Source organism: Cryptomeria japonica, chromosome 10 (assembly GCF_030272615.1).
Source record: "Cryptomeria japonica chromosome 10, Sugi_1.0, whole genome shotgun sequence".
In the NCBI taxonomy this organism is placed as follows: domain Eukaryota; kingdom Viridiplantae; phylum Streptophyta; class Pinopsida; order Cupressales; family Cupressaceae; genus Cryptomeria; species Cryptomeria japonica.
Genome location: NC_081414.1, coordinates 462,921,049 through 462,993,137, shown reverse-complemented (window position 1 = coordinate 462,993,137; position 72,089 = coordinate 462,921,049). Strand labels below are relative to the sequence as shown.

The 72,089-nt window shown below is 35.7% G+C and overlaps 1 protein-coding gene across 1 annotated transcript; it reads right to left on the bottom strand.

Moving 5' to 3' along the window:
* Positions 1–40,740: 40,740 nt before the first annotated feature.
* On the bottom strand, positions 40,741–43,052 carry LOC131859663 (filament-like plant protein). Its single transcript, XM_059213691.1, has 5 exons — positions 42,865–43,052; positions 42,715–42,784; positions 41,819–42,587; positions 41,136–41,181; positions 40,741–41,063 (listed from the first exon to the last, which is right to left on the bottom strand). The coding sequence occupies exons 1-5, from the start codon at positions 42,907–42,909 to the stop codon at positions 40,890–40,892; spliced, it is 1,104 nt and encodes a 367-aa protein (XP_059069674.1). The 5' UTR covers positions 42,910–43,052; the 3' UTR covers positions 40,741–40,889.
* Between the last annotated feature and the right edge of the window lie 29,037 nt (positions 43,053–72,089).

Sequence of the window (72,089 nt, the reverse complement as noted above, 5' to 3'; positions counted from 1 at the left end):
TTACAAAAAATTATAACTATCATTTCACTATCCTGAACCATGTCCGTCATGGGGCTAAAATATCCTTTCCCTTCTATTTATCATCCTCTCTAAATGAGAGCCTTGCCGACTATGCTAAAAAGCCTAATTCCTATCCTTTAGCTCACCAGGGACTCATTCTACTAATATATGAATGTAGACACCTAAAAATGGTCAACGCTTGTGGAGTCATACTTTAACATTGGCGCATTGCCTTATTTTAGGTTTTTGTGCCTCATTAACATTTCTCCTATGTTACGCACTTGGTCTTTATCATTTGCGAGCATCAAGTCCTTCTTCTGCATTCTTCATTTTTCTCGCTTTCAAATTTGGTCTTGTTGATAACAATATTTGTCATGATTTTGGTCAATCTTATCCTGTCGCATCAATGTGCGTATTCATTTGTCATCATTTTGGACATCATCAATCCTAATTAGGGTTTTGTCCTCTTTTCAATCTTGTCATCTTGTGATCGATTTGTCATTGATCCTTGTCCTCTGATCAATTTCATCATTTTGTGATCAATTTGTCATCGATCATTGTCCTCTTATCAATCTTGTCATTTTGCGATCGATTTGCTATCGATCGATGTCCTCTTTTCAATCTTGTCGTCTTGCGATCGATTTGTCATCAATCGTCGTCTTTCTCAATTGTGTCAATTTGGATCAATTAGTCATTGTTCCTCGTCAATTGGTGCACTTATCAATCAAATCATTTGTCAAGCATTGGTCCTTTGTCAGTCAGAATCATGATCAAATCGAATCGACGTCAATTATCTTTTGCCAAGACCTAATTGTCATCCTTGCATTTCTAATTCATCTTTTAGGGTTTCGTGATTTTATTCATTTAACCATGTTTGTCATTTCTCCCTCTAGGTTAAATAATTTATTTATTTATCCTAGGTCTTCGTGTCACAATTAAATGTTTATTTAATTGGCTAACTAATTATTCCTCTTTTTGTGAATTAATTAATAAATGACAAATTATTAATTGATTTACCTAATTTCTCCTAATTCCTAATTTCCTAATTTTTCATCAATTTCTAATTCCTAATTTCCTAATTTCTATTTCATCTATTTTTCAATTCTCTCCTATTTTCCTCCTAATTTCATGGGAATGACATTTCAATTTGTCATAGTTTGTCATAATTGACAATCAATCAATTTTGACATAGAAATTTGTCATAATTTTGTCATAATTATCAATCAATTAATCTTGCATAGAAAGTGCAAATTTGTCATAATTGACATTCTTGATTTGTAATTTCCATTCGATTCTCTTCATGCTAATTTGATCTTTTCTCCAATTTGTCTATAAATTGGATGATTTTCTTCAATCAAGATCCCTACTTGGTCGAATCAATCATGCTTCTAGTACCCTTATGTTGTCATCTCGTCTTGTCAATCTTGCTTTCACATAATACTCATGCACTTGAAGGTGAGATCCACAAAACAAAGCTATTTGAAGGAGAAAGAAGGACAATGGAGCCACATGAAGGAGACATCTACATTTGGTTTGCTTAGTTTTCATTTTGAATGTCTTGTTTTCATGTTTTCATTGAGTGTAATTAGAATTGGTCATTGCATTTGAGCTTTTGTGATTGAACTAGGCCAATTTGCTATTTGCTTTAATGATTTCCACATTTCCTAGCTACATTAATTGGTGAACCCGATGTGAACTAACCCCCTAATCATGTTTTTGAGTGCTTTTGAGTTGATTTGCAGGTTAAAAACCTAAGAAACAGGGTAATGCAGGGTTTTCTGGGAACTTCTGCGCCTGTGTGAGACAATCTGCGCCTGTGTCAAGCATTCTGTGCCAGTGTCAAGGACAATCTGCACCTGTGTGAGACAATCTGTGCCTGTGTCAAGCATTTTGCGCCTGTGTAAGTCCAAAAACAGAGGTAAAAAAGTAGTGTTTTACTTGCAAATTGTTTTGTTTTGCATTCTGTTTCTGCTTTTTGGTTTTTGGTATTGATTCTTTGTGCAACACCTTGGCATTACACATGGCAAAGACAACAAATGAAACTACTAACATGTTTTATGCAGGTTCAATAGTCAAAGATCAAACATATCAAACTTCTAACTTGGTGGTTTTGCAGGTTGCCTTGGATTACAACTAAACTTTGTGTTTGTAATTCATATTTAGGCACCTAGTATGATTTCTAAATAGGATGGAATGAATGTATGTTTTCTTTGATTGTTGAGTTTGACATTGGAGTAGGAGAGTATGCTCTCATCCTTCTTAGGGTGATCAGAAATCCAGATCTTCAATACCATGCTCATGTTTTTGATTGTGTGTCACCTTTAGAGGGCCTGCCTTCCCGACCATTTGCTTTTGCAAGCAAGTGATAATCGTGAGAAGGGAACGACCCAAAGTGAGTACGACTAGAATACCTTGGCATTATAACTCACTATAAATAAATACCTGATGAGTGAAAGCTTTGAAGGAAGGGTTACGTGGGAATTGTAGTTACTTGGGAAGTGATGACCCTTGGACTCTTTCTCATATCAACATCTAAGTAGGGCCTCAAGGTCTAAATCATGCTTGCGTGACTACATTTTTTTGGTATCTTGGTGAGCTTAATGTCTTAATCACGCTTGCGTGACACTAAGGAGTAACACTTAACAGAAATCCTTACTAAACACCTTGTATTTAGAGGCCAAAAATCCTTCTAGTTGCTTGAGAAGGACAAGTTTGGATACTTGGAAGAGATACTAAGTTCGCCATGGGGAGATTTCCATGGGGACTAATGCTTGGCTGCCCTGAGAAGTGAGTGTCATGGAGGGGAGCCTGTGGGGTCAAGCATCTATGTATTCTCCTTGAATCTCATAACGAGTCTACCTCTCAAGTACCTACTGTCCTTGCCATCCATAAGAAATGTGTGAATGAGCATTATTGTCTTGAGTCTAAGTTGAAGTATCTTGTCTTCTTTGCTTGTCAAAAGTTGAATTGTATCTCATTTCAAAAACAAGACAAATTGATTCAAAACAAGGTTAAACACAAGAGTATTTCATCCAACAAAGTTCAAAACACCTTCAAACATGGTTGTCAAACATTTTTCAAAATCTTGTCTCAACATTCATGTCACTTAGATTTAGGTTCATCTTAGGTTTGCATTTTGCAAAGTCATTGTCAATTACCAAAGTTAAGTTTCACCTAGGTCATACTCCTTTGCATATCAATAAGGGTCATCCATTTGCATGTGTCCTCTTGCATTAGAGTAATACCATTTCATAATTCAAACTTAGGTTGACATTGTCATACATTCATATTTGCATACCCTAGGTCTCTTCACTAGGCTTAGGTCATTATCATATCATATCAGGGTCATTTGCATATAGTGTCAAAACTAGGTTTTGTCATACTTGAGTAATCCAAATCTTTGATAAACCCTAAGTCATTGTTAGGAAGTCTAGACCTTATCAAACCTTTTCTCTTTTTGTCATTATTGCCATTTGGTCAAACCTAGCTTAGTATCCAAGAATATATTGGAGACATTGTCATTTTGTCCTTTGAGGTCTAGACATCATTTCAATTTCCTAAGGGTCTCTTTTAGATTTGCATTCCAGAAAGTTTGTCAAAATCTTGAAAAACAACCAAAAACATAGGTTGCATTCTTGCCATAGATTGCATTCTCATTTATTTAGTTTGCATTTAGTTGCATATCATATATTATCCTTGAAAATTTCCAAAAATATTGCATTTGCATAAGTGACATGCCTATTGAAACAAGGTCAAAATCTAAAAAGATGGGCGAACCAATGTATCAACCCATTGACAACATATCAAATTCACAATTTCAAACTAGTCAAACAGTACAAATTGAAGGTTTATCAAACACATCATTACCACCATATGGGATGGTTCAACTTGGACCACCTCCATTATATGAACCAGTATTTGTACCCATGAAACCAGGACATGGGAGTGTTCCACCAACACCAAGAGGAAATGCACCTTTTGATTGGAATCAACCAAAACTACAACATGAAATTCAAACATTACATGAGGAACAAACTCTTTCACAAGGATTTGGTTCAGATCAAGGCATTCAACAAGAAACGAATCCAAATGTCCAACCAGATTCTTCATCAGATTCTGATGCTTCTGATGATGTTGATATGTTCCTTCAAGATCCAAAGTTGACAAAAAAGATGGATAAATTCTTGAACAAGGTCTTTAAGATGTTCCCACAAAAATATCTTAACATGATGAGTAATGTGACCTCCTCAAGTGAGCAAATCAATGTGCAAAAACAACAAGGCGGTGAGTTGTTAAGTTTCTCTCCGCATCCAAATGAAGAAAATACGCAACAAGAAACTCAATCTACCTTGATGAGTAAACGTGCTTCAAAGGCATTGACAGTGACTATTCCTCAAAAGTCACCATTTGAGACAATAAATAATCCATTATTCAACACAAGATCAAATGAAGACCATGCAAATATTGACAACTATCCCTCAACAAGAAATGGTTCCTTACATGCATAAAATTGGATCAAAATCTAAGATGCAAGAAAGCTTCACAACTGGAATGCCTGATATCACCAATGTCCAAAACAATTCCACGATGCAACAAAGTTCTTATGTCTCGTTAAGCTCAATATATTTGCCAAACACTATTGCAAAAGATCCTTTGATAATGGCGACACAAAGAGCTACAGATAGTGGTTTGCACCAACAACAATTGTTGCAACAATTGAGTAATACACAAAAAGTACAATCGAATGTGCAAACAAGCAATGTACAACAACAACAATATTGCATTCGACAACAAATTGCAGCGCCTTCTGCCCCATTACAAGTTAATGCAAACTTGCAACCATCACAATGGATTGGACAAACAACACAGCAAGTTAATGCAAGTGCCATACCCCATCTTAAGGAGAAACAACAAAAACCACCCAAAAAAAGTTTTTTGCAAATGATGGGATTTACACCGCAACAACAATTGGCACAAAGTCAGGAAATTCTGATTCATCAACATCAACAACAACATGTGCCTCAATATATGCCAAGACAAACAAGCTATCATACTTCACAACCGCAATTGGCGCCTGTGCAATATCAACAACACCCTCAATTGCAATATCAACCTAGGCTACAAGAAGCACAGCAACAAGGTCAATATCAAGGCATGACACAACCACAACAACAAGAGATGTACCAAGAACATTATTTGTCAGAGACACCAAAAACGGCCATTTCAGAGCATCAACAACCGATCGGAAACATGATGTATCGACAAAGAGTACCCACTGGGATTAATGATGGACCTCCAAAATCTGATACAATTGCACAACAACTTGAGAAGTTGCAACGACAAGTTGACACATTAGAAACTAAAGGAACAAAGAAGTTGTATACAGATCAGGATTTATGTCCTAATCCATTTGACAAGAGCTTATACATGCCTCCATTCCCTAAGCATTTTGAAGCACCTAATTTTGAGAAATATAAAGGGAATGGCAATCCAAAAGATCACATTCGAGCATTTTTTGTGGCATGTACTGAAGTGAGCTATGAGGAAACATATTTAATGTGCTTATTTGTACGAAGTCTCATGGGACAAGCCATGGATTGGTATTCGCATCTGCCAGGAAATATAAAGACTTGGTCTGAATTGGCTCAAAAGTTTATATCTCACTTCGCATTTAACATCGACAGTGACATGACCATGTCAGATTTGTGCAACACCAAGCAAAAGCAAGGTGAACCATTAGTGACTTTCTTGCAATGATGGCGAAGCTTGTATAGTCGTTCTTCCCTAGATATACTTGAAGAACAACAAGTGAATCTGTTTATCCAAAATTTGGTCCCAGAAATGATGTATGAACTAAAATTGAAAAGTCCCAGTACTATAGAGAAACTCATTAAGAAAGGGATGAACATTGAAACTGCTCTTGTAGCCAAGGGAATCATTAAGCTTAACAAAGACAGTGACACCACAAACAATTCAGGGGACAGAAATAGATTTTGGTATAAAAACAAGAATGTCACTAATGATGGAGTTGTTGATGCAAGAGCAGTGAATGCAAATCAACCCCCGTTCACAATCAAGAAATTGAGTGTTCCTAATATGTCAACTATGGAACAAAATCAAACACCAATGAACAATGTTACTCAACAATACACTCAACAATATAATCAACAACAAGGCCAGCAATAAAACTAGCAACGCAAACCTTTTCGATCAAGGGATGGGCCTCCTCGACAATTTATGCCATTGGGAGAGCCTATTGAGTCAGTAATGAAATAATTAATACAAGCAAAATTTATCAAGTTACCAGATATCAAGGCAGAACCAGTGGTAAAGTCGCATTGGTGGAATGATAATGCCTATTGTGAGTACCATCAGTCAAAAGGACATAAAACCGCATCATGTTTTCAATTGAAACATATAATTCAAGACTTGTTAGAGCAAGGAATAATTGAGGTTGATCCGCCCAACGCGACCTCTAACACTGATCATACAATTTTCAAAACTCCTTTGCTTGATCATGACAAGGGTAAAGCATCTTCTTCAAACTCTACCCAAACAACAAATTATGCAAATACTTGTTTCAAAAATGTCATCAATTGTTTTTGAGCATCAAATGAGTATGTTTCCACCATAAGAATAAAGGAACAAGATCCTTCTTGCGCAGTCACCACTTGTCGATCCAAAATAGTTCTGAAATGAGCTCTTGCAGCTCCTCCCAAACCAACTCTTGCAAGTCAGTATAATCTCTTGGATCATCTAGAAAAGATACCTGCACAAATATCAATCCTTGAGTTATTGAAAATGTCCCCCATGCATCGTGCAGTCCTAGATAAAGCTTTAATTAAGTCCACTGTCCCGATAGACATTGATGTTGACCAGTTTCAAGCCCAAATTGGACATCTAGTTGTTTCCCAAAATGTCGCATTTTCTGATAATGATATCTCACCTGATAAGCTCCCTCATAATGATCCTTTACATCTTGAAGTCTTTGTCCATAATTGCAAAATCCGACGAGTCTTGATAGATGGCGGAGCTGGTCTTAACATTTGTACCTTGAGAGTGGTCATTGGTCTTGGTTATACCGAAAATGATATTGATTCTTCCAAAAGAATAACAATCAAAGCATATGATGAAGCTGAGTGCCCATCTAAAGGGATAATTACATTGCCTATCAGGGTTGGTCCAGTGACAGAAAACACTTTCCTGCAGGTCCTAGACCTTGATCTCCCTTACAATATGATTCTTGGCCGTCCATGGATCCACACAATGAAAGCAGTTCCATCCACCTATCATCAATGTTTAAAATATCCTTACAATGGAACTGAGATAACAATTCCAGGAGATCCTAATTCATTTCAATTTTGTGCTACTCTAAAGGATTCCCCTCAGCAGCAAGTCCCAGTCAATAGAGAGGCCCACTCACATAGTTATGTGGATCTTAATGAATTGTTAGATGTTGTCAAAGGAAAATTGAAGATACAGGACCAAGGATGCGGAGAATATTAAATGGATCAAACATTCCTCATCGAGAATTTACCAATATCTCCAAAATCATATTGCAAACCACATTTGTTGCAAAAGGAACCTAAGGTAGTTATTCAATATCAGCCTCCCACTACATTTACAAGATGGGGTGAACTTGACAAAGAAACTTTAGATGATGACATCATAGATTGGCTTTATAAGGATCCAACTGAGACCCCACCTGTCAGGTTGCTAGTGGAACGGTACGGCAAAGGATTTACTATGCTACAAAAGAAAGGATATGACGGTTGCAGTGGCTTAGGCTTGAACAAGAATGGAAGGCTAGAACCTGTTATACCCAAGATGCGACCTCCAACTTTAGGGTTAGGTTTTGTACCATTGCGAATTGGATCCTCATCTACCAAAGTGACCACCTGTGGAAAAGGGCATGACTCTGATGATGAAATAACACCTGAGGATACCCGACCCGAAACTGATTCCAATGAATGGGAGTGGAGTTCTTTTTCTTCTAGCTCCTATGCCCTTGACAATATTTTCCTTGACCCTGATAATTTGCCTATGGAAGACAAACATGAAATAACTCCCCTTCCTAAAACATGTCCTAATGCTTGGATAGAGTCATTCTGGGACCCAAGCTCCGAATCGGATACAAGCAGTTCAGATAGTGATACCACAGATGTTTACATCTTTACCATCTCAGTCCTCTCTCTCCTTAAAACCAATGATGACATGCCCCTCATCTATCCCCAGCTTATCCAACATGACCAACAAGAACCACTCACATTGGATTGTTTTCAAAATGATGAAGCAATTGCAGAATTCCTTGGATTACGGGAAGGCATACCACAAGGTGATCATAAGGTAGGATTTGCTATTGATCTGGATTCCACAGCATATTTTGGGGAGTCAACTCCATCTTCCAGTCATCAAAATGAAAAAAGAAAAGAAAAAGTAAAGAATCAAAAGAATAGGTCTTTGAGTGAAAACCATAAGGCACTCTCTGATCATACAAAAGTAAAAATAAAAGATGTACCTGTGGGTGAAAACCTCTCTGAGGTGCCCAAAGGTGGAAGAGTGGACATACCCCTATCAAGTCAGGATAAATCAACATTACTTGTGGAAATGACCAAGGAAATCAATTTGGGTACACTTGACAAACCTAAGGTCATTCATTTTGCTGCTTCTCTATCAAAATAGGAAAAGATAGATTTTGTCAATTTCTTTCTTGAGAAAAAGATCAACTTTGCATGGTGCTATGCAAATATGCCTGGCCTTGATCCAGAATTAGTACTTCATCACTTGCCATTAAAAGCAGATGCCAAGCCTGTCAAACAAAAACTCAGAAAGATGCATCCCCAGGTGGCTCTTTTGGTCAAGGTGGAACTGAAAAAATTACTAGATGTGGGCTTTATTAGACCCATTGATTATGCAGACTGGATTTCAAATTTAGTACCAGTTAGCAAGGTAACTGGGGGCATCAGAATCTGTACAGATTTTAGGGATCTCAATAAAGCATGCCCTAAATATGATTTTCCACTACCAAATATAGACATCATAGTTGACATGACTGCTGGATATGAGATGCTCTCATTGATGGATGGTTTCTTTGGCTATAACCAAATTCGCATTGCTCCTGAAGACCAACATAAGACTGCATTCACATGTGCTTGGGGTACCTACTGTTGGAATGTGATGCCCTTCGGTCTTAAAAATGTAGGCGCAACATATCAAAGAGCAATGATGACAATTTTCCATGATTTCATGCATACTTTGATGGAGGACTATGTTGATGACTTATTATGCAAATCTGTCACAAGAGATAGTCATTTAGCCATCCTGGGCCCAATCTTTGACTGAATGGAGACCTACAAGCTCAGACTCAATCCAAAGAAGTCTATCTTTGGTGTCACAGCTGGCAAATTACTAGGGTACATTGTTTCTCATAGAGGCATTGAAGTCGACCCTGCCAAGGTTAAAGCAATAATGGATATGCCTCCTCCTTCTAATCTCTGTCAACTAAGAAGTCTACAAGGAAAGCTACAGTCAATCTGCTGCTTTATAGCTCAGTTGGCAGACAAATGTCATCCATTCCAGCATCTATTGCATAAAGGTGTCGCTTTTAAATGGACTGAGCAATGTCAATCAACCTTTCAAGCTCTCAAGGACTATTTGCTGTCGCCGCCTATTCTAATGCCTCCTATAGAAGGAAAGCCATTTATATTGTATATTTCTGCAACTAAAATGGCACTAGGAGTGCTCTTGGCCCAACAAGATGAGAACGGCAAAGAGCGAGCTATTTATTATATCAGTCGGACACTAGTAGGCTATGAGCTGAATTATTCAACTATTGAACAAGTATGCTTAGCAGTGGTATTTGCAATGCAGAGGCTCCGACACTATATGTTAAATCACCAAACATTGCTGGTTGCAAAAATTGATCCCCTAAAATACTTGCTTAGCAGAGCAGCTTTGACGGGTCGCCTAGCAAAGTGGGTTATGATCCTTAGTGAATTTGATATTGAGTATATGGAGCGAAAGGCGATAAAAGGACAAGTCATAGCAGATCAACTTACAGAGGCTCCTATTTATGATGATCATCCCATGTTGACCGATTTTCCAGATGAATTAGTCTTTGCTCTCACATCTTCTAATGAGTGGAAGTTATACTTTGATGGGTCCCATACCAAGTTCAGACCCGAAGCAGGCATATTGTTTGTCACCCCTCAAGGTGATGCTATTCCCAAGTCCTACAGAATAACTTTTCATTGTACCAATAACATTGCAGAGTATGAAGCACTGGTCACAGGACTCTGAGTAGCGATCCATTGGAACATCACACATTTACAAGTCTATAGAGATTCTCAGTTCGTCATCCAACAAGTGAATGATGACTACGAAACAAAAGATGAAAAGCTTATTCCCTATAAGCATATGGTAGATTTCTCCAAGACAAAATTCATGGCTATCCATTTCAGTCAAGTTCCAAGAATGCAAAACAAGTCGGCAGATGCGATGGCTATGATCGCTTCCATGTTAAATATGCCCCACAATATGGACAAATGTGAATTTTTGGTCGAGCAGTTGCTTGTCCCTTCTTTTGACATTCCGATAGCAGATGTGATGTGTGTTCTTGTTGGTCCTAACTCCCCATGGTACAAAGATGTATATCAATATTTGAAATCCCAAACCTTACCACCTAACCTTTCCGCTAACCAACGCTGAGCCTTCATCTGATGGACAGCCAAATATGTCATCATTGCTGACACCCTTTACCATCGTTCCTTTGACCATACCCTCCTCAGGTGTTTGGATTCTGATGAAGCACAAACGGCTTTACACGAGGTTCACGATGGTATATGTGGGGGCCATTTCAATGGTCTGAGCTTAGCCAAAAAGTTGATTCATGCTGGGTATTATTGGCCCACTCTGGAAAAAGATGTTCACGATTTTGTTAAGAAGTGCTACAAATGTCAGATCCATGGAAATTACATTCATACACCAGCCCAAGAGCTTCATTCTGTCATATCTCTGTGGCCTTTTTCTCAATGGGGATTGGATCTTATTGGCAAGATTCACCTGACATCTGCAAATGGACACAAGTTTATCATTATAGCCACAGAGTATTTTACAAAATGGATCGAGGCTATCCCCATGACCTATATCACTGGTGTGCAAATTTCAAAATTCCTACTGAATTATATCATATGCAGATATGGGGTTCCCCTTGCCATAGTCACAGATAATGGTTGTCCCTTCAAGAATAAAGATGTCAAGGAACTCTGTGAAAAGTTTCATATCCAACACCGTTTCTCCAGTCCATACTATCCACAGGGAAATGGTCAAGCTGAAGCATCAAATAAAACCATTATCAAGATCCTGAAAAAGGTTGTCAATGATGCTAGTTGAGATTGGCATGTACAGTTGAATCCAGCACTATGGGCCTATCGCACTGCTATCCGCACACCTACTGGCGCAACACCTTATTCCTTGGTGTATGGTGCGAAAGCCATTTTACCCTTGGAAGTGGAGAATCCTTCCTTGTGTGTTTCCTTGCAACATCTGATTGATGATGAGATGCACAGAGTCTCTCGATTGCATTAGCTTGAAATGTTAGATGAGAAATGTCAGATAGCTCTGACACATTTGCAAGCATATCAAAATCGTCTTCGTCGCTTTTATAATAAGAAAGTCAAAGGGCGACACTTCGAAGTGGGAGATCTGGTTTTAAAGGTAAACCCCAAGAATGCACAATCTACTGACATCATCAAAGGCAAGTTTGAACCTAATTGGGTTGGGCCTTTCATAGTGATTGCAGCCTATGGCTCAGGGGCATATCAGCTTGCCACTCTAGAAGGTGAACCTTTGTCTGATCCTGTCAATAGCATGTACCTTCGCAAGTACTGGGCATAATTTTCTATCAACACTTCTTCAAGTATGATCCTGAAAAAATACAAAAAAATCAAAAAAGCAAAAAAATACAAAAAAAAAGCAAAAAAAAACAAAACAAAACAAAACAAAACAAAAGAGAAAAAGAGCAAAAAAGTAAAGAAAAATGATTCGCCCTCTAGTGAAAACCTGGCAGACAGGCACTTTGGGCAAAGTGCCATGGTGAAAACTTGGCAATCAGGTGCCATGCGTAACGAGATCATTGCTCCGTCATCTGTCATGACCTCTAGCTATGCTTTCTCTCGGCCGGTTTATCATGTCTATCTTTGTCTTGACCTAATGTTCTGTTATAGGCCTGTGATTGGTCAACATCGTTGTCTTGCATACTCCGGTTTCTTGTACATATGTCTTTTGGGTGCATTCCCCTTGTCATGATCAATCACTGGAACTTTTAAAAATTGAAAAATGTCCTGAAATAATTCAAAAAAATTGAAAAATGTCCTGAAATAATTCAAAAAAAATTGAAAAATGTCCTGAAAAAAATCATTAAACAATCAAATAATGTCCTGAGAAAATCATAAATTTTTTTTTGAAAAATGTCCTGAAAAAATCAAAAAAATTGAAAAATGTCCTGAAATAATCCACAAAAAGTCAAATAAAGTCCTGAAAAAATGAACACAAAAAAAAAAATTGTAAAAACTCACAAAAGCAAAAAAAATAAAAATATCCTCTTGGTGCATAGACAGATCACTGAGCATACATCCAACGACTCGCAATCACACACTATGCTTTAATGAAATCATGCATAAACAGATGACCTTTTTCAATCAAAACCAGACATTCAAACTGATTAGAATTGTCATATCAATCAACCTCAAAATGATTTGTCCTTGTCACTACTATCATGGGTATTATATAGGGTGTGGTATGCTTGAAACTAGACTGTGTCCTGTCTTAGACGGGGTACCGCATGTCTTGAAACCAGACATCATGATCATCCTATCAACGCTTTCAACTTTTGGCAATGAAGATCAAGATGTTTGTTTGACTTGTTGGAATTAGCGAGTCTTATCATTTATTGATTTATCTTTGATCATGTTCCTATGTTGCTCGATGATGTCACTGAGTGATTTAGAGTGATCGGGATGGTTCATGGTCCCTTTCTTTTTTGTTGTGATTGCTGTTTGTGGAATGTTTATCACAAACTAGGGCAACTATATCATTGGGTGTCTATGATAAGTACATTCACTTTGTGAACACCGCACATACCTCGACCCTTGATGTATGCACCCTAGGATGCTTCACTCATTCCTTGTGTGTGATGTGTCTGTCTTTTGCAAAAGGGGTTGCGTTTCAGCTTTGGCCTTCAATGCCATGATGCTTTGCATCCGCTTTGCTACATTAATTAAAGGTTCTCACCTACAAAGTGCATTGGTGAAAGCAAGTTGTTCTTCATCTCTAACTGTCCTCTGTCTAATTTCTTCTTACTAACATTTCTTCCATCAGTCTTGGTAGTCCGTTTGATCTGTTTGAACCTATCGTTTTCTATCATTCTTATCGATCAATTGGCCTCTTTTCTAGACATTTCTAGCCAATTCCTCGAGGGGGCATCCATATGTCATTGTCTGGGGCATTTTCATTATTGTTCTTTGAAACAACACTTAAAATCGCATTGTCTCAAAGAGGGGCAAAATGTAGACACCTAAAAATGGTCAACGCTTGCGGAGTCATACTTTAACATTGGCGCATTGCCTTATTTTAGGTTTTTGCACCGCATTAACATTTCTCCTATGTTACGCACTTGGTCTTTATCATTTGCGAGCATCGAGTCCTTCTTCTGCATTCTTCATTTTTCTCGCTTCCAAATTTGGTCTTGTCGATAACAATATTTGTCATGATTTTGGTCAATCTTATCCTGTCGCATCAATGTGCATATTCATTTGTCATCATTTTGGACATCATCAATCCTAATTAGGGTTTTGTCCTCTTTTCAATCTTGTCATCTTGCGATCGATTTGTCATTGATCCTTGTCCTCTGATCAATTTCATCATTTTGCGATCGATTTGTCATCGATCATTGTCCTCTTATCAATCTTGTCGTTTTGCAATTGATTTGTCATCGATTGATGTCCTCTTTTCAATCTTGTCGTCTTGCAATCAATTTGTCATCAATCATCATCTTTCTCAATCGTGTCAATTTGGATCAATTAGTCATTGTTCCTCGTCAATTGGCAGACTTATCAATCAAATCGTTTGTCAAGCATTGGTCCTTTGTCAGTCAGAATAATGATCAAATCGAATCGACGTCAATTATCTTTTGCCAGGACCTAATTGTCATCCTTGCATTTCTAATTCATCTTTTAGGGTTTCGTGATTTTATTCATTTAACCCTGTTTGTCATTTCTCCCTCTAGGTTAAATAATTTATTTATTTATCCCAGGTCTTCGTGTCACAATTAAATGTTTATTTAATTGGCTAACTAATTATTCCTCTTTTTGTGAATTAATTAATAAATGACAAATTATTAATTGATTTACCTAATTTCTCCTAATTCCTAATTTCCTAATTTTTCATCAATTTCTAATTCCTAATTTCCTAATTTCTATTTCATCTATTTTTCAATTCTCTCCTATTTTCTTCCTAATTTCATGGGAATGACATTGCAATTTGTCATAATTTGCCATAATTGACAATCAATCAATTTTGACATAGAAATTTGTCATAATTTTGTCATAATTATCAATCAATTAATCTTGCATAGAAAGTGCAAATTTGTCATAATTGACATTCTTGATTTGCAATTTCCATTTGAATCTCTTCATGCTAATTTGATCTTTTCTCCAATTTGTCTATAAATTGGATGATTTTCTTCAATCAAGATCCCTACCTGGTCGAATCAATCACGCTTCTAGTACCCTTATGCTGTCATCTCGTCTTGTCAATCTTGCTTTCACATTATACTCATGCACTTGAATGTGAGATCCACAAAACAAAGCTATTTGAAGGAGAAAGAAGGACAATGGAGCCACATGAAGGAGACATCTACATTTGGTTTGCTTAGTTTTCATTTTGAATGTCTTGTTTTCATGTTTTCATTTAGTGTAATTAGGATTGGTCATTGCATTTGAGCTTTCGTGATTGAACTAGGCCAATTTTCTATTTGCTTTGATGATTTCCACATTTCCTAGCTACAATGAATATATTAAGGATAAGGCTAGGGCAACCAAGGATGATCCTTTGATCATTAAGGCTCATATATCTGAGAGATGCAAAGACTCTGACTCGAGTGGGGATCAGCCCAGTACCCCTACCCATAAAAAAAGGAAAGTTGAAACAGAGCATGAAGAAAAGGAGGTGCATTGTGATGAAGAAGAGGAAAAGGATAAGGACACTGATATTGAAATGGAGCCAAATAAGGATGAGAACTATGGTGAAGGGGAGGAAGGGGGTAATTCTAACAACCCTCACTCTAACCCTAAGGGTTCAAAAAGCAAGAATGAGGCTCTGAATCCTAAGGAGTATGACAACCCTAACACTGAGGAGACTGAACAGAGAAAGGACTCTGCGGATACCATCTTGGACACCGCCCGCAACTGCACTCTTGAATTCTTCAATTTCCAAAAATGGGTTGTTGAAAACATCACCAGAATGTAGGGTAAGCAAAGGGAGCTGGAAGATAAGATCAATAAGTTGATTAAGATGTCTGACTATGGGAAACAGAATGAGGATACGAAAAACAGTGAAGCGGAGGAGAAAATGGAGATGGAGGACTGGCTGGAGAAAAATCTGATAAAAGGGAACCTGAAACATTTGGAGGATGTTATTAGAACTATGAAAGAGCAGATGGAGGAGGACAAAGACAACGTCAACACCCGGATTGCCTGTAATGAGAAGGCATTGAAAAGCCTTATGAACCACAGCCTCCAGGTCCTTAAAGTTTCTTCCCAGAATATGAATGCATTGGTGGACCATTTGGAGAAGAAAAATCAGGATAAGAACTTGGTAATTATAGAAGATGCTCCAACTTCCAGCCCAACACACCAGAACCCTAAATGCAGAACTAGGCAGACCACTGTTGAGAAGGACACCAAAATGAAAGAGAGTCAGATTGGACAGGAAAACAACGACTTGAAGGAAGAGGCCAAGGCAATGATACTCTTGGTACAGAATGCTGAGGAAACTATGAAGAGTTTTTAATTTTCTTGTATTGCTGGGCTTGGGGTCAATTTCTTGCTGGCCTCTTGCTGTCCTTTTCTCTGTTGCTGGCTTTTTTGTTGGTCTTTTGTAGTTGTCTTGTTTTGTTTCCTTCTTGAATATCTTTTGAGTGTAATCGGGTTTCGGGTCCCTTAAAACCTATTTTTACATAATCAAAAACAAATGCAGGGGCAACATTTCAAAGGGCAATGGATGTAGTGTTTGCAGAACTAATTGATGTAATAATGGTGGTGTATCAGGATGATTTAACAACTTATTCAAAAAGGGCTGAACATCATTGCGATCACCTTGAGAAAGTATTCAAGAAAGCTCTGGAATATGGAATTTCCCTCAATCCAAAGAAATATCATTTCGCAGTTGAAGAAGGGAAGCTCCTGGGACATATAGTGTCCAAGGAAGGGGTGAAAATTGACCCTGAAAGAGTAGCTCCAATAAATGAAATACCTATCCCTAAGACTATCAAAGTTGTTCAATCATTTTTGGGACAAATCAATTTTGTCAAAAGATTCATCCTTAATTTTACAGATATCATAAAACCTATAGTGAGGATGCTGAAAAAGGAAGCTAAGATTGATTGAGATTCAGAGGCATTAGATGCATTTCTAGATATAAAAAGGGCAATATCTGAGGCACTAGTATTGATATCCCCATATTTCAATAAACTTTTTTTATTTTTTTCATTTGCATCTCGTCATACAGTGGCAGCAGTGTTATTACAAAAGAACCAGGACAATTGTGAACAGCCTATTGCGTATTTCAGTAAGTCACTGAATTCATCCAAAATTAAATATGGCCTAAATGAAAAACAAGCTTATGCCTTGGTAAAAGTATTAAAACAATTCATACCATATTTGGTAGGTGCAGAAGTTATAGCATATATTCCTAATGCAGCAGTGAAGGACATATTTAGACAAACTAAGGTCATAGGAAAAAGATGTAAATGGAACAACCAGATTCAAGAATTCAATATTGAGCTCAAGATTTCACAAGTTATCAAAGGTCAGGGATTGGCTAAACTTATGGTAGGAGAAGGGGTTGAAGAATTAAAGGTAAATGAGGTTGGACTAGATGAAGCCAGTTTTAGTATTAAAAATACAGCCTGGTATGCAGATATCATGTATAATCTTAAGCACATAAGATGTCTAGAATGTATGACTGATAATCAAAAGAGAACATTAAAACTGAAATCCGCAAAATATGTGATCATCAATGGAGACTTGTATTTGAAAAATAGAGATGGTATATTGCTGCTATACCTAGATGAACACCGAGCAGAGAAGATCCTACAAGAGATGCATGAAGGGGTTTGTGGTGGTCATTTTTCAGCCAAAACTACTGCACACAAGATATTGAGAGCTGGATATTTTTGGCCATGTGTCTTCAATGATTCCTATGCTTATGTTAGAAAATGTGAGGCTTGTCAGAAATTCTCAGGCAAAATGAAGTATCAAGAATCACTCCCACTAAGACCAATGCAGGTTGAAGAACCATTTCAACAGTGGGGAATAGACTTTTATAGGATCTATATCAGAAAATTCGAGTGGAGGACACAGATGGATTTTGGTTGCCACATATTACTTTACCAAATGGGTGGAAGAAATACCTACTAAATAGGCCACCAGTAAAATAGTGATAAAATTCATACTAGAAAATATCATTACTAGATTTGGTGTTCCTACAAGGATCATCTTTGATAATTGCATGGCTTTCGGGTCTGAGGAATTCAATACCTTTTGTGAAGAATATGGCATTAGAATATCTCATTCATCCCCTTACCACCCTCATGGTAATGGGCAAGCTGATTCTAGTAACAAAAACATCCTAAAGATTATGAAAAGAGTGCTAGGACAAAATAAAAGGGCATGGGACTCAAAACCGAGTCTAGCATTATGGGCAGATAGAATGACAGTAAAAAAATCTATAGGAAGGTCCCCATATGAGTTGGTCTATGGTAAAAGGGCTAGACTCCCTTTGGATAACCTCCTACCTGTACATAAATTCATAGCACAGGAAGGGATAGAGATTGATGACCCTTTACAGGAGAGGCTGATACAGTTGGTAGAGCTTGATAAAGTTAGGACAGAAGCACAGGAACAAAACATTAAAATTCAGAATCGGATGAAAAAATTGTATGACAAAAGAACAACAAAGAGAAAGTTTAAAATTGGTGATTTGGTTTTAATGTGGAATGCTAGGAGCCAAGATAAAGGTAAGCATGGCAAGTTTGAGGCTCTATGGCTTGGACCATATGTGATAATGGATAAAGCAGGGGAAGATTCTTATTTTCTCCAAAGTGCTACAAGAGAAGTTCAGGAACTGCCAGTACATGGACAATTCTTGAAAAACTACTTTTCTTGAAAATAGCCTTCTCCATGTACAGTAGTTTAGGTCTTGCCCCCATGGTAAAAACCACATTTCCTTTGATTTTGCCCTATATAAACCAGAGAGTCTAGATTATTGAAGGTATCCATAGCATACCCCCATCCCCAGTCAGAGCCACTGTTGAGCATCAAATTTAAATTAAGTAAAATATCTTGATTCGTAAGATTGAATTACAAGAGCCCTCCATTTTTAGAAAAAACCATTATATTCTTGATATCATAATAACCCATAAGTTATCGAACAAATCTGATAGCATTCTATTGAAATATCCAAAATCCAAATAATATCGATGAGACCTAGTGATGTCTCGTCGATATAAAAAGGGCATCGAAGGAAAGGGAACACAGATGAACTCTAGAAAGTACTCATCAAAAGCAATGATTTTACTGACAGAAGATATCGAAGAAAGCAGAGACGTTTTCATCGATGGGAGAAAGCTTTCGATGAAATAATACCATCGGCATAGCATGAAGGAAACTCATCGAAAGTAGCATTCTTATCGAAAGAGTGATATCGATAAAACAGAAGAAAAGTACATCGATAAAAGATATCGATAAAGATATGAGTTTCGAGGAAGCTAAAGGGCGTGTTACCGATATGCATGATTTTGCCGATACAACTTTATCGATGAAAAATCACTAATGAGCTCATCGATGAAAAGATGATAGTGGAAGCAAATCATCAAAATTAAAGAAGACTTTGATGAAACGACAGACCTGTTTATTGATGGGGTGTAGTGATGTCGATAGAAAGGGAGTTTCGATGGAAGGATAAAAGAAGTCACCGAAGCCCTAGGTCTCTTCGACATGAAACCTGACGGACATCAGAAATATATCGATGGGGAGATAGCTATAATGACCGAATGCAACATTTCTATAAAGGGAGAAAATACATGCTCGAAGTAATATTCAAAACGAAAGTATCATCGATAGAGACAAAGAGATCGATGGAATAAAAAATGATGGATCAAAAGATATATTCTCATCGAAATGATTGCCGCAAAAATCAGAGACAAATCCTAGGGAAGGTCACATCGCCATTAAATTCAAACGTGTTCCCAAGTATCTGTTGTTAAAATTGCTATTATTAACTAATCAAAGATGACATGAGGATGCTAAACAGAGATATTTTAATGAATAAATATGACAAGTACATCGAGCACATGGGGGTACTCAATTTGTTTATCTTCCAATGTGTTAACAAAAAATGTTAGTTAACGGTTATATGTTGAAAAGCCACAACGCTTGGTGATAATGTATACTCTCATATAAAGAAGGGAACTTCGATAATGTGGGATAATAATCAAAGAAGGAGTAGATTATAGCCTCAGGCTTACCATTGTACTTTTTGGCAAAGATATAATATAATCAGTCATTTTCCTTTGCATTTATGTTGTGGATTATTGTATTTTATGCAGGCAGTTGCTTATGATATTATCTAAAGGAGATAAGGTTATCCATGTTCTTCCAGTAAAATTTTGTGTTCCATATTGTAGATTTGGATCAAAAATATTTACTCGCGAATTGTAATTCTTCCCTGTATTTTTTCCTTAGATGGTCTCTTAAAAGTTAGGGTTAAATTCATTCAAGCAGTTTACAATATAGACACTGAAGTAGAGCTCATAAGAAACAATAACTAACAGACTCATTAAGAGGGGGTGGGTTTAAAAATTGTCTCATAAGTTTACACAATAAGTCCTAAAGAAATATAAAGACTTTGTAGCCCAAACAGTGAAGAAAGGCACTGGTCATCTATAGAATACAACTCATCAGTTTACATTTCACTTTAAAAGTAATAGGAGTAGCTGAGTAGGAAATATAGAATAGACTAGAAATGGTGTATATACATAAATTTCAAGCACAAAGATCGAATAACTTCTACAACAACAATCTTGAACTCATCTGCTATATCTCCATCCTAGGAATTTATGCCATTCTGAGATAGGAGGAAATTAGATCAAGATACTTAATCTGCTATAAAAAGCATTAGTCATTGAAAACAACTAGTGAATAGGTATACCCGCCTAGGTCCTGCAAAGCCTAAAGTGAGAGAGTTAGTAATCAAATAGGTTCACTCTATAAGTTGGCCAAGTCAATTGGAAGGTTTGAGCATAAGAGTTGGCATTTCCTTAGAACCTATCCAATCTGTTGATTTGAGACCCAATAGATTGGCGACTCTACTGGGGAACATTCAAAAAAAAAAAAAAAGTACTCTGTTGTGGGAAAGGACTCATATACAAAATACAAACTCCTTTCGAGAAGAAAGGTGGCGACTCTAAAATAAGAAATTTTATGTATGGAAGGAGGTCAATAACACAAGGCCACCCCATAGTCCAATTAAACTTTGATCAGAAGAGAAGTAAAAGAGATCGAAAGGAGAAATCAATAGATAGTCTGATGGAACATAAAAATAACTTTATGAATGGGAAGAATAATCAGCACTATTCTGAAAACCATTCACATCGAGCCTTGAGTAAACAGAATTATACAATTCCCACATACCCCAGGGATGAGGACCTAGCAGCTGTGGATAGAGCATGGAAAGGGAAATTCCCTCCTGGCTTTGAGAATCACCGTTCAAATTCAAGGACAGGAGCTTCAAGTTCCTCAGGCTCAAGCAAGGTGGATGCATCAGATCATATGGCAGATTTGATGAAACAAATGATGGAAGCAACCATTGAAATGAAAGATGAGGGAAGAGTATAAGAATATATAGAATCATGTGCTAGATTAGGTATAATTATCAATGAAAATGATATTGATCATGACTTGGAAAGATACAGAGCGAAGTGTGAAAAGGCAACCCAAGGATCAAATAGAGGGAGAAACAGTACAAATAAAACCAATGCAAGGAACAATACTTACAACGTGTTTGAAAACCCTCTATATAATCCTAGGCCAAATGACTTTCCATATAATAATATACCTCCTGAGCACCAACACAATCACCCCAACAACTTCCCATACCCCAATTTACCTCCTAAGTATCAACATAACCAGTTCAATGCCTTTACATATCAAAACCACTTTCAACCACAAAACCAATTTCCTCATGGTAATAGATAATGTGAGACCAAGCTATGAAATTTTTTTCCAAGGTGGATACAGACTGATGAACACAGAACGCATCAGGCAGTTTGACTTTTCAGGGATTATGGTGTATCCTCATCCTATCCCTAATGAAATTAGGACTACAATACCAAAGTTCACTAGGAGTAATGCCATCTCAGTGGAAGCACATTGCAAAGCTTTTGACACAGTTATAGAGGATTTATGTCTCCCATATGAGAATGTCAAGATGAAGTTGTTCATGCTGTCATTGATAGAGGATGCCCGGATTTGGTTCAGAGCACTGCCAGATTTTTTAGTAAACAGCTTTACAGAATTCAAAAGACTTTTTCTTGAACAATATGGATACCACAATAGCCCAGAGTTTGCCTTACATGAGATAATAAGCATTAAGAAGGATACAAATGAAGCAGTGGCCGATTTCAATAAGAGATTTAATAGATGTAGGAATAAAATCCCTAATAGAATAAAACCGGTTCCTGAAGTCAGCATTTTGTATAACATGAATGCTTTTGAGAGTAAAACAAACTATGAGCTCAAGACAAAGAATCATACAACCCTTCAAGGAGTCATGAAAGTGGCCATAACTATAGAGAATAATAAGAAAGTAGTTGGAACTATAGGAAGAAGGGAGCATGCAAGGTTATTCAATCCAAAGGCCCCTAAACAAACAAAGGACGATGACCAGTTGGACAAGGTATTGAATGTTCTCAAGGATTTGTCTATCAGAGTGAATAAAATAGAGAAACAATAGTTTTATCGCCATGATAGGCCCAAATTGCATGATATGCCTTATAATACCGCATAGAAAGACAGAAAACCAATGGAAAAGAACCCGAAAGAAGGTAACCAAATACCAGATCCTTTGAGAAAAGTGGTGAACCAGGTGGTTGATGAAGATATGTGGTGCTTAGCGTGTGATATGCCTCATTCTCCTTACCAGTGTGTGGTGGCAATGAAGTTGCAGGGAAGAGAGGAAGAATGTGAAGAATATGCAGATGGTCATGCGATAAACTTACTATCCTTTGAGGACTGTGACTCATCTAAGGGGAGTGAAGGAAGTGATGTAAACTATAGGCAGATTAATCATCAGTGTTGTATGCAATAGGTATTCTCAGATGAGGAAGATGAAGTTAGGTTGAGGATCCCTACTAAAGAAGAGCGAGAGAGGATTACTACAGCTGCTATTGAACAAGCCAAAAGGATAAATATGCTAAGAAATAGAACTATAAACCCTGAACAAGGAAAACCATTAGGCATGTTCATAAAGGAGATTAATAAAATATCTAAACCAATAACTAAGCCAAGCAAGACTCGAGGAGAAAACACAAAGTTAATTAAGGAAAAGGAGTTGCAAGTTTCTAGGATGCAAAAGGGTGATGAGGATGGGACAGTGGACACTTCAATACTGCCTACTGCAACATCATTTGATATTGCCAACACCTTGGCACAGATGAAGGTCTCTATTCCACTACTTGAGATGATGAGGTTTCCAGAATACTGAGAAAAAACCTTGAAGGTGATCAATGGTGTATCTAAGGAAGAGACCAAGGAACATAAACAAAATAGCCAAAATAATGATAACCCTATTCCAACCATATATTTAGGGTCAACAATAACAAAAAATCCTTCTCAAGTAGACCCATTTTATGAAAACCTGATGATCAATAACAAGATGATAAAAAATTGCATGATTGACTCAGGAGCTGCTATAAAAGTTATGCTAGTAGGAGTCATGAAAGAACTTGGAATGTCAGTGGACACAAATTTTTGTAAATGCTATGCCATGGATAACCATTCTATCCCAGTGGTTGGTGTCATGAAGGATGTTGAATTCAAATTGGCAGCATGTCCAGAAGCATCTTATAAAATGAACATCACTATGGTCGATATCCCTCCTAACTATGTTATGTTATTGTCAAGACAATGGTCGAACCTGATAGGAGGCCATGTCCAGCTAGACTTATCATATGCTACTATACCAGTAAATGGATAGGAGGTAAGGATTGAGAGAGAACCTCACTCTGAATACATCATCGAGGAGGTAGAACCTGTTGATTCGGTATGTTTCATCTAGTCAGATATGGACAACTTCAAAGTAGAGTTGATGAAAACAAAATTGAAAGGATTGACCCCAATAGAGTCTACATTCAAGAAGACTAAAGATCAAGTATGGAAGATGTACTTTGATGGATCATGTAGCAAGGAAGGAAGTGGGGCTTTAATTGTATTTATCTCACCAGATGGAGAGACGTTCAAGTATTCTTTCAGACTAATGTTTGAGTGTACAAATAATATTGCAGAATACGAAGCCTTACTCACTGGACTTAATGTGGCTACCAAGCATGAAATTAAATTGCTCAGTGTCTTTGGGGATTTAGTACTAGTAATATCTCAAATCAAACAAAAGTATGCCTCCAAACATCTCAGGTTGAAACAATACAGGGATGTTGTATGGGATACCATGGAACTGTTTGATGCTTTCCAGATAAGTTGGATTGACAGATCAAAGAATATCATGGCTGACTTCTTAGCCAATGTTTCTTTGAAGGTAAATGATATAACACTGAATGGAGTCTCAGAAATTGAAATAAAAGTCAGAACTTCTGTTCTAGATAACTTGTATAACTGGCAAGTTTTTGTGATGACAATGATTTGTTAAAATTCTTAGACTGTGTGGATCACTACCAAGCACAAGCTATCAACTTTAATGATTTTGTAGAGATGACATATGGGAAAGAGACTATGTTGGGACAAGAAATCATATAGTTAAAATCTAATAAAATACCTAGAGGACTGGTCACACTGGAAAGAGCTTTCAACATACAAGACAAAATTCAAATCAAAGGAACCTCAGTCAAAGAAAATCATGTTGATTAGATTAATTTGGGAAGCAAAGAATCACCAAGACATGTTTTTATTAGTAATAAATTGACTCCTAAAATGAAGCAGCAATTAGTAATGTTACTCATAAAATATAAGCACGTATTTGCATGGTCTTATGATGACCTCAAAGCATACAAGGAAGATCTCTTCCAACATGAGATACCTCTTAAGCCTGATGCTAAACCATTAAGACAAAAGCAGAGGCCTATAAACCCCACTATACTCCCTAAGATGAAAGAGGAAATAATAAAAATGAAAGATGCAGGGATAATTAAACCTTGTAGATACTCTACTTGGGTTTCAAATTTGGTACTTGTCAGAAAGAAAAATGGGGACATAAGACTATGTGTGAACTTCAGAAATTTGAACATATCATCATTAAAAGATAATTATCCTTTGCCAAACATGGATAATATGCTGCAGAAAGTAACTGGATGTGATTTATTGTCCATGATGGATGGGTTCTCGGGGTATAATCAGGTAAAAGTTAAAGAAGCTGAAAAATATATGATAGCTTTCACCACACCATGGGGCACATATGTATATGCAAGAATGACATTCAGACTAACAAATGCAGGGGCAACATTTCAAAGGGCAATGAATGTAGCGTTTGTAGAACTAATTGATGTAATAATGGTGTTGTATCAGGATGATTTAACAGTTTATTCAAAAAGGGCTGAAGATCATTGCGATCACATTGAGAAAGTATTCAAGAAAGCTCTAGAATATGGAATTTCCCTCAATCCGAAGAAATGTGATTTCGCAGTTGAAGAAGTGAAGCTCGTGGGACATATAGTGTCCAAGGAAGGGGTGAAAATTGACCCTGAAAGAGTAGCTAAAATAGATGAAATGCCTATCCCTAAGACTATCATAGTTGTTCAATCGTTTTTGGGAAAAATCCATTTTGTCAGAAGATTCATCCTTAATTTTGCAGATATCATAAAACCTATAGTGAGGATGCTGAAAAGGAAAGTTAAGATTGATTGGGATTCAGAGGCATTAGATGCATTTCTAGATATAAAAAAGGGCAATATCTGAGGCACTAGTATTGATATCCCCAGATTTTAATAAACCTTTTTTTTTCATTTGCATCTTGTCATACAGTGGCATCAGTGTTATTACAAAAGAACCAGGACAATTGTGAACAACCTATTGCATATTTCAGTAAGTCACTGAATTCATCCAAAATTAAATATGACCTAAATGAAAAACAAGCTTATGCCTTGGTAAAAGTAGTAAAACAATTCAGACCATATTTGGTAGGCGGAGGAGTTATAGCATATGTTCCTAATGCAACAATGAAGGACATATTTAGACAAACTTAGTTCATAGTAAAAAGATGTAATGGATCAACCAAATTCAAGAATTCAATATTGAGCTCAAGATTTCACAAGTTATCAAAGGTCAGTGATTGGCTAAACTTATGGTAGGAGCAGGGGTTGAAGAATTTCAGGTAAATGAGGTTGGACTAGATGAAGCCAGTTTTAGTATTGAAAATACAACCCGGTATGTAGATATCATGTATTATCTCAAGCACATAAGATGTCCAGATGGTATGACCGATAATCAAAAGAGAACATTAAAACTGAAATCCGCAAAATATGTGATCATCAATGGAGACTTGTATTGGAAAAATAGAGATGGTATATTGCTACTATGCCTAGATGAACACCAAGCAGAGAAGATCCTACAAAAGATGCATGAAGGGGTTTGTGGTGGTCATTTTTCAGCCAAAATTACTACACACAAGATATTGAGAGTTGGATATTTTTTGCCATGTGTCTTCAATGATTCCTATGCTTATGTTAGAAAATGTGAGGCTTGTCATAAATTCTCAAGAAAAATGAAGTATCAAGGATCACTCCCACTAAGACCAATGCAGGTTGAAGAACCATTTCAATAGTGGGGAATAGACTTTATAGGAGAGATATCAAAAAAGTCGAGTGGAGGACACAGATGGATTTTGGTTGCCACATATTACTTTACCAAATGGGTGGAAGCAATACCTACTAAATAGGCCACCAGTAAAATAGTGATAAAATTCATACTAGAAAATATCATTACTAGATTCGGTGTTCCTACAAGGATCATCTCTGATAAAGGCATGGCTTTCAGGTATGAAGAATTCAATATCTTTTGTGAAGAATATGGCATCACAATATCTCATTCATCCCCTTACCACCCTCAGGGTAATGGGCAAGTTGAGTCTAGTAACAAAAAGATCCTAAATATTATCAAAAGAGTGATAGGACAAAATAAAAGGGCGTGGGACTCAAAACTGAATCTAGCATTATGGGCAAATAGAATAACAGTAAAAAAATCTACAGGGAGGTGCCCATATGAGCTGGTCTATGGTAAAAGGGATAGACTCCCTTTGGATAACCTCTTACCTATACATAAATTCATAGCACAGGAAGGGATAGAGATTGATGACCCTTTACAGGAGAGACTGATACAATTGGTAGAGCTTGATGAAGTCAGGACAGAAGCACAGGAACAAAACATTAAAATTCAGAATCAGATGAAAAAATTGTATGACAAAAGAACAACAAAGAGAAAGTTTAAAATTGGTGATTTGGTTTTAATGTGGAACGCGAGGAGCCAAGATAAAGGTAAGCATGGCAAGTTTGAGGCTCTATGGCTTGGACCATATGCGATAATGGATAAAGTAGGGGAAGATTCTTATTTTCTCCAAAGTGCTACGGGAGAAGTTCAAGAACTGCTAGTACATGGACAATTCTTGAAAAACTTCTTTTCTTGAAAATAGCCTTCTCCATGTACAGTAGTTTAGGTCTTGCCCCCATGGTAAAAACCACATTTCCTTTGATTTTGCCCTATATAAACCAGAGAGTCTAGATTCTTGAAGGTATCTGTAGCATACCCCCATCCCCAGTCAAAGCCACTATTGAGCATCAAATTTGAATTAATTAAAATATCTTGAGTTCGTAAGATTGAATTACAAGAGCCCTCCATTTTTAGAAAAAAACATTATTTTTATTGATATCATAATAACACATAAGTTATCGAACAAATTTGATAGCATTCTATTGAAATATCCAAAATCCAAATAATATAGAAGAGACCCAGCGATGTCTCGTCAATATAAAAAGGGCATCGAAGGAAAGGGAACATCGATGAACTCTAGAAAGCACTCATCAAAAGCAATGATTTTACCGACAAAAGCTATTGAAGAAAGCAGAGACGTTTTCATCGATGGGAGAAAGCTTTCGAGGAAATAATACCATTGGCGCAGCATGAAGGAAACTCACCAAAAGAAGCATTCTTGTCAAAAGAGTGATATCGATAAAATAGAAGAAAAGTACATCAATAAAAGATATCGATAAAGATATGAGTTTCGAAAAAGCTAAAGGGCATGTTACCGATATGCATGATTTTGCCGATACAACTTTATCGATGAAAAATCACTAATGAGCTCATCGATGAAAAGATGATAGCGGAAGCAAGTCATCAAAAGTAAAGAAGAGTTCGATGAAATGACAGACCCGTTTATCGATGGGGTGTAGTGATGTCGATAGAAAGGGAGTTTCGATGGAAGGATAAAAGAAGTCACCGAAGCCCTAGGTCTCTTCGACATGAAACCTGACGGACATCAGAAATATAGATGGGGAGACGACTATAATGACCGAATGCAACATTTTGATAAAGGGAGAAAATACATACTTGAAGTAATATTCAAAACGAAAATATCATCGATAGAGACAAAGAGATCGATGGAATAAAAATGAGGGATCAAAAGATATATTCTCATCGAAATGATTGCCGTGAAAATCAGAGACAAATCACAAGGAAGGTCACATCGCCATTAAATTAAACGTGTTCCCAAGTATCCGTTGTTAAAATTGCCATTATTAACTAATCAACGATGACATGAGGATGCTAAACAAAGATGTTGTAATGAATAAAGATGACAAGTACATCGAGCACATGAGAGTATTCAATTTGTTTATCTTCCAGTTTGTTAACAAAAAATGTTAGTTAACGGTTATATGTTGAAAAGCCGCAACGCTTGGTTATAATGTATACTCTCATATAAAGAAGGGAACTTCGGTAATGTGGGATAATAATCAAAGAAGGAGTAGATTATAGCCTCAGGCTTACCATTTTACTTTTTGGCAAATATATAATATAATCAGTCATTTTCCTTTGCGTTTATGTTGTGGATTATTGCATTTTCTGTAGGCAGTTGCTTATGATATTATCTAAAGGAGATAAGGTTATTCGTGTTCTTCCTGTAAAATTTTATGTTTCATATTGTAGATTTAGATCAAAAATATTTACTCGTGAATTGTAATTGTTCCCTGTATTTTTTCCTTGGATGGTCTCTTAAAAGTTAGGGTTAAATTCATTCAAGCAGTTTTCAATATAGACACTGAAGTAGAGCTCATAAGAAATAGTAACTGACAAACTCATGAGAGGGGGTGGGTTTAAAAATTGTCTCATAAGTTTACACAATAAGTCCTAATGAAATATAAAAGACTCTGTAGCCCAAACAATGAAGAAACGCACTGGTCATCTATAGAATACAACTCATCAGTTTACATTTCACTTTAAAAGTAATAGGAGTAGCTTCGTAGGAAATATAGCATAAACTAGAAATAGTGTATATACATAAATTTCAAGCACAAAGATCGAATAACTTCTACAACAACAATCTTGAACTCATCTGCTATATCTCCATCCTTGGGAATTTATACCATTCTAAGATAGGAGGAAATTAGATCAAGATACTTAATCTGCTATAAAAAGCATTAGTCATTGAAAACAACTAGTGCATAGGTATACCCACCTAGGTCCTGCAGAGCCTAAAGTGAGAGAGTTAGTAATCAAATAGGTTCACTCTATAAGTTGGCCAAGTCAATTGGAAGGTTTGAGCATAGGAGTTGGCATTTCCTTAGAACCTATCCAATCTGTTGATTTAAGACCCAACACGGTGACTGCATGAATAGATTCTTTTATAATGTTATGTGGTCTATCAAGCCACATAAATTGGCCATGAATCCTGCTAAGAACATATCTGACATGTTCACCATCAAAATCATCAATGGAATTTAGTGCATGGTGAAAACCTTTCCCGGTAACCTTCTTAAATTATTCCTTCAACACTTCGTTCTTATCACACAACAATTTATATTGGTCAAAGATTGCAAAAATACCAAGATCCTCCAATTTGCAATGATAAAAAGATCTAACATCTACATGTAACACTCCATAGGGAAATCCGGATAGGGCTTTGGCAGGATCAGTTTCAACAGACTTAAACAGGTGCCTTTTGAATTCAGGACGAGCTCTGTCTATAACATCTACTAGATGCGGGGTATCCATTCTCAAAGATTCAGACTTCAAATACAGAAAATAGGATTTGTCGGATAAATACCTTTTACCACTTTCACAACTAGGGTTTTGACATCGACAATGTTCTCTCACCAATTCTGATCATTGATCACCTCAAATCTCCTCAAATCTCTGTCAATTCGGTTAGATGCTACAAATGCAAACTTTTATCTTCTCTTTTCACTCTTTTTAGTGCTCACAAGAATCCAAAGCGACAAATGACATTCACAAAGTTCCTTTTATTTGCCCATTATCTATTGCATTAAATGCTATTATCGATAAAACCCTAAAGCATTTTTTAACATACGACTAATTCTCAATATCATAATGCATCAAAATATGTAGATTTAACTTACCTCATGGTCCTTCAGGGGGTTCTGCAATAGATCTAACATTAAGCTCCCCCTAAGCTTTTAATAGCTTAGTTTGTCGGTGAAGGGTTCTCCACACTAGGTGAAGAATTAGGATCTTTAGATGGTTTCTCATCATCATTCTTTTTCCAAATTTTTCTCATTTCAGCTCTGGTCTCCTCCACATCAATTTTTATCTTTCCTTTCCAGTCAATGAGTTGATTTACCGATTGATTCACCTTTTCTCTTCAAAACTTTGCAATAATTTTTGATTGATGATAATGATAACAAGCCATACTAGATGCTCTCCAAGGTCCATCATTGCCTCTATCAGTCCTTCTTCTACATTTCATAGATACATGAACGTAGTTATGACAGATTGTACAAACCATATTCATAATCTTTTCCATCTCATAGGGGCTAGACCGGTTAGCATAGGGTCTCTGCCAATTAGGAATTCTTCGGTCATTAAAGGTTCTTTGCCAACCACCACCAGACCTCTGACTCATGTGAGGTGTCAGACTATTTGCTCCATACCTGCACTCAATAGCTCTATGCCCATGCATGTTGCAAGTGTAACAATATCCATTAAAAGTTCTAGGCTTATATCCTTGATATGTATTAGGTCTATAACCATTAGTAACATTAGATCTTCTTTTACAAACATTATTAGCATGTCCTGGCTTATGACAATTGAAACATATAGGTTTATAAGGTTTCTTACCGATGGATTTATGAATTTTAGGTGCAGATTTACCTTCTTCCACGTTGTCCTTTGTACTGGAAGACTCACTTTTCTCAAATGTAGTATAACCCAATCTAGTTGTGTCACCATTCATCCTTTGTGATCGAATCTATTCATCAAGCATGGTAGAACTTTTGTTAAACTTAGCAAGTTTTTCATTAGCATCAGCAAGTTCCTTTGTAAGATCTTCATTCCTTTTCATAAGAGTCCCTCTAAGAGACATTTCCATATCCAGATCTGCCTTTATTTCTTCTTTTTCTTCTTTTTCCTCATGCCAATGAGCATACAGGGTACCAACTTCCTGGTTCAACTGAACGATCTCATGTGCTTTCTCTTTGATCTTGTCTTTTGTTGTCCTCCTTGCTTCAAGTTCTTGACTCATTCTGATGGTTAGGGCTTCTAGATCTCTCCTCAAGTTAGCCTTCTCATCATTTAGTTTCTCAACTTCATCAACCAATGCATCTATGTTTTCTTCATCAGAAGAACTGCTCTCAGAAACCTCCAATAGTTGTTCACTTATCTCTTTTCTATTAGCAAGTGAGGTTTTATACTTGCCTTTCAATGTTTCTAGGGCTTCCTCAGTTTTTGCAATTTTATTAGACATCTCTCTATAGCTCATTCCTTCTCCCATGTCTACCTTAGGGATCATTCCCAAGTGGTTAAGCCTCAAGGAAGTTTGTCTCTGATACCAATTGATAAACTTATAAGGAACTGAGAGGGGAGGTAAATCAGTGCAAACAAAAACCTTAAGAATCTGATTACACCTCTTAACAACTTTAGAATCACTAGGAATGCAAGGAAAAGAATCACATAAGAAAACACTACATAAAACATGCCAACGATAACACAATGATTTATACATGGAAACCCAAAAGGGAAAAACCACGATGGGAGTTATTACCCACAAGATTCACTATCTACTAAATAGAAATCTCTAACCTGTTAAGGTCTTACAAATATGCCATGTTAGGAGCAGACCCTGTTAGGAGTCACTTGGTGAAGGGATTTTCTATGATGAGCCCCGTTAGGAGCTTTTCCCTACTAGAAGAAACGTCGCAAAAGGAATTAAACTTAGATGTTGAGCTACTATGTTAGGGGATTTACAGATTAAGGCTTGCTAGGACCTACCCAGTTAAGGGATTTGACTATTGCAAGTGTTAGGATAAAACAGTTCAATGATCTTTAAATAACACCTCTATGTTTGATAAGATCCACTTCAATTCCTCCAAAACTTCAACAACACATCAATACAGAGCTTCACTAATCACCGCACAATCAAATTCGCATCCTTCGCTAACGATCTCACTCATACTTATCTCATAACTCATCACATTTTTTATAGACATCAACTTAGTCAGCTCATAACCTTGGAACAAATTCCTAGGTTCAATGAATCTAGACAAACTTACATTACACGCCTTACTTATGTCGGTCACCGACATAACAAACCAACAACAAAAAAATTGTACTAGTTTATCAATCTTAGTGACTCTATCACTACCAGTTAAGTGTTCTTCCAGATAGCCTGCTCTGTACATCAAATCTTGATCATCCTATTGAATTTGCTAATGCGGTTAGAAATATAGCACCAAATACTTGTCTTCGTCACTCCTGTAAAACCGCATCATCCAACTCTTCATCAATCACTTGTATTGGTTGCTTGAATGCAACTCTGTTCCTATTTATCGGTTGAAGACCTATTTGTCGGTTCACTGTTAAACTGTCTTCTCTACCGGTTATTCTTTATCGGTTGGCTTACAAGACTTATGTGACTATTAAAACATAGTTTCCATCAATAACAACATAAAACAAGTCACTAATCAACTCTTTACATCAAAACATCAACATCAACCCAACATGAATATAGCGCAAGTATGTGTCACACAAATATGTGGATGCAAGGTAGATGTGTTAGCACCACCCAATCCACTGCTAGCATCAAGGTCATGTGGTTGAGCTAGTGTCGCGACCTAAAAATCCAAAAGGCCACTCAAAGAGTAAATAGCTGATATAGTTTGTGATGTTGTCTTTACAATAATATTTGGAGGTTGTACTGGAGGTGCGTGAGAAATGTGAGGAAGGGGAACAAATGGTCCCTGTACTACTTGAATTTCCCTAGGTCTATCCTGGGGCATATCCCCCCCCACACCTTGTAAATGTCTAATGTCAAATTAGTTGACATGCTTTCCTAAAACAAACTCAAAATATACTTTTTTAGTGAAGTAAAATGGAACATCAAGATTGTTGTTGGGTGGTCTATCAAAAACCATCTACCAACGATTGCAAAAGTTACCTCGCATAGCATCATTTTGACACCGTTTAATGGAAAGTTTTGTTTTTTTAACATCTACGAGTTGTCCAATGCGTGGATTAACAAATAGGGCAGCTATTTCAGAATTTGATATTTCGAGGTTCTTCACCTTGTCATAGGATAAGCCATCTGCATATTGTTCCCTCATGGCCTCTCACCACAAAAGAATGACATTGTGTTCAAAGTTGACGGCTTCTATATTGGAGATTATTGACTTTAATGCAACTAACATTAGAGATAAATGAGTGATTTTACTATAGATATCAGCAATGCACCTCAACTGATCCAAATTTTGACCAATTAATTCATGAATCGGGGGGGGGGGGTGGTGGTTGTAGTGAAGGGTTTGGAAGTTGTGGTGATTATGGTGGTTGTGTATTCTCATTGCTCTTAGCCATTTTACTTGAATGAAGTTGAAAAATTATATTTAGTTAACAAATTTTTAAACAACATAGTGTATTTCAAATAAAAAACCTAATTTGTAACTAAAAAATCAAAAAATAAATAAAAAATGCAAATGAATGAAATAAAAAAAAATGATCAAAAAAAATTATACTTGATGCTTGTATTTGATGAAATTTTGTCTAAGAAATCGGATATCAGCTCCATTCAGATATCAAATTGCTCTAAACTCTAAAACCTATGGGTAAAAATGACCCACAATTGGGCACAGTCTGGGTATATAAGATACCCATAGGTATCAGATATCCAATAATATTGGATATCTAATATTAGCAGACATCTGATTCCTTTTTTATGTTTTCCATTATATATTAATAATATATATATATATATATTATCGGTAATATTTATATTTTTATTAATTAAAACTAAACAGTACATCTTCAGCAAGATTTTTAGATATCAAACTACTTTCCCAAAACCACCCACAAAGGTCATCCAAACTACCCATAAAAAACCAGGAAAATCTATAACCAGTAACCTGCTCAAAAACTTACCCCACACCCCAATACTACTAGAACAGAAATTCACATATTACATCTTACCATTGAAAAATCTAGCAAATACTATTTAAATAGTTCCTATTGAAAACACCAAAAAGTTTAAGTTTTTCAAATAAAATTTAACTAAATAGAAGAAAAATGGCACCTCGAAGTACCCTGGACCACAATAACAACTTCATCTCCCTTCCTTCATAGCTCCTGCAACCGAGGTGCTCATTTCTCCACCCACCCTATCACCTCCTTCACTCAGTCTAATTACCAACGACAAATTTTGCTTGGCCAATTCCGCAGAATAAACGTCTGGTTATCAGCCTCTTCCTTCGTTTCGCATCCATCTCCCCTGCTTCCACACATGCATGATATCCTCCAATTCCATGATTTGTACATACATTTTTAGGCCTTCCCACCCCCTCCTCGCATCCTCCCTAAATTTGGCTTTCACTTCTTCTCGACGTCTCAAGAAGGGAATCCTCATATGTTTGCCTCTAAGGTCTGTATGCTCCTCTGGAATGCCTTCAAAAATATTAAAGCCCCATCCCGGGACTGTCCACTCCAGCAGAGACTCCTTGTTAATTAAGTATTATTTTGGCACTATTTTCGTCATCACTCGTTTAACCTCCGCACATGAATAACCAAATTCAAGCCCCCACGCCATGATTAAAGAGTAGATATATACCCTTGTTCTGTACCTGCGTCGAAAATCCGCCACCTCCTCGCCTAAAACCAGTTGAACAACCTTCAAGAATAGAGCGTCCTTCGCAAGAAACATGATTTGCAATCATTTTTCTAGAACCAAACCCCAAAAGGCAGGCATGAGTTTAGTAGTTTTGAGTGTGGAATTGACTTCCATTTCAAACTTCCATCACAAAACCGTCCTGTCTCTGCAAAGAAACCACTTTCTCCAACACCATAAATCTCTCATCAACTGCAATGATTGAGTGTACATTCTTATTCTTACTATTAATGCATCTCTCCCAACTCTCGCTGCCATTGCAAAGGAATTTGGCATCAATTGCCAGTATTAGTCGAGACAGCCTAGGCACATTGTTTGAGGATAAATCATTTCACACACTTCTAATTTAACATTTGTACTATACTTTGTAGGACACCTTAACTATTCCAATGAACGATGACATTATTACCATCCCACCACCTCACCTCTCCATTATCTAAATCACATGCCACATTTGATAACCCATCAGTAATGGCATTTCCACTTCTCCTTACATGAGATATATAAAAATTTTGAAAGGTGTTTAGTTTTGAGCAGATTAAGGTGATATACTTGTTTAATCTCCAACTTAGAGTTACTCCTTTCATGATTGCATTTACCACAACTTGAGAATCTCCTTCCAAATGGACTTTCAAAACCTTCATATTAACTACCAAATCAGTTGCTAATAGAGAAGCTTGCACCTCTGCGTCATTATTAGTTCCATCTTGCAACCTCTTTGCATCTTTAAAAATAATCTTCCCTCCTTCATCGTGAGCCACACATCCCACCCCCAAAATACCCGAATTTCCCCTAGAGGCCCCGTCAAAGTTGATCTTAACCCATCCCTACTCTGACTTTGACCAAACTTCCTCTTTTTGTCTGTGATCCTCAAGCAAAGGATGAACCCTTGGAAACCCATGAACATGTCATAGTAATATATAATTTATAATATATAATATATTATATAATATATATCATATATTATATAATATATATCATATATTATATAATATATATCATATATTATATAATATATATCATATATTATATAATATATATCATATATTATATAATATATATGATTGACAATATCAGATATCCGATACTATCGGATATCCAATATTTTCGGATATCTATTATGCTTTTGCTTTTACCATGGCTATATGTACTGACATCCAAGCCAACCAAAAACTCAACACAGATTTTTTTGAGTTTTTGGGCAAAAGGAAAAGGCTTTTTTTTCATATTGCCACTTTTTGGCCCCTCGTGATCCTGCACATACCCAACCATTTAATTTTGTTTAAAACTTCAATCTAATCCAATAACAAAAACCATAAAATAGGCCATTTTAAAAATTTGTATATTTATTTTTATTTTATATAAAGATATATTGAGTGAAAAGGAATTTAAGAAAGGAGTCAAGCTAATGTATTGTTGGTTTTCTTTTGAAATCATTATTCACATAACACTTTAAACAAAGGAAAAATAAAGAATAGAGCTATCAATTTTAGTATTAGAAACATCATTATTATTACCATATTTCATTTAAATTTCTTAAAAGCATTCAAGATTATAGCATTTGCATTGATTTGAACATTCAAGGTTAGATTAGTTAACATTTATTTTCATATCAAATCTTCAAAAAGAAATATAGGTTATACTTTACCTCTTTTCTTTTGTAGCATTCACACATGCATTCTTCAAATATTAGTTATCATCGTTATGTGTGAGTCATCCAAGGAAAACACACTCATTTTGATTATATAAAATTGACTAATATTGTTCACAAGACAACAATATGTGTCATATAGAATGAATGCTTTTTTTGGATTTAATTGTGTTCAATATGGATGCAAAAATATTGAACACAATTGAATCCAGAAACAACATTCATTTTATATGATGGATTGTGGAAATCTGTTTGTATTAATATGTGTCTAGGTGAGGGCTTAGGTGATGTACAATCTTCATGAAGAAGAAGTGCTCTGTGGAAGATATAGATTTTGATTCATGGACTTTTTCATTAGCAATATGTATACTAGGTTGTTTGTGTGAACAAATTTTGTTTGTATAGAATCAAGTTTTTAGGAAATTATTTGAAGGATGAAATTAAGGGGAGTCTCTATCTTGAATATGGCTTTGAGGTGCACTAACTTAATACAAATTGTTGATCATTTTGATTGTTGTATGGTTTGGGGTTGTTCTTTTTTGATGATTTCAAAAAAGGGTGAGTTTTATCTTAATTTTCTTACACAAAACTCTATATGATTCTTTTTATTCCTATGAAACATGAGTTAGATATGTTAAATATGACCAATGGGGCGAATATGCACAAATAAATATTTTCTTGGATCATTGGTTTTGAATAATTTTGATTAATTATGACTTGTTGGAAGTATTGATTCCTTTTTTGTTGAGTTACTTTTTGGGAGGTAAACCTCATTTTGAATGTTGGAATGATGGTTGTTTAACTAAGTCAAGGAGCACTTGGCTCATATGTGAAAAGCCCTAGGTATGATACGTTATCATTTTATTTTATATTTGAATTTATTGTTTTGAGTTTTCATACAAATTAATTACTTACAAAATAAAAAACAATGAATTGAATTAAGTGTCGAAGTAGATGATGTTAAAACAAAGGAACCGAATCTAACCTATGTTTTTATGTTTTGACATGTAAATAAATTTGTTGCTTTGCTTCTGGATTTTACTGTGTACAATTTCGCTTGCATCGACATTTCAAATCATACTCTATGATCCATCATCAAGGTGAGACGAATGTAGGAGAAAATTGGGTGAAATGCAAACCAAGATAGGTTAAAAAGGTGGAGGAGAGAGAGTAGCACGAGGTTCAAAGAGGGAGAAAAAACAAGATATGAAGTGAGAAAAAATAGAGAGATGGGAAAGATAAAAAGGAGGAAAAAAAAAGAGGGGCTAAAGATTAAGGGACAAAAAAAAGAAATTATAATAATAAAAGAAAAGAAAAAATACCTATGCTAATGAAAGGACAAAAATAATAATAAAAATTAATAATATAATGGAGAAAATTTATATAAAAATGCAATAATTATATATACATGCATACATATACATTTGTGTGTGTGTATAGCTAGAATAAGGAATTCTAGATAATAATAAAAAAGAAAAAAATAATATTTAAATAAAGGATATAATAATATGAATCCAAAAAACAACTTAAAAAAGACAGAGTGAAGGACTACAACTCTTGAAGTGGATGATAGTGCGCCATGTGGACATTTGTGCATCATACCAGAGTCCTAGACAATGAGCTCTATCTCTTGGTTATAGGTTCCTTTCTTTTGCACTTTATAGTTCTAGATTTAGTTTTTCCATTCAATAATTTAATTCCTTGTAGCTGAGTGTTTTTTAAATTCACATCCGTGTTTTAGCTTGATAAAAGATATTATTTTTTAATTAAAATATCTTAGGATTTGATATTATTGTATTTTTTATAAACAATTCTTTTTAAATTAGTTTTATCCTAATGTAAGGTTTGAAAATATAAAATTAAAAAATAAATTACAAGGGAACATTGGTACAAGTCAGAGTTAGAGGAGTTGTACCTATTTTTGTAAGTTATACAGATTGATTGTAGTTTAATTATGTCAAATTGGCCAACTTTATTATAACTAGGATTAGTCTTTTAGATGTTTCCTTTGGAATTATAGAGTGCAATTTTGTGGACAAACATAACTAATTATTATCTCTAATTCACATTCATTTACACCTATTTCCATGCATTTTATTTTTTCCTATCCCTATTTATAAACATTCTCATATATTCATCATTTGCATGCCACCATTAGCCTATATTTGCAACTATTTCCACACTTGCATTCATTTCCTTGAAACCAATATTTTTACATGTAGGGCCAATCTTGAGTGGCTTGGCATCAATCCTAAGTAGCTCAAGATTGATTAAAATATTTAATATTGAAGCTTAAATTTGAAAATACTCACCCCTTTTCCAAAGTCATTGTGAGTTGACTTGGTACAAGTTTTTTGACTTGTTACTATGTGGTGATATTTAAGGGCATTTGTTTGTACAATTAATACATATTCAAGAGATTATCAAAATAATCATAACTATAAAGGGGAAAAAACTCTAGATCACACTTAAGTTTTTAAAGTGACCAAAAAATATTAATTTGTACCTTGGGGATTCATCTCTAAAGTAATATATCATCATGTGCATACATATTGATGGGTTTTTAAATAACTAAAATGCTACACAATATATCACTTCAAAAATGAGGAAAAAGACAATAATTTGATTACTTATAAGTATTGGAGGTTGGGAAGAATGCACAAAGTTGTGTGGGATGTTTGCAAGTGGCATTCTTAATAGTCTTTCAAGATTATTTTGTATAGGTCAATCAAAGAAAACGTCATGAGCACTATTGGTCTTGCTAGGATCATCAAGCCATCTTTCTTCTACACTACATGCACTTGTATTGTATTAGAGAATCAACTCTAATATAGTTAAATAGGTAATTACTCATCGTGTTATGTAAGTTTAATATAATCCTGCCTGGGAAGTTTCTTGAAACCAATTATTGAACACCTTTTGTAATATCATGACCCTATCTAGAAGAATAGCCAGGTATATTTTAATCTCTTCCATTATAATATAGATTTTATTATGTATATTATCATTGAAATATTTTTTGTCAGAAATGATGTGACAAGGGTTTAGGAGTTGAGACATATAAAATTACTTTTTAATTATTATTTTTTTTTGTAGGATGACATGATTGTCACAACTTGTCTATATTTCTTGTGTTGAGGCTTTATTTTGTAGGATGTAAATCAAAAGTACTTTTGAGTTATATGTGGATATGAGTATCATGTTTAGTTGATAGGGTGTAATAGGAAAGATCTAAAAATATAACCAAAAATATAGTTGTACACATAATACCTAGTGAAAATAGGTAGGCAACTTATCTATATATTGAATATAGAGAAGTATCAAAAACATAAATTTGAGATGTAGAAATAGAATTAGGAGTGTTTATTAGTACCTTATGAATGCATGTGCTATGCCATTAGTTTATTGAATGAGTACCACTAAGATTTATACCAAAATCAGATAGACTATATACAAGTTTATGCATGTTATCTTCAATCACTCACTGAGAAGCATTAATTTAGTTCATACAAGAGGGTGACCTAAGAAAACTTGAACCAAACAATATGAAAATCTCCTCTAAGGTTTTTGTGATCTAAGAGAGATTGATTTTAACAATATGATGATTGTCGCAAAGGTGTATATAACACCAAATACTAGTTTGTAAGTACGAAATACAAAGAAGGTGAAAATAAACAAATCTCTACTTTAACTATCTATCAAATCATTTGTACACAATGAATCTTTCTTGTATCACTTAGATCTAAACCCATTCAAATTCAATTCACAAATATTTCTAAGATATTCATCAATTTTTTTAACCTAAACAATTATATTTTAAATAATATTAATGTTAATCTATCATCATTACATCCAAAACTAAATACACATCCCTCATTCAATTATTTTATGTGTTATCAACCCAATTAACTTAAATCTGTATGTTTGTCTATTATTTTGTTAAACCAGATTAAGTAAAAAGATTTTCTTCCCTTACAAGGAAGGCACTTCTAAAATCCATGTCCAATTTTCTTTCAGAAATCGCTCGCTTATTAAATGGATTAGCATCACCTTTCTTTTAATAGACACCACTGAATTCCATGTGCATTTGCTTTAATAAAAATAGGAATAAGAATTATTAGGCCGAAAAAGTAAAAGTATAGTTTTATTTTAAGAAAAGAAATAAGCAAAAGAAAAGAATGTATGTATGAGCATCCATATTAAAATGAAAAAAAGTCAAAGCCAAAGTAATTAGTAAACCGACGCCCAAAAAGAGGTTACGATTTGAAGTTTAAAGTCAAAATAAAATTGATGGAACAATTTGAAGTTTAAAGTCAAAATAAAATTGATGGAACAATTTGAAGTTTATTCAGAAGCCAGCTTATGATTGGGAGGCGCAGAAGAAGAGCCTGCGGAATAGTGGAACTCTGCACGGCAATGTTGCCTTTTTCTCTTCCTCTGCCCAGGGGCATCTTTCCTTCTCCTCGTACACTTGTTTTCCCAGATCTTCAATTGCTCCCCGCCATTCCGCCAACTTCTTATTATCTTCTGTCACCTGTTCTTCCAATTTTTAGTTTCCTATATTTCCAAACTTGAATCCAAAATTTAAACAAGGCCTAGGGTTTACCTTTTCACATCGATTTATGTTACAAGCATCCTTCTCCCTCCTATATCTGAAATAAAATTAAAAACAATCATAAGAGAAATTGAACAATTAAAATCCACATAAATATTATATATTTCCTGGCTTTGAAATTCTGGACGGTAAGTCTGTGATGCAACGTTTTGACCTTGAAGTTTCTCAATTGGATTGTGTAAAGGTTTTTAATCAAGATTTTAGATCATACTCATAAAAAAGAAAGGATCCAAAAATTCATAATGAAGAAAAATGATCCAGAGAAAATATATAAATATTTACACAGTCAAATCAACTCAAAGTTTCTGAACTTGACTGTTGTAATCAAAGATTTCAGACCATACTTCATAATCATCATCATCATCATACTTCATAATCATCATCATCAGAAAAATCTAAAATATTAGATCATACTCATTTATAATGAAGAAAAATGATCCAGAGAAAATATTAAAACACAGTCAAATCAACTCAAAGTTTCTGAACATGACTGTTGTAATCATCAAAGATTTCAGACCATACTTCATAATCATCATAAGAAAAATGTAAAATATCACAGATATAAATGTCTAAAAAGTTTTTGTAGAAGCTTCTCCTTTCAAAGATAAAAATAAATTTAGCGTAAATAAATTTCGAACATGAAAATTTAGTAAAATAGACAGCTTGGAACTTACGCTTCAAGATCTTTGTCAAGCTTGTCGTTGAGGGCGGACAAATGTTGACGCTGATTTATCTGAGATTGAAGCTCCTTGTTTAAATCTTCAATTTGGCCACGCAGTTTATCTATTTCCAGTTGCAGTTTCCTTTGAGGAGTAGGATCCGAAGAAAGGGCATTTCCTGGTGAAAGAATGGAGGTGAGAAGGGAGGAGAGCTCTTGCAGGAAGTGGAGGAGGGCTTGGTCTTGAAGGGAGGCCACCTTCTCTTTGGCTTGTACTAGCCGTGCTGTGTCCACTTGTAAATGGAGAGCTAGGGGCTGGATGACTTCAAGAATCTCACTCACAACTGATAAATCTTGAGATTGTTTAGGTTTGAAATGATCCAGCTCCGACAACAGAGCCGACGCCCAAGACTCGGCACAGCTTATATCGTCCTCGTTGTCATCTTGATCAGGGCTTCCCACACTGCCCTTTGTCCACACTGATCTACAATTAGAGTTAAAGCTTTTCTTCCCCGTTAATCCTCGGAACAACTCACACTGATCTTCTTCAACATCACCATGACTTGCACTCAATTCTTTTTCTTGGCTTCGGATTTGAAGCTGTTTGTTCAGCAAATGGAGTTCGTATTGCAAACGAGACTTATCCTTGTCGGAAGCCTGCAACTTGTTGCGCATGGAGCGTAATTCAAGCTGTGCTCTGCGGTTTGATTCGCTCAAATCTTGCAGAGACGCAAAAAGGACCGCGTTTTCATCTCGCAATCTCTCCATCTCTGCCTGATCCCATCCTGCAAAATCCACCCTAACGCAAACAATCATTTTCAAGGAAGGGCAGACCTGATCTATGAAAACAACCGGCCATTTCAAAGCAAAACAATTGGTCTATGAAAAATGAAAATAAATAAAGGAGATTACCTGAAACTGGCTCTTGATTCAGTGGCGCTTTTGCTATTGCGATTGCCGGTTTCTCCTCCACGTCCAATACCTGTAACAACCATGATTTACAGGCGGTCAATCAAATGAATTTTCAAGAAAAGAGAAAAAAAGTTGAATAGCAGAGCAGACCTTCTCCTCCAACTTTTTCCTCCGAGGCCAGTTTTTATGTTCCATATCGATAAGAAATGCAGAAGTAGGTAGTTCAACAGAAAATCCTTGTGCTTTTCTGGGGAAGTAGAATGAATGAGTCCATTAGTCTTTAATGTGGAGATCAGATGTTCCTCGCTTTTGAGTTGGAAACGTGCCAAACATGATATCCTTAGTCGGTGCGGGGCATTGCTCTTTTACTTTTTCGCTAAAAGGAAACAAATATCGGTGGTAAAGTTGACGCTCGACCCTACCTGTCAAACAGACTTTTCTTTAATGTTTATTATGACTATCTTTGTAAAGCAAGATAAATCTCTTATTAATCAAATCTAAAATGAAGTTTAATTATTAAAAAGTTGGCCTTTTTATATTATTGTTATAGGCATTTATTTTTTCATCTAACTGATTTATAGAGAATATTATAAGATATTTAAAAATGAATAAGAATGAGAAAGAAAGAATAAAAACAAATACAAAAATAAAAAAGATATGGATATAAGTTTACAAAATCTATTTGAAAAAAAAAAAAACTTTAAAAAGTGAAATCATTGTATTCTCAATAACAACATTATTACAATACAATATTAGGCTTCATACTTTCTATGGAGATCAACACCTATTTTCTAGAGGGAAAATGATAAGTATAACCCTACAATATACATCACAAGCCCTCAATATATAGATTTAAAGAGGTCCCAAAAAAAATACCAAAGATAATACCATGGGAACAAACAAGGTCCCAAAATACCATAGTAAAAGTTATCACGACTCATACTCCATGATGGCTCAACAAAATGTTAATAGCATATTCCCTTATGTATCATAAACATGTCATGGCCTCCCACCAAACTTGGAAGAAACATTTTATCATTGACCTCCTTTCAAAACATGTTTATGAGACATCATTCTTATGTATTATAAGTGGGTCAATATTCCTAGTTTACTTTGTGACATCCATCCTATATGCATCATATAATCTCTTATTGGTTATGCATGGTGGTAGGTGGGATTTTTTAGCTCGAACACTAGGGGTCTATAGATTTATATGACATAGGGTGCATTTGTGGTTTAGAGACTAGAGGTATTTGGATCTGAATTCTAAAGGTTACATTTGGAATCTATGGACTAAGAATCTAGGGATTCACATGTCAAATGATGCATTTGCATGAGGGACCTAGGGTCTAGGGATTTGCATGCCAAAGGGTGTGTTTGCAAGAGGGACCAAGTTCCTAGGGAATCATATGTTAAAGAGTGCAATCACAAGAGGGTTCTAGGAAGCAAAAGTCAATATGTTGTTTATATAATTTTCACTTGTTATACTAGCATTAAGATTTTATAAGGTTCAGAGTTAAGGGTTTGGGGAATGGGATGTAGGGATGTCATGTAGAAGAGGAAGAAAGGGTCTATGGGATTAGGAAGGATGGATGATATAATAGTGAGGAAGAAGGCAATGTAATACTTGCAATCAATTTCACAACAAGAGAGGTTGGTAAGTAAAACATTGAATATTTAGAAGAGGGAAGCATGACATGGAGTAGCGATTAAGATTTAGAGATACCTAATGAATAAAAGAGTGGGGATTGAGATTCGGAGATACTTGATGTAGGAGGAAGCGAAGATTAGGATTTAGATATGCCCAATCTAAGGAAGGGTGGGGGTTAGGGAATCAAGATACCTAATGCATAAGGAAGCAGGGATCCATAGTGCAGACACCTAAAATTGTCTTGATGTGTGTAAAAGACATTTTACGAGCTTTCCTCTCAATTAATTAAATAAATTTAATTATTTAATTAAACATTTTATTCTTCCAATTAATTCAAATTCAAATTTGCCTATAGTTAAATAATTTTTAATTAGCTAATTATTCTTTAACATTCTTGCAAAATTATTAAATAATTTGTATTATTTAATTAACCCCCCTTTTAATCACATAAATAAATATAAATATACATTAATTGATTATATTCATTATTTTTCTCCTATGCACATTAATTAAGGAATTTTAATTATTTAATTGATTCACTTTAATTTTTTCCCCATAATTAAATAAATTATTAATTATTCATGTGTGTGTGTGTGTGTGTATTGTAGACACTTAAATATGGTTAATCAATTTAATCAAAGTTATTTCCCTCGGCCATTTAATTAATTAGCCCATTCCTTCAATTAATTAATTATCTTCTTCCAATCCCTTGAATTAATTAATCTAGTTAATTAATTATCCCCTTCCAGTCCCTTTGAATTAATTAATTTCTAATTAATTAATTTCTAATTAATTAAACCCCCTTTCATCCTATCCCATTAATTAATTTTTATAATTAATTAATGATCCCTTTTCCATCCCCTTAATTATTTAATTACCCTCACCCCATTTAAGAAATTAAATAATTGTTAAATTAGTCACATGCCTCCTACATTCTAACCAACTAACCTAACCCCCATCTAACCATCCCCTTATCCTTACCCTTGGGTTCTAACTACCCTATCCTCCCTAACCAACCTTATCCTAACCATCTCCCCTCACACGTGTGCACATTCTAACTAATTTTCCTATTTATTATGAAGATATTCCTTTATTTGGGTGGTTATTCCCCAAATAGACATGTGTCCTTAGGGACACATGTCATTTCTCCCCAAGACATGTGTCCCTCCTTTGGGATACTTGTCTGTTCTCTTTGAGCCACTTGTGAGGACAAGTGTGGAATCTTCTTCCACTTGGCTCTCTTTGGCATGCCTTGAAGACAAGTGTTGCATTTTGGAGTCCCCTCTCCTTCCTCTCATCTCCTATTTAATCCCCCCTCATTTTAGGCCAAATGATCCTCTTTTTTTACTTATATCATACTATCACACTGTTACTCTGCCAAAATCGCTACTCACATCACACTTCATCTTCATCCATTTATCCATCATCATTTGCATCGACATCATGGAATAATATCGAGCATCTGAAGATGTCATTGAGTGCACATAAAATCGAGGAATCATCAAATCAAAGCGAGCATTTGGTTTGCATTTGTGTTATCTTTTTATGCTTGTTTTGATTTTATCATTCTAATCTTGAGGTATATGATGTTTTTGTATTTGCTTGATTAAAAAGCTTGCTTTTTAGTCCTTAGTATTTGCACACACATTTTTCATCCTACATTTTTCAGCACGTCCGGTGGAACCCACTTCACGGGTAAATTCTAACATTTTTTTGTTGTTTGAGTGCATTTTTTGATAGATTTTGAGCACTTCCAAGCAAAAAAGTGGAGCTATAAGCGGGTTTCCACCTAGGCGGAAGTCTATTTTATCAATCCCTCGATTTCAAGAAAGAGCGGGTCCGCTTCCAAAAGCAGCGGGTTCACTACTTGAAATAGTGGGTTCACATTCCCACCATCGTATGGAAGGTAAAATTCCTTTATTTTAGTTTCGGGATTTTGTAAATGTTTTTTGCAATTTTCTCCACAGTAGGGGGAACGCTACCTAAACTAGTAGGAACGCTACCTAAACTAGTGGGAACACTACCTGAACCAGTGGGAACGCAACCTAAAACAACGGGTTTGCATGTTTTAGTTTGAAATAACGGGTTTGCGTTGTGTTGTAGCGGTTTCACTCATTATCATTTACATGATTTTTCATAATGCTATTTTCGGACTAATCTGCTAGCTTGTGTGTTTTTGGATGATATTTTTGCTAACATTTGTGTAGCTAATCGTGTAATTGAAGACCCCATGCTTTTAAAACTTTAACAATTGGTTGCAAGACCGCTAAAGAGGGGTTTCACAAAAACATATTTCTTTTATTGCTTTTCATTTTTGCATTTGTGTCTTCTTCTTAATCTAGGCACATTTGAATTTCCTAAAGGAAACAAACACCATGTTTTCTATGATTGGCACACTTGTGCTCATGTAGAGTGGTCTTACTGCTAACACACACTATCCTCTCCCTTGGCTCTCGTGGTCCTAGGTGCAAGAGAAAAGTGTTAGCGACACTCATTTTATTTTTATTAGCGAATCACCTCTTGGGGGCCTCATCACCTCAAGGGAGTGTTTCAAAACAGGGGCATGTTGGGGATAGTATCTCTCCCAGCGTGACCTAGAGCAATGTTTTTTGAGCCGCTATTTAAAAAACCTGGTCAAACGATTGAAGTATTGAGTGAATTTTTCATATGTGGAGGCCTTCTCTGCACCGATAAGCTTAATTAAAGTCTTAAGTGGCTTGCTTCGAGAATCCATTGTTGGATTGGACCCATCAAAAAATTACTACAAATCATTGTTATAGTGGCCCCAATCCTTCTACTTGTTGACTCAAGAATTGTGATACGTGCATGCCAAAGACACCCCTCATGTACCCCCAATTTGAGAGAAAATTTCTTGAGATCTTTCAGGTCTTTAGAAATTCAAAGCTTGGCATGCCCGAGAAGTGTTTGCCGACGGTGGAGCCAGTGTTGTCAAGCTTCTATATATCTAGTTGGAAGTGGTATTTTGGGCTAGGAGATTCAACAAGTACTGTCATTTGACTATCCTAGGAAGTACATGATTGTTCATGCTCTTATCATATTTGTGTGCTTGATGTGTTTGTGTCACAACAATCTCTTGCCAAAATCAGTCTAAGTCGTCAAACGCATCACATTTCACACAGTCCTAGTTGTTGTTATCCTACAGCGGGTTCACATCCCAGTATAGCGGAAACGCCTCTGTCTTGAACTAGATTGACATACTTAGCATAGTCATTGTCATTTGAACTCTCGCGGGTTTGCTTTGAAAACTCACGGGTTTGCTCTTTACTCTAGCAGGTTTGTTATCAATCTCACCTATCATTTCATGTTTTTTCTCATTCTAGCTCATTTTCTCCCTGTTCTAGTGGATTTGCACTCTGAAACAATGGGTTCTCTTTTTATAGTGTCTGTTACCTTGTTCCAGCGGGTTTGCACCCTGAAATAGAGGATTTTCTTTTTATAGTGTTTATTACCCAATTCCAGCAGGTTTTGCACCCTGAAATAGCGGGTTTGCTTTTTATAGTGTATGTTACCCTGTTCTAGTAGGTTTGCACTATGAAATAATGGGTTTGCACCCTGAAATAGTGGGTTTGTGTTTTAGTGTTGTTATGTTGTTCAAGCATTTTTTAGTCAGTTTGAAGCTTGCCAGTCTTGTTCTAGTGGTTTTGTGCCTTGTTTTGGTGGGTTTGTGGCCTATTATAGTGAATTTACTTTATCTTGTCCCGATTTGTCAGTTTAGTCTCATTATGCTACCAAAATTAGTCCAATGAGTTTGCTTCATAATTTTGCGTGCTTACCTTGTTCACATGATCCAGTTTGCATTCGCTTGAGTCGTCATTATCATCCATCTTAGTTTGCATTTACATTTTTCAGTATCCTCATTGCTTGCATGGTTGCATCACTATCATCATTTCCATCTTACATCATTATTATCATCTACTAGGGTCTCAACTTGCATGGTCACGTTTATCATCTCAGTTGGTATTCGTCACTCTAGTTGTCATCATCATGATTCTCGCATCATCGCCATTATTATCCATCATCATATCCCATCTCCTAATTTGTGTCATCATTTCCTTCTTCCTAGGTCGTCAATCGAACATCAAACATCAAACCTTCATCCTCTTCCCAAATTCCTCCAAGTCAGCCCTTGTCTCATTCTGAGCTTTGATCTATCATCCATTCTCATCTTTCATCACTCTCCAACTCATCAACTAATCGTCATGTCGCAATTTTATCATGATGAGTTTGGTCGTCCTTCATTTTCTTCCACTTAATGAATAATGATGAAATACTAAGATCCTAACCGGTACTGAGAGGGGGGGGGGTGAATCAGTACACATAGAAATTGCTTCAACACTTTGTCATATCAAAACACAGGCAACCGGTTTCCTTCACCACTGAACTTAACCATAGCAATACCGGTTAAACATGGATACTTTAGACAACATTCAAAAAATCTCAAATCTTGATTACTACTTCACCAATATAATCATGCATGAGTTATATCAATAATACCACAACTATTTAACACTGCATGCATACCTAACTTAATCAGAATCACACAATCATCACATGAAAAATTCACAACCCATAACACACAGATTTTTCACGTGGAAACCCCAATGGGAAAAACCATGGTGGGAATGAATACACACAAGCTTGTTTGTGAACTCTTTTGAAGTCCGCTCTGTTAGGAGCCTAGTCCAGTTAAAGAATTTACAATAAGGTTTTGTTAGGAACCGATCCTGTTAGGGATCACCTGGTTAAGGGATGGCTATATACCCTGTTAAAGGTTGAAACCCTGTTAAGAGTTACCTCGCTAGAGGATTTAAATAACTCAATGAACTTGAGCCACCTGGTTAGAGGATTTATAGCAAAGCCTGTTAAAGCTACCTAGTCAAGGGATTTACCTTATGTTGAAATGGTTAGAAGACAACAGGTAAAACTCTGATCTGATAACATCACTCCTTGCTAGGGCAGATCCTTTTCAGTTCCTCTCTTCTGTAATCACACTCTGCATATTCCTCACTCTGGTTTGGCAAGTATCAAATCTCCAACACGCGGACACAAACACAACTTTTGCCAACAACTCCAATAACAAAACTCATCGACCTTATAGACAACAATTAGGTCGATAGCACAAACCCTAAACCCTAAAAATTTTAGGTTTACAATTACAAGTGGTCCAATCTTGACCATCAAATACATTACATAGAATGAAACAATCTTAAAAAAATCTCAAGTCATTCTGAATCATCCAATCTTCACCGCATCTGGAAATCAGTAACCCATCACGCACTCTTCACATTCCGCTAAGAAAAATGTACATTCCCGAGGTAGACATTCAATTCATTCGATCTTCATGTGCAAGATCCTCAAAGAAATCCTTCATGTGCACACAACTGATGTGACATCTAGATCAATATCCTTGTCCTTAACTAACTCATCACAAAACATCATCGCTTGTACCACAGAAGCCAAACCGGAAACCCCAGAGTTGAACTGAGACTACCAACCGGTAGTCACACTTAGTGAACCCGACACTGGTCCACTTCATTTCGGTTGACCATAACTGCTTCCAATCTTCATACCGGTGCATACCGGTTCACCTTCTTGAGAACTTATTGACATCAATGACAACATACATTATCACCACTTCATCATATGCCAACACCACTTCACCCTATGTTGATGATGACAAGGGTATGGTTGATCAACTTGATGAGATAGATGTCCAAGTCATGTCTCAATTCTATTATGATGAGTGTGGTCATCCCTCATTTTCTTCTACTTCACCCTATGTCGATGATGACGAGGGTATGGTTGATCAACTTGATAGATAGATGTCTAATTCATGTTGCAATCTTATTGTGTTGGGTTTGGTCATCCTTCATTTGCTTCTACTTACATCCCAAATCCAAATCCATTAATTCATTACACAATCCCTAATCATTGTCCTCCATCTTATCTAAATTCTCCATCCAATTCTAATCTCCCATCTTATCTAAATTATCCATCCGGTTCTAATCCTCCATCTTATCTAAATTCTCCATCCAGTTCTAATCTCCCATCTTATCTTACTTCTCCATCTGGTTCCAATCTTCCATCTTATCTAAATTCTCCATCCAATTCTAATCTTTCATCCTATCTCAATCCTTCATCTAATCCTAATTCGCCATCATTTTTCACTCAAGCTATGACTGCGAGAACGAATTACACAATGTCATTATCATATGTGCCCCCACCCGTCCAATCAGTGCCGCAAGTTGTCAGTGCTCTACAACATAAAACTCAAGTATCATCACAACCTGTTGTTTCACAACCACAATTTAGTTATCTACAGGCATCGCCTTCATCCATTGTTGTGATGAGCATTCATGAATTGGCAAGTGGCACTAGTCATACTCTATGACCGTATCTCAACTTACCATCCATTTCATCCTACCTTATTCCACTTTCATCCACCTCATCTTATCTCAACCCACCATCTGCTTCATCCTACCACAATCCTCCACCATCCAATTCCTCCTCCAATTCACCAACTTCACTTCTAACTCCCACATCTATCATTTCTCTCCCACTTCCTAACACCATTGAAAACCATCCATCCATTAAGATTCTTCCATCTCAATCCCCATCACCTACTCCTACCATAATTCAAATTCAAGCTGATGAACTTCCCATCCTTTCATCCACTCCATCTATCCTAGTTGTAGAACCTCTCATCGCTCCATCTATCCTAGTTGAGGAACTCCTCATCCTTCCATCCATTCAATCTATCCTAGCTGAAGAACCTCTCATCCTTCCATCCACTCCATCTCCCCCAACTAAAGAACCTCTCATCCTTCCATCCACTCCAGCTATCCAAATTGAAGAACCTCTTATCTTTCCATCGAGTCCATCCACCCAAGTCATTGAACCTTCCATAATTCCTTCCATCCAATCTGAAGAGTCCACCCAGTCACCCCTTGTCACACAATCTACACCAATCCACTCATGTCAAGTTGTTCCAAAGCATGTTGAAAGAATTATTGAGCCATCTCAAGATCCCTAATCATCCCTCCATCCAAATAAAGACCCTACCATCCCATCTACAAGGCAAGATCCTCCCATCCCATCTACTTTACTTCTTGATCCTCTTATCCAAACTATCCCACCACCATAACTCTATCCACTTGGTTTGCTTACATTCATCCATGGTAGTTCACTCGTAGCAGAATAACATCTCATATATACCACCCATTCAAGCCTCCATCTGATAAAGGACTTGCATCTTGTTACCTAGAGAACAAGTATCCTACTTTAAATAAAATGCTCAAAAAAATGAACTATAAAGGTAAAGGCTTAAGCCTACATGAGAAAGGTACTTTGGAGCCCATCCATGTCAAAGCACATCTATGATCTCATGGTCTTGGTTACATATCCCAAGGCACTTCAAATAAAAATGTTGGTACAACTAATACAAAATCCATTTATACTTCCGAACACACCATTGCATCTCCCCATTTTTCCTCCAAATCATTTATCACCATCCCCCCTCCTCCATCATATAAAGTTAAAACAACCATCCATCTTCCTCCTTCATCCTCTAAATCCATTTTAGGTCCCTATATCCCAAAATCCACCTTCATACATTCCCCACATGAAAAATCCATTTTGGGCTCTTATATCCCAAAATCCCATCCTCCATCTTTTCCTACACGTCCCTCCATACACAAATCCACTATCTCCATCACCCATCATAAACATCATATTCCTTTCATTCCTAGTCGGGATCAACCAAGGCACATGTCCTCACATTCCATCCAACATCCTACCTCCATCACTTCACCTGTATTCCCTCCATCTCCTCCATGTTCGCACACTCCTTCCAAGGCTACTAGCATAAATTTGGATGCCAAATCAAAATGCATAAAGTTAAACATCCACAACAATATAAAGATGATCATGTCCACTCAAAAAGACATTTTCTAATAGTACAAAAGCTGATACAAAAATGCAATGAATCCCAAAGGCCCACTAAAGAAAAATAAAAAGCAATGTGGATCCCAAAGCAAAAAGAAGCAGTGCATCCAAAAGAAAAATTTCCAATGGCATCCAAAGTTGCTAGTACATCAGATAAACATTCTCCCCCTCCATATCTTAAGTCTATTTTGGGTCCCTATGTCTCAAATCTCCCTATAATAATTCCTCCATCCTATCCACATACTACATCCATCTCTCCTTCGCTCCTCCCACATCCCCCACAACATATGGCAATGTTAGTCTTGACAATATCCCCCCATCACACTCACTTTCCTTCATCCCATCCACACACTTGCCACTTCCATATCCCTTACACCACATGCATACCCCATCCAAACCATCTAATCCAAGCCTTTTCATAATTCACTCGTTCCTAATAAATTTGTACCAACATCCAGTGATCACTCCAAATCGGCTCCTATTACCTTGGTATGGAACTTGATACTTGAGTCCTCCTTCCCTCTCTCCTTGAAATCCACTTATCCTCATCCATCTCCATCTATGAATTTCCTGCCAAAAATCATAAAATTCCAAAAACAAAGAAAAGTAAAGAGAAAAATTCATCCAATGGTGAAAACTTGGCAAACAAGTGACTTGGATAAGTACCGTGATGAAAACCTAGCAAACAGGCATCATGCGTAGTTCCCCTCATCCTTTTTCTCTCCACACTTAGGGTCAAGTTCTTCTGGCCATCTAGCCATTTTCCTCCTCCATTCCATCTGCCTACCATACCCATCATATCCTATCTAGTTCACTTCATCTATCCTCCTTAAGATCTTGATAAAAAGAAAAGGCCACCATATATACATGCTTTGGATACCTCTTGGCCTCAATTTACCTATCACACTTTCCTCCATTAGCCTTCCTATTGATTTAAGAAGGTAGGGTAAACAACAAACAATCACAATTCAAACACCTTTGAATTATTGTTTTACCTTTATGGCTCTAACTTAGTGTCTTTTCACAATTCTTCAATCTTGGCCTTAGAGCCCACCATAATAGATTTTCTTATCATAATTGATTATATGGGTGGAATCTAACCAAAATAAAGACAATTTAGGATACCCATTTGGCTCTTTTACAACACATTTGGAAATTATTATGGGTTAATTAGGAATATATGGCTATAAAATTGACTGGTAATGTTGCTACAAGGATTCAAACTCAGAATTTTCACTATGAAGTGCAACGAACAATCATTCATAACTTCCAAAAAAAACAAAATGAAGTCAATATCTTCAATCAGATTTTATATAACATCGTTAAAGACCTTCCTTGAATTTTTTATGAAAATCAACAGTTAAAAAGAAAGTTATGGCGTTTTTCCCGAGACTAGGAACACTAGGCAAGGTTCAGACCTACACTCACCAAAATTGCAATATCTTGCACAAAACTTAATCAAATCACATTAGAATAACTTTAAAAAAAATAAGATTCATATTAATTTCACATATAATCAATGAGGAGTGAGCTCTTATCCATACAGGTCCATACAATGCGTTGGAATAGAGCAAAATGTTAGGAAAATGTAGAAAACTACATGTATGTTATTCAATAACTTATCAAAACCTTACATTCCACTTCTACCCTAATCCTCACGACCTTTCATGAGGTATTTGAACATATTTAAACCCATTCCCAACCTTTGGTAAATGTCCAATCAACTTCCACGTGACTTTTCAATTGATGACCTTTTATATTCTAAATTTTGACAATTTTTTCAATATGATAATTTTGCAAGATTTCACAATATTTGACAACTTGACCCCATAATTACCTAGAAACTTAATCAAATGGCTCAAATATATTTGAAATGGTCTAAAAATTCAAATTTTACAATATTTCATATTGGAGGCATAAAATGCACAAGGTGCTCCAGCACCAAACAACCGTCCTAAAAAGTTTCCAAGTCCCTTTGGAAATGTGTAGTAGCAACCTGCAATAACTTCAACTCTATCTTGGACTGCTTCCTCTCTCTAAATATTTTCCTATCCTTTCTTTGGTGCCACCTTTTTCTTAAATTCTACTTCACTTTTCCTTTTACCATCTCTTTTTCTCTTGCCATCGGGTTCACTATTAGTCTTCTCATTCAAAAGGACACAAGACTATCCTTGCAACTATCATGCATTCCTTGTCTTCTCATCTACTCCCATCAGTGGAGTATAGATCAACACTTCAAATGTCTACAAATTCAAGTGCCTTTTTCCAATCAGATGTCCATCTCTCCTTGCTTCTTCACCACACCAACAACAAACCATCCATCTCACCCAACAACAGATCCTAGAAGTTGCCTCACTCTCCTTGTGCCATGCACCTTCTACCCATATTAATCTCTATTGGAGAATGGTCATGAAAGACCTCCTCTTGTCTTCCCACACACAACCTCAGAATATTCCTTCTTGCAGCTAGATGGAACAATCACCTACAATCAAACAACTTAGTAACACAAAATCCAAATCTTTTAACAAGGTCCTAGTGTGGATTGGCTCCTTTGGCAGTCTATCTACACACTCAAGATATTCTAGCTCTGATACCAATTTCATGTAATATGGTAGGTTAAAAAACAAACAATCATAATTCAATCACCTTTTGAATTATTATTTCACCTTTATGGCTCTAACTTAGTGTCTTTTCACAATTTTTCAATCTTTGCCTTAGAGCCCTCCATAACTGATTTTCTGATCATAATTAACTGTACAGATGAAATATAACAAAAATAAAGATATTTTAGGATACCCATTTGTCTCTTTTACAACATATCTGGAAATTAGTATGGGTTACTTTGGAACATATGGCTAGAAAATTGACTAGTGATGCTGCTACAAGGGTTCAAACTCTGAATTTTTCACTGTGAAGTGCAACGAAAATTCATTCATAAATTCCAAAAGACACAAAATGAGGTCAATATCTTCTATAATATTTTATATAAAATATTTAGAGACCTTCCTTGAAATTTGTATGAAGATCCAACGGTTAAAAATAAAGTTATAGCATTTTTTCCCGAGACTGGGAACACTAGGCAAGGTTCAAACCTACACTCACCAAAATTGCAATATCTTGATGAAAACTTAATCAAATCACATGAGAACAAATTTGAAAAAAATTATATTCATATTAATTTCACATAAAATCAATGAGGAGGGGGATCTTATCCATACAGGTCCATACAATGTCTTGGAGTAGAGCAAAATGTTGGGAAAATGCAGAAAACTACATGTATTTAATTCAATAACTTATCAAAACCTTACATTCCACTTCTACCCTACTCCTCACAACCTTTCATGAGGTATTTGAACATATTTAAACCCATTCCCAACCTTTGGTAACTATCCAACCAATTTCCAAATGACTTTTCAATTGATGACCTTTCATATTCTAAATTTTGACAATTTTTTCAATATGATAATTTTGCAAAATTTCACAATACTTGACAACTTTGTGAGGCCCTACCCCGAGCCATCATATAATTGCTGTTATTTTTCATGTTGGACCAATTATTGATAATCTATTTTAATGCATAGATTCTATATGATCCAGTGATTGTATAACATTGATATGATGTATGTCATCTATTTCTAATTTGCAGTACTTCATTTATGATGTTAGAAAACACGGATGCATGCCTTATGAATGATTCAATTTCATGATGATTATGATGGTGCCATTGAGTAAATTATTTTATGTGGATTCTATTGGATAATTGATAATTTGATTATTATGATTTAAATTGTATGCAAAGTGTTTGATCTGTATTCTTTTTATATATTAAAATTGCATGTGATTATTTGAGATTACTAATGTGCAAAATGAGATGTGCAGGAAAACTAATCCATGTGACCATGGAAACTATTCAGAGAATCAAGCTAAACCTATGTGCGTTTGTGAAGCCAAGGGTTATATATTTGGAGAGACAACACCTTGTATGTAATGTGTTTATATTTATAATTGTGAATGCTGGATTGTGCGTGTAATATGTATTTGTTAATTTTGTTAATTCCAAAAAGGGACATGCCATGCGTATTATAGTATTGTGTATTTTTATGGTGTCACTTGAAACTTGTGTTGTGAAGTGAGTTGGCAATGACATGTCCTTTGGAGGGAATTTGTGTAACCAATGCATTATTCAAAATATCTTAGTGTGGTCCCAATAGAGTCTTGGTTAGAGAGCCATTAGAATGGTCAACTCATGTTTGACTCGTAGGGAAACTTTAGGTGGGTTTCTGGAGGGTCAAACTAACTCCTAAGGTTAGGTTTAGGGCACTTTTGAAGGCCCATATGTTATAACTATGAGTAAAGGTCAATTTTAGCCATGTGACCACTCACATATGACTGTCAAGTCACCTTAAAAGTGAGTTTTTCAAGATGGACGAAAATTCAACTTTTGAGGATTTCTCCTTGGTTAGACAACCTTCCATTTGAGTGATAGTTGCTCTTCCCCACTTTCTCTTACCTTTTTCAGTTTCCATTTTTAGAAACCATGTAAGAGGTTGGGAAGACCAACCTATGAGATCTCACATCCTTTCCAAGGAATTTGGAAAGTGTGAGAAGAGCTTACTTAGGGAAGGGATTCAAACTTGGGATTTTGATCACCCACTCTCCAATCTTGGAGACTTAGAGTTGTTTTTTAAAATTTGGATTTAAAAGTTACATTTTTGGGTTTTGGCAAGAAATGACTAGTGGATTGGGCAACTCTTCTTTCAACCATTCCTCATACCTTTTGTAGGATCAAAGGTTGGTAGTGTTCTCTCGTGCATTTTGATTATCATAGTATGCATGAAGAAAAATTGCTTTTGTATTAGATTTTGTGTATATGTGAGTTGTGGTGTTGGATGTTGAGTTTCCTTCTTTGTGTTTTTCTTTGTGATTTTTGGGGATTATTTTGTGTTATGAGTGTTTTAAGGCCATACTCACCCTTGGGAGGGTAGAGTGGCCTTGGGGTGAAGGTCTGCTTGACAACCTAAGAGTGTAGAGACTCTCTTCTTGGAAGAGAGAGATACACAAGGGCTATGGGACCCTTGCTGCATTTTTTTTATGCTTATACAAAAGGGGGTCATAAGGGGAGATATGAGCTTATAAGCCATGGGGGACATAAGTGATGTTTTTGGGTCAAGTATGTGATCTTGGGCTGGTTGTATTTTGGTAGCCTTGTGAAGGCAGTTATTCCTCTTTCTTGCAGATCTCCTCTAGGTGCTTGGTCCACCTTCACCCCACAAAGTTAGTCACATAATGACAATGTAAATCCTTGGGTTGACAGTTTATGTTTGTTTAAGCTTTTCTTGCATGTGTGGTTGAGTTTGTTTGTAACCCGTTTAGCCTTGGTTCTCCTAGCTCAGGGTGGCTTCTTGTAAGCCTAGGTTGGGAGGTGAGCCTCCATGGTCACAACCTATAAGTTTATTTGTAGGTTTTCATTTGGGATAAAGGATGGAGAAAATTCAAGTTCTTGTGCAAAGTCTCCTATTAGATTTATTTGGAATTCTGAAAAAAATGTATTGTAACAAAGCTCCTTATTTTTTTTGTAAAGCTCTTTATCTCTTTACTTAGTGATATGGTGTAAACTTGCTTAGTATGAAATCTAAACATGCAGTGTTGAATAAATATATTTGCAATTCGTTTATTTATTTGATCATATTCTTATGTTAAAAGGTGCTAGTAGTAAATCTACAGTAGAAAATAAATATTTAGCAGAATGTAAAATCAGAAAGTTAAAGTTCATATTTAAATCTTATGTTCATTCATTACGTACACTAATTTATATTGTTGGTTAGTCTTAAAGAAAATAAAATCATTACTATTATAATATACTATTCTGGTTATTTCTCAGTGAGACATCCTTTAAGAAAATACATATATATTTTACTTGAAAATCAAATGTTGTTGTAATATAGTCTATTCTGGAAAATACATTTGCATAGGAAATGAATATATATATATATATTTAATAGCTCTGTTCTAAAACTGTGAATCTCTTATGTGTATATATATTTATATATATACACATATATACATACATACATACATACATACATACATGAATTAATTAATTCTCCTCTTCCAATCCCTTGAATTAATCAATCTAGTTAATTAATTATCCCCTTCCAATCCCTTTGAATTAATTAATTTCTAATTAATTAAACCCCCTTTCATCCTAGCTTATTAATTAATGATCCCTTTCCATCCCCTTAATTAATTAATCCTAAGTTAATTAATTACCCTTTCCCCATTTAAACAATTAAATAACTGTTTAAATTACTCACATGTCTCCTACATTCTAACCAACTAACCTAACCCCCATCTAACCATCCCCTTATCCTTACCCTTGGGTTCTAACTACCCTATCCTTCCTAACCAACCTTATCCTAACCATCTCCTCTCACACATGTGTGCACATTCTAACTAATTTTCCTATTTATTAGGAAGATATTCCCTTATTTGGGTGGTTATTCCCCAAATAGAGATGTGTCATTAGGGACACATGTTATTCCTCCCCAAGACACGTGTCCCTCCTTTGGGACACTTGTCTTTTCCCTTTGAGGACAAGTGTGAAATCTTCTTCCACTTGGCTCTCTTTGGCATACCACTGTTGGCATCTCTTAAGGATATTGAGAAGGTTGTTGATGATTATGGATATAACTGATTAAAGATGTTTTACTATCTTCATTTTATTATTTTGTCATTGATGTCAAGAAATTGATTTTCTAAATTCAGTATGATGTTGCCATATCTTGAGAAGTATGATATGAAGATTATAAAGAAGTCGGTAAAAGACACAAACAAGAATATGATAAATAAGGTGTTCAATGGGCAACTACTACTGAGTCAGACAATGATGAGATCATGATGTTTTAGATTGTTTTAACATCATACATATGTTGTAAATTGTAAAGGTTAATACTATACTATGTTATCAAGCAAAGAACCTAGTCGGTAAACCCTAAGGTTATCGCTATCGGTTAATGAAGGCATAAAGTCTACCAAGTGAAGTTTAGTATTCACCGAGTTGTTACCGAATTGTAACTGAGCTATAACAGAAAGCATTAAATGTTTTCATGCGGTATTTAATGAAGGATATTGATGAGCTGGAGCAGATCAATGATTGGTAAGCCGTGGAAGAAGTTTGTTAACGAATCTAAGGAAATAAAAAGTCAGCATGAAGATCTACAGCTCAGATTGAACCGCAGTACCCTAGCACAAGTTCCAAGACTATTATGCAAGTTCCAAGGTGGGGTAAAATGTTTTCAGATCGAAAGATGCATTGAACCTGGACAAGATTGAAGATCTCATGGCTATGATTGATCATGAGAAATGTGATCAAGGAGATTAAGTGGTTACCTAATTGTTTATAAATAGGAAACTATTGATAAACAATGTATGCGGGCAAGTGTATGCACAGGGATGCTACATAGTGATTACCGAGCACAGAAGCTTGAAGACCTGTTAGAATAACAGAGTATAGAAGCCCAGCAGATAGACAAGATTAGTTCTATGTCTAGATTGTATTGAACAAATAGGAATCTGCTTTAGCATTTTAGATGTGAAGTTGCAGATAGATTTTTATTACTGTTATTTTGTGAAAGTGACAGAAAATATCTTAACCGAGTGGACTTAACAGTCTTATATGTAAATCCTCTAGCAAGGTGACATTCTGATTGAGTGTTTTGAAATCCTTTGATAAGGTCACTTCTAACAAAGTGAAGATCCTAACAGATCTGAGTGAAATCCCTTAACCGGGTCACATCTAGCAATGTGTTTGTAATCTTTAACAGGATTTGCTTTTAACCGAGCATACTCTAGAAGAGTATATTTCTTAGTGGGTCCAAAATCCCACAGCGGTTTTTCCCTATTTGGGTTTCCACGTTAAATCTGGTGTTATGAGGTTTATATTGTTAATATGCTTTTGAGTTTGCATGTTTGACAATTTGATTATAAGATTGATATATATGTTATCGAGGTTGAATTTGATGTTTTTATGGATGATTAAGTTTGTATGATTCACCCCCCCCCCCCCTCTCATGTTGTTGGCTATTGGATCTATAATTATATTAAGTATCAAAACTATTAATTGGTATTAGAGCTTTGGACTTTGGAAGGAAAGTTTAAAGGCACTTGAGTTAAAGATCCAAAGATGTATAAGAGGGATGCACCGAAGCTAAACAAGTCAATTTTCTCTACATGGTAGAAAAGGATGAAGCTACATCTATCAGGAGTTGGAGAATATGCTGTATACTATCTGGAGAATGATTTTGTCACACCAAGCACCTATCCAGTGACTATGGAAGAGATAAAGGCGAAGCAAGAACATATTCAAGCAATGATTGAAATAACATCTGCATTGACTGATTCAGAGTTTAATGATCTAGAAGGCTACAATGATGCAAAGGCAATGTGGGATAAGCTCATATCAGTATATGAAGGAGATGAACATGTTCAAAGAGCAAAAGTAGATAGTCTGAGAGGACAACTTGAATCTATGACGATGAATGAAGGTGAGAACATAACTCAGTACAGTATAAGACTAAAGGATATTGTCAATCAAATCAAAGGAGCAGGTGGAACTATTGAAGAAAAGGATATAACAAGTAAGTTGTTGAGAACCCTTCTACCAGCTTATGCAATCCGAGTCTTGGCAATCAATGAATTGAGGTTTGTACCTAATATGCCAGTTTCCTTGGATGCTACTATTAGTAAGCTACATGCATTTGAGTTAAGTAATTTTGATAACAGTGGATCTTCGGTAAATAAAGTTGAATCTGCATTTAGTTCTTTTCATCTTGATGAATCTAATGGTTACAATGAAAGAAAGTATAAGTACTCTGAAGGAGATCACAATGGAGCAAGTGAAAGATTTCGGAAGAACATGGAAGAAGTACACAAACTGTATGAAGAAATAAGAAAGCAACAAGAGTTTGAAGCACTATTAGCCAAAAGGTTACCGGGAGGCAAAGGTAAGTATAAAGGAAAACTAATTTTGAAATGTTTCAGTTCTGATAAGATAGGACATATGGCTTCTAACTATCCTGACAAAGATTTTATTGAAAAGAGAGATTATCGAGATGACAGACAGAAAGATAACGATTACAGAGGACACTAAGACTTCAGAAGAAGAGATAGAAAGACATGCTTAATAGCTGATGAGGAATCTAACGATGATAAATCAGATGAGATAGATACAGAGGAAGTTGTTTATGTGGTTATCAAGGATAGATCAGATGAAGAAAGGTATGAAGAAAAAGCCCTAATATCTCACATAAACACTAATGATTCTTGGATTATAGATAGTGGATGCTCACATCATATGACAGGAGATAAACACAAGTTTGTTGTGTTAGAAGATTATGATGGAGGCTATGTTAGATTTGACAATGATGCACCATGTCCGGTAAGAGGTAAAAGATCTATAACACTTTGATGCAGAGCATCATGAAAAACCAATCACAAACTCTAGGATCATGTTGATCCATCCATATTTTAATCATGATAACAATTCATTAGAGACATATTGCATCATTCTTCAACAATCAATCAGTCAAGAAAACTTAATCTAGGTATCAAACTTGCCAACTTGCTGCCCCTTTGGATAGACCTATACACAGAGGTCTATAACTTAAAAAAAAAACCTAAAACTCTCAATCCCTTTCATCAGACCCTACATAACTGTATTATAAACAACATATCCAAAATTCATAAAGATCCAACGGTGCAATAAGAAGTTATCATCTCTAGACTGAGACCAATTTTGACTATCATAAATCTGGAAAATGTATGTTTGTTTCCTGCTAGGGCATCATATTTCACAACAAATACTTAACCAAACTAAAACAATACCATACTCAAATGAAATCCCTCTGAGTCTACTTTCATAATATGCATGTCATTAATTTTTCCAATGGTGAAATCACAAGATAAGTACAAACCCTTTCCAGCAACTCCATTTAAGACAGTTTAAAACCGGTTTTCACCAAAATCTTCATAACTTCCACAAATAAAAAACAAAAATGCCTCAAATCAAAGGTAAAAGAAATACGATTCACATATATTTCCAATAATTCTATTTATAGGTCTTAATAATATCATATGAGTTCATACCATACGCTGCAATGTGACTGTTCTCAGGAAGTATCAAATCTGCAATTAACAACTTTCACCAAAAATTCCATATCTTCTTCATTTCTAAACATAATCACTCCAAAAAAAAAGGAAAATAAAGGTAATTAACATATCTAGATATCCATTATAAATATACAAAGGTTTCTAGGCCATACATGGTCGTACAAGGCTTGGAACCAACACAAATATTGGAAAGCCAACCAAAATAACAATAGTAGAATGCACCAAAATGTATCCAAAATGTTCTCCTTTCTTCTCTATTCTTCCAATAATCATTTGGTTCGACCAATAAAACATATTTATAGACTCTTTGTTAGTTATAAACCATCCAACTACCTTTATGACCCTTCATCTTCCCTTTTACAACTTTATGTGCAATTTTTGCACTTTTGCAATTTTTTTGCAACTTTGACACTTTTTCCTAATGACTCTCCAAATTGTAAAAACCCCCTAAACATGTCCAAATAACCTATTTAATAACTTTTACATACTTGATAGCCTTCTCATGGCCTTTTATACAATTTTGACCATCTTGACCTATAAGGGCCTATATGGACAACTAGGACATAATCAGGACTTGCTTACATTTTTAGGCTTCCAAACCTTACAAATCATTTCAAATGGATTCAAATATATTATAGATGACCTTAAAATATTAATTATATTTCAAATGATTACTTTGACCATATGTTTTCCTTACACCATGGGTGCTCCTGCACCATACTACCGGCCTTGAAAGATTTCCAAGTCTCTTGGAAATGAGTAACATGATGCCTCTGCTACATTCTACTTCAATCAAGACTCCTATCAATGGAGTTTATATTGGCTACTTCCAATAGTGCATCTCTCATTTTAATTCCACTCCTCCAAGCTACTACAAACACCCAACAACTTCTGTCCCTCACCTGGGAGTCCTCTCTTGCCTCTCTCCCCAAGACTCTTGGCGACACACTGGACCTCCTTCTTAGGCCCTTTGGACCATCTCCTATGGCCCCCTTTGGTAGACCTTCCTATCCACCCACTTGTAGCTGAGTGAACCTGCACCAAACCTACAACCAAGAAACTTTAATCACAAGAATCAAATAAACAATCTCATGGGCTAGGTTCTGGTGTGGATTGCCTCCTTCGGCACTCTACCCACACACTCAAGCTCTTCTAGTTCTGATACCAATTTGATGCAGAGCATCATGAAAAACCAATATCAAACTCTAGGATCATATTGATCCATCCATATTTTAATCATGATAACAATTCATTAGAGGCATATTTCATCATTCTTCAACAATCAATCAGTCAAGAAAACTTAATCTAGGTATCAAACTTGCCAACTTGCTGCCCCTTTGGATAGACCTATACACAAAGGTCTATAAATTTTTAACAAAAACTAAACCTCTCAATCCCTTTGGTCATACCTTGTATAAATTTATTATAAACAATATATCCAAAATTCATAAAGATCCAACGGTTCAATAAAAAGTTATCATCTCTGCATTGAGACCAATTTTGACTGTCATAAATCTGGAAAATGTATATTTGTTGCCTGCTAGGGCATCATATTTCACAATAAATAATTAACCAAAATAAAAAAATACCATACTAAAATGAAAACCCCCTGAGTCTAATTTCATAATATGCAAGTCATTAATTTTTTCAATGGTGAAATCACAAGATAAGTACAAACCATTTCCAACAACTCCATTTAAGACAGTTTAAAACCAGCTTTCACCAAAATCTTCATAACTTCCACAAATAAAAATAAAAACGCCTCAAACAAAAGGTAAAAGAAATATGATTCACATATCTTTCCAATAATTCTATTTATAGGTCTTAATAATATCATATGAGTTCATACCATATGCTGCAATGTGACTGTTCTCAAGAAGTATCAAATCTGCAATTAACAACTTTCACCAAAACTTCCATATCTTCTTCATTTCTAAACACAATCAATTCAAACCAAAAGGAAAAGAAAGGTAATTAACATATATAACTATCAATTATACATATAGAAAGGTTTATAGGCAATACATGGTCTTACAAGGCCTAGAACCAACACAAACACTGGAAAACCAACCAAAATAACAATAGTAGAATGCACCAAAATGTATCCAAAATGTTCTCCTTTCTTCTCTATTCTTCCAATAATCATTTGGTTCGACCAATAAAAAATATTTATAGACTCTTTGTTAGTTATAAACCATCCAACTACCTTTATGACCCTTCATCTTCCCTTTTACAACTTTATGTGCAATTTTTGCACTTTTACATTTTTGCAAATGTTGCACTTTTGCAATTTTCTTGCAACTTTGACACTTTTTCCTAATGAATCTCCAAATTGTAGAAACCCCCTAAACACGTCCAAATAACATATTTAATACCTTTTACATACTTGATAGCCTTCTCATGGCCTTTTATACAATTTTGACTATCTTGACCTATAAGGGCCTATATGGACAACTAGGACATAATCAGGACTTGCTTACATTTTTAGGCTTTCAAGCCTTACAAATCATTCCAAATGGATTCAAATACATTATAAATGAACTTCAAATATTAATTATATTTCAAATGATGACTTTGACCATATATTTGCCTTACACCATGGGTGCTCCTGCACCACACTTCTTGATAATGCAAGATGCAATGATGTTTATTGGGTTGAAGGTTTGAAATACAATTTGTTGAGTGTAGCACAACTAAACAAACATAGGTTACCGAATAGAATTTTAGAAAGGAATTGTCAAATTTCATGACAAGAATGGAAAGTTAGCTGCTACTGGGACACAAATAAAAGGTAATACATTTCACCTTGACTCAACTCGGAATAAGTGTTTGCATGCAAAAATTGATGATACCTGGCTATGGCATAAGAGGTTTTGTCATGTAAATTTTGATAACCTGATCAAAATAAGTAAGAAGCACAGAGTAAGAGGTCTACTGAGTCTTCAAAAACCTGAGATTGCTATGTGTCGAGGCTGCCAGATGGGTAAGGTGACAAGGTCAAGCTTTACAAGTAAATCTTACACTTCTAAGGGAATTTTAGATCTAGTGCACACTGATCTTTGTGGTCCTATGAAAGTTCAAAGTTATTATGGTGATAAGTATTTCATATTATTTGTGGATGACTATTCAAGGATGATGTTAGTAATGTTTTTAAAGGAAAAATCATAAGCTTTTCAAATGTTTAAATGGTACAAGGCAAGAGTTGAAAATGAAACAGGAAGACAACTAAAATGTCTTAGATCAGATAGAGGAGGAGAATTCACATCTGATGAATTCAACTTATTCTGCAATGATCATGGTATTAAAAGACAAGTCTCTGCACCGAGAACTCCATAGTAGAATGGAATAGTTGAAAGAAGAAACAGATCTATTGTGGATTGTGCTAGAACACTGATGATTGAGAAGAAGGTGCGACAAACATTTTGGAGAGAAGCAATAAGCACAGTTGTTTACACCTTGAACCGAGTTCAATTGAAGAAAGGTACTTTGAAGACACCATATGAGATCTGGTATGATAAGAAACCTAATGTTAGTTATTTTAAAATCTTTGGAAGTAGATGCTATGTTCATAAAGATGATAGAAATGACAAGTTTGATCAGAAAAGTGAAGAAGGAACATTTCTAGGTTATTCTTCTAGAAGCAAAGCATTTAAATGTCTGATCAAATCATCTAACAAAATAGTAGAAAGTGCAAATGTGAAAATTGATGAATTTGTAGAAAGAAATGATGAAGGAATTTCCAAGGAACCAGAAGACTATGATGAATTTGTTTATCTGCAACCGAGAAGTCCTACCAAGAAAACTGTTGAAGAAAATGAAGAAAATATCCAGTTACCGAGTGATGAAGAAGATCATACAGAGCCTACCGAGCCTATATTAGCCAAGTATGTCAGAAGACATCATGCACCAAGTCAGATTATAGGAGATAAGGATGATCCAATGATGACAAGGAACAAACTGAGACAAAACACATGCTTGATATCTGAATTTGAACCAATAATAGTGAAAGAGGCATTTAACAGTGAAGATTGGGTAAATGCTATGACAGAAGAGATTGATCAAATCAAGAAGAATGACACATGGACACTAATCCCAAGACCGAAGGACAAAAATGTAATCGGTACAAAGTGGATTTTTAGAAACAAGCTAAATGAAAAAGGGGAAGTCATTCGAAACAAAGCAAGACTAGTTTGCAAAGGTTATGCTCAAGAAGAAGGAATTGATTATGGTGAAACTTTTGCACCTGTTGCTAGACTTGAAGGAGTTAGAACAGTGTTGGCCTATGTTGCTTTCAAGAACTTCAAGGTATATCAAATGGATGTCAAATCTGCATTTCTAAATGGAATATTAGAAGAAGAAGTTTACATTGAACAACATGAAGGATTTGTTGAAGACAATAATAAAGATCAGGTATGTAAATTGAACAAAGCTTTATATGGTTTGAAACAAGCACCAAGAGCATGGTATGAAAGATTGCACTCTTATTTGATTAAGATTGGTTTTATAAGGACAAGTGAGAACAATATGTACATGAAGAATGATGAAAATGGAATACTGATCTCAACCATATTTGTTGATGATATTATATTTTGTGTTAATGACTTTTTATGCAAGAACTTTGGAGATGAAATGAGCAAAGAATTTGAGATGTCACTAATTGGTGAGATAAAGTATTTTATAGGTTTATAGATACTGCAAATGAAAAATGAGATTTTCATTACTCAATCCAAGTACATAAAGGAAATCTTGAAGAAATTTGGAATGGATGATTCAAAACCAGTAAGTACTCCTATGACTACCAACTTTAAATTATCAAAGAATGATGAATCTGCATCTGTTGATGAGACACTCTACCGATCCATGATTGGAAAACTACAATGTGTTGTTCACAGCAGACCAGACATAGCACATGCAATAGGTATAGTTGCAAGATTCTCTGCAGATCCTAAGGAAACACACATGACAACAATCAAAAGAATTTTTAGATACTTGAAAGGCATAGAGGATTATGGCTTAGTATATCAGAAAGGAAATGATTTTGATTTAAAATTTTATACTGATGTTGATTGGGCAGGAAACATTGATGACAGAGAAAGCACAAGTGGAGGAGCTTTCTTTTTAGGAGAAAGACTAGTGTGTTGGCTTAGCAAGAAACAAGGATGTGTTTCACAGTCAACAACAGAAGCTGAATACATTGTTGCAGCATTGAATTGTACCAACATTGCATGGATCAAACAACTATTGGAAGGTATAAATGAGAAAGTTACCGAGCCAGTAGCTATATTCTGTGACAATACTAGTGCCATTAATATTTCAAAGAATCTTGTTATGCACTCTAAGACAAAGTACATATCTATCAAATATCATTATCTTAGAGAAGAAGCTCAAGAGAAGAAAGTGGTGTTGGAATATGTTAGCACAAAGGAGAAAATAGCAGATATCTTCACCAAGCCAGTACCAAAGGACACTTTTGAATATCTCAGAAGTAAGTTAGGGGTCCTACCCCTATCTTCTACTCACTGACCGAGTTCGGTGAAAGCATCAATCCAATGACTCTATTGAATATCTTTTGGGAGTTGATGCTGAGTTATACACTTTAGGATGTTTTCTAAAGGTGTACTGGAATTAATACTGCAAATAATATACGAATATTACAAGGAACAGGAATTGAAGACAAATGCTCTGACCGAGACTCAGTTGATACACAACAGCAAGAAATCACTTCTTATAGAAAGAAATTATGTTTTAGTTCTTTTCTTTTTGACATTGTTGTCAAAGGGGGAGAATACCTATGAAGGGGGAGAAGACCAATATAGGGGAGAAGATCTATCAGGGAAGAAGACAAAGAGAAAACTGAGTAGACTACAACTGAGCAGACTACAGATTGGAAAGAAGACTGAAGAAATGAGGAAAAGTCTAATGTATGGGGGAGAGAATTTCAGCATTTCAGAATCACAACAATCTAAATCTTTTAAGGTCAAATCAATTGGCTTTTCCATCAATGCCAAAGGGGGAGATTGTTGACAATATCACATTATAACAGACAATGAAAGATTGTTGGCATTTCTTAAGGATATTGAGAAGATTGTTGATGATTATGGATATAACTGATTAAAGATGTTTTACTATCTTGAAATTATTAGTTTGTCATTGATGTCAAGAAATTGATTTTCTAAATTCAGCATGATGTTGCCATATCTTGAGAAGTATGATATGAAGATTATAAAGAAGTCGGTAAAAGACACAGGAAAGAATATGATAAATAAGGTATTCAATGTGCAACTACTACCGAGTCAGACAATGATGAGATCATGATGTTTTAGATGGTTTTAACATTATACATATGTTGTAAATTGTAAAGGTTAATACTATACTATGTTATCAAGAAAAGAACCTAGTCGGTAAACACTAAGGAACCTAGTCGATAAACCCTAAGGTTATTGCTATCGGTTAATGAAGGTGGAATGTCTGCCAAGTGAAGTTTAGTATTCACCGAGTTGTTACCAAGTTGTAATTGAGCTATAACAGAAAGCATTAAATGTTTTCATGCGGTATTTAATGAAGGAAGTTGATGAGCTGGAGCGGATCAATGATTGGTAAGCTATGGAAGAAGTTTGTTAACGAATCTAAGGCAATAAAAAGTCGGCATGAAGATCTACAGCTCAAATTGAACCGCAATACCCTAGCACAAGTTTCAAGACTACTATGCAAGTTCCAAGGTGGGGTAAAACATTTTTAGATTGAAAGATGCATTGAACCTGGACAAGATTGAAGATCTCATGGCTATGATTGATCATGGGAAATGTGATCAAGGAGATTAAGCGGTTACCTAATTGTTTATAAATAAAAAACTGTTGATAAACAATGTATGCGGGCAAGTGTATGCATAGGGATGCTACATAGTGATTACCGAGCACAGAAGCTTGAAGACCTATTAGAATAACAGAGTATAGAAGCCCAGCAAATAGAAAAGATTAGTTCTATGTCTAGATTGTATTGAACAAATAGGAATCTACTTTAGTATTTTAGATGTGAAGTTGCAGATAGATTTTTATTACTGTTATTTTGTGAAAGTGACAGAAAATCTCTTAACCGAGTGGACTTAATATTCTTATTTGTAAATCCTCTAGCAAGGTGACATTCTGATTGAGTGTTTTGAAATCCTTTGACAAGGTCACTTCTAACAAAGTGAAGATCCTAACAGATCTGAGGGAAATCCCTTAACCGGGTCACATCTAGCAATGTGTTTGTAATCTTTAACAGGATTTGCTTTTAACTGAGCATACTCTAGAAGAGTATATTTCTTAGTGGTCCGAAATCCCACAGTGGTTTTTCCCTATTTGTGTTTCCACGTTAAATCTGGTGTTATGAGGTTTATATTGTTCATATGCTTTTGAGTTTGCATGTTTGACAGTTTGATTATAAGACTGATATATATGTTACCGAGGTTGAATCTGATGTTTTTATGGATGATTAAGTTTGTATGAATCACCCCCCCCCTTCTCATCTTGTTGGCTATTGGATCTGATGCTTTGTAAAATGGACAAGGTTAGTCTGAGATAAATAACACACACACAAGAAACCGTTAGTGTTAATCAATCAAAAACTAATCTAAACAGGCATATCAAAAGAGATACTAAAAACATGAAAGCATATTTAACTAAAGAAGCAAATATGATGAGGCATCTCCAAATACCTCCTAACATGCTCTTAGCTTCTTCTGCTTTGTTCCTCTCCTCTCCAAGTTCCAAAATAGTGTAGCTCTCAGTAGCTTTTTGCACTATGGATGCTTATGGAGGATTGAGATTTGAGTATTTTGCTTCAAATGGGAAATGAAAAACTAAAATACTAGATGCTATTAAAATGATTGATTTTAACTAAAATAACAAAGATATTAGTTTGCTATGCTAAATGCTCTCTAAAATGCCTATAGGTTAAATGCATACAAGTTTTCAGGATCTGGATTATGAAGAAATGGGCTCTATTTATAGGAAAAATGGAGCAATGGATGGTTGAGATTGAATAATCTCAACAAGGGTCAGGATTGAATGATTTCAAATCCATGTGAGGGCTTTCAACCCAATCCCAGGATGACAAGTGTCAATGTGAGATAGGTTGAGAGGAGAGGGAATAAGCATTAAATGCTTGATATGACCTTGAGAGTTAAAGTCAAGGTTAGTTGAATGCATAAACTCTTTATTCAAAGAATAAAGCTTTTATCCAATGGATAAACTCTTGTGCAAATGTAAAAAGGGATAAACATGGTCAGAGCAATAAATGTTTGGGGAGACAAGTTTGAAATAACCATAAATGGTTATGTAAGAGCCATAAATGGTCATGTAAGAGCCATTAGTGGTCTTGGAAGACTTTGGGGGTTAATTTGTTGAACACACAAAGCATTAAATGCTTTTCAAAGACTTTTGAAGTCTTTGAGAAGTGACTCCATTTTGCTTAGGAATGTGACAATAATTAGGGGATGGATTAGGCTAAGTAGGAAGGGGTTAGAAGAATCTAGAAGGGGATTTAGGAATGCAATTGGATTTGGTGGATGAGGGAAAATAGGATTTTATTAAAATAAAAATTCATTTATTTCAATAAATATGTGCAAGTTGCATTTGTAGGAAAATGCAAGTGGGGGGGATAATGATTTAAATAAATGTTTTTATTTAATTTATTTAAAAGAGGAAAAGGGGGATTTAATTAAATAAATAGATTTTATTCATTTAATTGATTGTGAATTTAGTTTAATGAATTAATTAAAATAAATTAAATAATTTATTTAATTAATAGGAGAATGTTTGGAGATGAATTAATTAAATATTTATTTAATTAACTGATGGCTAGTGGATTTTTAATCAAATAAATAGCGAATATTTATTTAATTAAGCTAGACAGATTTGTGTGACTACATTTGCCCCTCTTTGAGATGGTGTGATTTATCGCGTCGTTTCAAAGAAAGAAAAATAGGTGTGAAGAAAATGCCCCATAAAATATTAATTTAATGAGTGGTATGCCCCCTTGAGAGATGGGCCAAAAAATTTCGAAAAATCGGGCGATCTCTCAAAAAAGAATGAAAATTGGCAAGGTGTTAGAAGAGAAGGAGTCAGTAATACGAGTGAAAAATAGAAGAAATTGGGAGAAAAATGGAGAAATGGGGGGGCTCGGGAAGTTTACGGGACCACGGCGGTGAGCGGGGGGAAGTTATGGTGACGGCGAAGGGTTTAAATAGGAAAAAATGGGTGAAAACAGGATCATTTGTGACCGCAACCATTGTGAATCCAGAGCTCTGAAAGTGACTTGTGAGAGGAGTGAGCAATAGTCAGGATGCCTGTACCAGTTGCTGAGCACTGGTTTGAGCAAGTCCGTCGATTCCAGCGGCCAGACGGTATGCAAATTTGAAATTTTTATTTTTATGCATTTTTGATACGTTTTTTGATGAGTCCAAGTTGAGTCAGAGCAATAGCACTGAAACTATGTTTTGGCGCTTTTGCTTAATTAACTAGCGCTACTATGCTGCAATGGTGCTATTGCCCTATTGTTTGAGTGCTTTTGTTTTGTTTTAGCGCTATTGCATGCATGTTTAGGCGCTTTT

Coding starts and splice junctions, on each gene's coding strand:
- LOC131859663 (XM_059213691.1), bottom strand. CDS start 42,909: ATGGAACATAAAAACTGGCCTCGGAGGAAAAAGTTGGAGGAGAAG. Junction 42,785..42,864: donor GGAAAAAGTTGGAGGAGAAG/GTCTGCTCTGCT, acceptor TGGTTGTTACAG/GTATTGGACGTGGAGGAGAA. Junction 42,588..42,714: donor GAATCAAGAGCCAGTTTCAG/GTAATCTCCTTT, acceptor TGGATTTTGCAG/GATGGGATCAGGCAGAGATG.